At 29.6% G+C, this 72089-nt stretch overlaps 3 protein-coding genes across 4 annotated transcripts in view; 1 reads left to right on the plus strand and 2 right to left on the minus strand.

The window, feature by feature from the left end:
• The first annotated feature begins 5354 nt into the window (after positions 1-5354).
• Positions 5355-13400, plus strand: LOC111630038 (probable chitinase 10). Of its 2 annotated transcripts, none has more exons than XM_023374042.1 (17): positions 5355-5599; positions 8252-8318; positions 9041-9301; positions 9397-9575; positions 9649-9773; positions 9846-9969; positions 10378-10563; positions 10632-10751; positions 10858-11119; positions 11197-11488; positions 11567-11690; positions 11764-11888; positions 11975-12098; positions 12181-12366; positions 12445-12564; positions 12653-12845; positions 12938-13400. In XM_023374042.1, exons 1-17 carry the CDS (start codon positions 5597-5599, stop codon positions 13132-13134), a joined length of 2688 nt encoding a protein of 895 aa, XP_023229810.1. In that variant the 5' UTR covers positions 5355-5596; the 3' UTR covers positions 13135-13400. The 2 variants fall into 2 exon arrangements, with proteins under 2 accessions (XP_023229810.1, XP_023229809.1); XM_023374041.1 differs by having other exon boundaries at positions 5356-5599; positions 12935-13400.
• Positions 13401-14955: 1555 nt separating this feature from the next.
• LOC111630039 lies at positions 14956-54483 on the minus strand. The gene is made up of 29 exons (XM_023374043.1): positions 54279-54483; positions 50600-50713; positions 49494-49575; positions 46700-46751; positions 46520-46627; positions 46360-46405; positions 43253-43311; positions 43130-43165; positions 42349-42401; positions 42217-42277; positions 37737-37865; positions 36444-36652; positions 36325-36370; positions 35823-35885; positions 35688-35747; positions 34440-34522; positions 34236-34302; positions 21040-21132; positions 19675-19826; positions 19468-19600; positions 18679-18729; positions 18503-18601; positions 18071-18223; positions 17862-17978; positions 17313-17453; positions 17204-17230; positions 17075-17119; positions 16791-16859; positions 14956-15785 (listed from the first exon to the last, which is right to left on the minus strand). Exons 1-29 carry the CDS (start codon positions 54313-54315, stop codon positions 15027-15029), a joined length of 3144 nt encoding a protein of 1047 aa, XP_023229811.1. The 5' UTR covers positions 54316-54483; the 3' UTR covers positions 14956-15026.
• A 12935-nt stretch (positions 54484-67418) lies between these two features.
• The window catches only part of LOC111630033 (guanylate cyclase 32E-like), an 81624-nt gene continuing 76953 nt past the window's right edge, over positions 67419-72089 (minus strand). The window contains exons 14-18 of the mRNA XM_023374035.1: positions 71314-71428; positions 68178-68421; positions 67999-68097; positions 67832-67923; positions 67419-67765 (exon numbers count right to left, since the gene is read on the minus strand). Of these exons, the coding sequence (XP_023229803.1) occupies positions 67442-67765; positions 67832-67923; positions 67999-68097; positions 68178-68421; positions 71314-71428 (874 nt within the window). The 3' untranslated portion in view covers positions 67419-67441. The remainder of the gene's footprint in view (positions 67766-67831; positions 67924-67998; positions 68098-68177; positions 68422-71313; positions 71429-72089) is intronic.

Genomic DNA, 72089 nt, shown 5'->3' on the forward strand with positions numbered 1-72089 from the left:
CCGTAATGTGATGGTGGTGCAATAGAGGAAATCATAAAACCTATTTTTAAAACAATTTAATCTTGTGAGGAACGTGAAGAGGGCCACAAAGAGTCATTTCAAGCTTTAAAACAATATAAAAAATGAATCATTATTTCGAAGAAACAATTGCTCAACTATACTGTGTTTGTAACTGTAACGTTTTCCATTACAAATGGCGTCAAACGACATAATATAATTTTAAAATATTCAATGAATTTAATGAATAAATCTTTTCCCAATAAAAAAAACTTAAATAAATAGAAAAATCGTGCTTACAAATGAAAGTTTTATGCGTTAACCTTGGATATAGGCTACGTATGAAGACATGCAAGAACCGAAATTTAAAATAAACAAGGGGGAAAAGTATCTTAAATTAATTCTAAAAAAAATAAAATGAAATTTATTGCATGGAATTAAAGTAAATACTTTATTTTCTTGGCATAAATATGTAAACGAAAATAAATGTATAATTTATATGCCTACTGGTATGTTTATACTAGCGATTGCATTTTGATTCCATATGTTAAAATAAAAGAAACTATATTTTCAAATTTTTAATTTTAAAATTCTTACATCAGGTATTCTATATACCATGTTAAAGTAGCGAAAATATTTAAAATTAGGGCTATATTTAATTTAAATGATGTTACACGAACTAGAGAATTATGGCTAACACGTATTTACGTGTTGTATTATATTTAAAATTTTGTCACACAAAAATATGACGAGAAACTTTCAACCTATTTCGACAATTGCGTGGTTGCGGCCGAAGTTTTCATCTGTAAAACGTGAACGTCGAACGTCGAGCGGCCCTCGACGTTCGACGTTTACGTTTGACGTTCACGTTCGACGTTCACGTTTGAGAGATGAAAACTTCGGCCGCAACCTCATTAATTTTCAAAAATTCTTACAAGTGTTGCCAATTAAAATCTTTTCTAGAATTTCCAGATAAATACTTACTCTATAATTTACCGAATGACAATTTTCATTGGAAAAAATATAGAAAAAAACTTATCTACATTTTTCCAACTGAACTGGTGTTAAATGTTGTCTATCCAGTTTCGACTTTACTTTTCATCGTTTGATAAATTCCCTTTACCAAATGGTTTTAAAATACACACAAGTTAAATCAACTAAGATAAAAGTCAACATAAAATAAGAGTCAATAATCACATGATTATTATTACCTTGACCCGTTTTGACAGTCAAAAAGTAAATTTTTCTCCTATTTATTTCAAGTATGCTACTTCTATATAAATACAGAAACGCCTAAGAATTAATTTTTAATATAAATAACACCCTTAATATTAAAATAATAATCATTTTTTGGTAAAAATTCTTAATTAAATTAATTCAAAAAATTTAAATATATATATATTTTTATCACTATAAAAGTATTGTCCTATATAGAAGGGTTTCTTAAATTGTACCTTGTTAAATGCCTATCAAATTTAATACAAGAAAACTAATGATTATTCCTCCTTGTAGTATGGATTAATGCTATTTTAGTTGAATAACAATAGTTAAATAGGGTCATAACCGAGGTTAATGCATAGTGTTTTTTTGATTATGTTGACCTATTCTGGATGAAATTTCATAATTTCTAAAAATTCTCATTGCAATTCATTTAAAAATTTATATTCTTAACCACACAAAATGTTCATTTGCTCCTACACAAATGTGTAAAATAAATAAATAAATAATATTTTTAAAATTGAAATTAGTTTTGTAAATTTATAATATATTTTTCTTATTTTTTTATCCATTTTATAAATAAGAAATCACATTTAATTGGATTTTACACGAACGACTTCTTCAAGATAAACCTGTTACACTTCTTTATTATTCATTTGTGTTTATTAAATTTAAATTGCGTGGAATATAGCTTTCGGCAATTTATTTAATAGAAAAATTTATTTTCTGTAACGTATCTCGTATATCACGAACCCCTTTCCCTCTCTCTCTTCATTTGTTAAAGTCGCTTTCCTTACTCGCTCCGTTATGCAAATTAACTGGATTTCCTCTTTGATTTAGAGAATTTCGTGTGGAAAAGTTAATGGTGTTCTTTAATTCGCTGTTTTTTTTCAATTATTGAAAACGTTAACGTTCGAAACATCATTATAAATGCTAATAACGAGTAAAATAGTCATTAAGTCCGACCCTACTCGAGATACGACACACGACCTCCCTTTATCTCCCTACTCCCTCGACCTTTAACCACTAAAATTTAACAGAATCATTCTCACTAATACACAAACATTCCTGCAAAATTTCAGAAATTTTCGACAAAAAAATATAGGAATTATTAAGCTTCAAACAGGGTGCAAAAATTTTCCAATACATTCCATGCAATATTAATTCGTTGCAACGTTCCATAAACGTTAACGTTCTCTAAAGTATTCCATAAAATAATTAACATTCTCTAACGTTTCGGAAAATGTTAACATTCATTAACATTCCAGAAACGTTCACGTATCTGGAACGTTTAAAAAAGACACGAACTTCCTGAAACGTTCTCGAATTGCTCGAATGCCCCCCCCAAAAAACGTTCGAACTGTTCGAAAAGCTGGAAAAATTAACAATTTCTCAACATAATCATTAAAATCGTTGGCTTTAAACGCATTTTTAATACGGAAACGTTATTATAAAAGATGTTTCGAAATAAAATAACGATTATTAAAAGCTCCAAATCGGGTCATTGTTTAAAACATTCAGTTGAGAATTCTTTCCTCTTTCTAAGAAAAACGACGTTAGACCATTGTGGCTTGGGTTTAATTATAAATTACTTTCACTGGGAATTACACAGATCGAGCGATAGGTGAAATGATAAATGCAAGTAGGAAAATTTGGAAACTGAACTGCGGATGTCAACAAGCCAAGGATAGAAAAACAAAGCAGATCCTATCCTACCGGTTGGATTTCGTTCAAATATCTATTGACGTCGTCCTTGACATCTATTATGTTTTATCTATCGATAGAATTAGTACTTTCAAGTAATGCTCCGAAACATTCTAAAAACTCCAGTTACTGAACCTGTTTACAAACATCTGTTCAACACTTCGCTTGGTGCAAAAACTGCAATTGAAGAAGTCTTTCTTCAGTTATTTCTAATCTTCTCAAAATTATTCCAAAATCGCTTGAAAAATCGCAAATATTCCAAAAATACTCAGTAGATATCCCAAAATCGCTTGAAAAATCGCAAATATTCCAAAAATACTCAGTAGATATCCCAAAATCGCTTGAAAAATCGCAAATATTCCAAAAATAATTTTTAATCACGTTTAATCGAAAATTAATGAATTCCTATAAAAAAATTGAATATTTATATAAAGAAATTACATCTCTTCGACGTGTCAAGTCTCACGAGTATTGAAATTAGTTACTAAGAAATTATATAAAAATTTTTTCCTATTTAATCATTAAACAACTCACTTATGTATATTAATAAATTTAATAAAAAAAATATCTCCATGATTTATTATAAAATTAATGAATTGTCTAACACTTAATTAATTTTAAAAGTTACTTTCAAAAAATACATATATTATATGTCTAGATATTATACTATTTTTTTTTATTTATTTTCTATGAGGAAAATTTATTAAAATGACAATCTCATGTTGGAATTTATTAGCAATTAAACGTATAAAAAAAAATATTCTTTTTTCTTACACGCGTATTGAAATAGTTATATAAATTATTTAAGACAGATGTTCGTAAATCACCTGTCAAGTAATTTCTTCACGTAAAACATGGCTTTAAAAGGGGGGAGACAGTATTAAAAACAATGGATTTCTTCTTGGAAATATGTGAGAAGAATCCAAAATGATTCAAATAAATCACTTTTCTCGTCTATCGATCAAAATAATTCAAAAAAATGTCCTCGAAAATTTGATTTTTTGATATTTCTAATAAGCTTAAGTACAGAGACGAACAGAGGGGAGCAAATTTAGTAAATTTCCCTTGGCTCTAAGATAGTAGGGGCCCTGCACAATTTTCGTTTATTTCTTTAATTTAATAATCTAATTTAGTGTAGGGCCTCCAAGCCCTATGAAGGTTCTAACTTAAATACATTTATCAAAATAATAATAATAGATATACAGTCGACCCCCGTATAAGATCATTGATTATTCCGTTTTATATGAATTCCATTGTGCACGAGTCACTTAAATTTTACAAATACGTGAGCCGTTCACAGCCCGGTACATGTATTTGTAAAATCTAAGTGACTCGTACAACATGGAATTCATATAAAACGGGATAATCAATGATCTTATAGGGGGGTCGACTTGTATTGCCTACAATGTATTTAACACATAAAGTCAAATATACTGTATTTAAATGAAAATTCTTTCGATTTTTTGCATTTTTTTTAGATTTGGTGAATGTTTAGAGCTTCTAATAACATAAAAACGTATAAAAGGAGCGTATAAAAGTAGGAAGAGATAAATAAAATTAGATATGACGACTTAATTATGCATTCATTTAGTTAGGTCATGATTTTTACATTAATGGTAATTACAGTGTTGTTGTATTCGAAAAATTTCATTTCGACTAACGGAAATTTTAATAGAAGTAGATTTAAAACTTCTCCTCAGTCTAAAAAAGAAAACAATTACCTTTTTTCCATTATCTACATCAGATTACTGTTGTTGTACAAAATTGTATTTTATCAAACGTAAAAGAAATAAATCACAATCTTAATCAATTTATCGATCACTTAACTGTATTTAACTTTACGTAATAGATTTTTTTTTTTGCACATTTTTTGGACCGCCAAAAAATATTTAATAATTGAAACGACCTTGAGAAGTCATAAAAGAATAATAAATAGACGTGAAGGACGAAGGTCAAGTTCTCAGTTTTACGTATTTATTTCTTACTAAAACAGAATTTATTTTATAGTTTCAAAGAAAAAAATAACAACACCTAATGAATAGTTAACCTTGTGTATTGTTACTGTTATTTTTAAGCTAATTAATTTAAAAAAATAATAGTTTATTCGAGTCTTTTTACAAGGGAGGAAACTCATTAAGGCTGAGTAAAAATCACCAAAAAAAAAAAATTTTATAAGTAATAAGTTCATACTCTATAAATTCCTAACACAGTCTATTAATTTAATTAATAATCTTTATGGATTCTATATGGAAATTATTATTATATATATATATTATTTTTTTTTTGTTGGAAGAGATAAAATCCCAGATGGGAATGATTACTTTTAGACAGGTGCTCTACCACTTTCTTCTAAAAAGTACAACCCGTCTTTCAACGCAAGGTTGTCAAGTACCGTTACCTATCGTTCCGTCACCTAATTTTCCCATAACACGTGACCGTCGGTAATTTTTTGGATTGGTGGGAAGTTTACGTACCGTTATCACGCAGTCGAGACCCAGTTATTAGAGGAATAACATAAAATTTACACTCTTCTCTCCATTCACAAAAACTTTTACACCATTCGCCGATGATCCGTTGTACCACTTAAATATGTACGTCTTCTGGTGTAAAATATAATTTTTTTAATATGTTTTATGTATATTAATACTATAGATTATTAAAAGGATACACTATAAATATGGTAAGTTACACTATTTTTTTTTAACGTTTTTTTTTACTCGTCTTCTCCATCTTCTTCTTCGTTACTCCTTATTGTAAAAGATTTTTTTTTCTGGTGTAATTTACTGTTTTGAATGTTTTTAAATATATTTTATTACTTTAAAAGTGTAATTGAATCTAGGCTAAATAATAACTTTTGTGTCGGCACCTGACCCGAGGCAGAAGTTCTCTATAAAGTTTCCTGTTGTTGATGATTTTTATTATCCTTTTGTCTTCTGAAAAATGACCCTAAACGAAAGTAGTTCGTGTAGTTTATTAAAAAAATAAATAAATTTACTGATCTAATTTCTCTTAAATTACTTTCTAACTGAATAAATTATCATTAGATTGTTGAAGATTAATGAAGGTTTTCATTAGAGATGTTGTTGTATTCGTTTCTATTTAAATATATATTCTTTTTATGTTTAAAAAAAAGGGTTGATTTTACATTGCAGTATTGTCATTCTTCTCTTTGGTATTTAACATATTTACGAAAAGCACGCTATTACTACTTCATTGTGGCGTAAAGTAGGACGTGGATCGAGTTATAACTAAAGTATACAGATGTCGAAACGGTTTACGACAATTGTCATTAATAATGGTTATTTATTTATTTTAAAAGAATAGTTAATTTTAAAAGAAAAGAGAAAAAAAATCCTTAATAATTTAAGATTTTATATACGTGATAAGTTTATTTAAAGGTGAACAATTAAAGAAAACTCTGGTTTTGTTCTCCCCCTTTAGGAACTTGTTTCCATTTATATTGTCTAAGAATAAATAGTATATTAAATCTGTAAGATAAATAAATATAGGCCAAGGGTAATTGATTTTTTTTATTTATTTATTTGTTTCTGGTATATTTTTTGATATTAATATAATAAAAAAGAAGCTTTAAATGTTCAGAATGGAGTGTTGTAAACACTAAAAGTATACAGAAAAGTAGTGTAAAGTTTGAGTTAAAGAAGCAATTTATTACGTTAAACAATACAAATAAATTTAATCCCGTGTTTTAATTATGTAAAGTTTATGTTTCTTGTATATAAAAATTTGCGAGTGGTAATATCTGTTTTGAATACGTCATTAAAAACATCGATTATATCCGGAAAAAAGACCACTTTAGAAGAGATAAAATTATTTTGTGTATCACGATTAAACATTTAAAAATCCCATCGTGACACGTGTATAGAAAAAGAAAAAAAGATCACGAATAAGTGATTGGAGAGGTTCTAAACTCGATTCATCTACAGAAAAGGGGTCAAGGCTCAAACGACGTCCTCTCTACAAAAGTGGTCATTACGTATAATTGCACAAGTGGAGTGTAAAACTTTCATCAAATACAGAAAACAATACTTTTATACTAGTAAAATGTAATTGCATACGTTGAAGATTGCATCTTTGAAGATTCAAAGGATTCGAATTCCGTCACGAATTTCACTTTCACTAACAAATTGTATACTTTGTAACGTGTTTGTAAATGATGAAAAGATTCTTTTAATTCTTTTTTTTTTTTTTATTTCTTCAACTCTATACTTTTCCTGCTGGGGTACGAGTTCTCTTACCTTTTCCTCTACTCGTAAATGATTTACTTTTTTAATATCCGGTTATGTGGGAGAAGTTCATTTTCTCAGAAACCTGCTTGACCTTGTCGAAATTTCCGAAAGAACGATTTACTGTAATACATCTTGTTTTTTTTTTACTCTCTCGTATACAAAGATGTAACAGTTTGATAACCGTTCCGTGAGAATTGGGTGAATGTTCATCTTTAGTTCTCTTATACCTTTAGTGAAAGCTTTACTCTATACTAAACCTTCCTATTTACACGATGTTTTAAAGGGGGTTACGTTCGAAAGTGTACTAAACACGTGTTAGATATACACACCGAAATATTCATTATTTAATTAGTATGGAGTTCACGCTAGTAACACGCCTTCGTCACTTGTTAAAAAGCAAATTATTCGTATTCAGAAATTGTCTAGAAAGTGTAACAAGGTCATCAACTATTCTAAAGTTTTGTTTTCCTCAAGGCGTTGTTGACTTTCGAACTTTCTTTTCTTATTTTTTAATAATAATAACTTGATAAGATGTGATATATTAGAGTGTTTTTAATTGCGGGGTGGTTTTAGGAATTTCTAACCAAGCATATTATAAAATATTTAAGTTAATATTCCAGATAGCTTCGTGGTACTTAAAACCTGTTGAGTTGAATAAAAAAAAAAGGAAAAAGAAACCAGACTATCGATAATAATCTAGAGCGAAGTCATGCTGTTGAGTAGAATGAACATTTTATGAGATTCTCGATAACGTTGTTGATCCCCCCCTTGATATGTAACGTTCTGTCTTGAATTAATCTCTTAAAAAACACCTCTTTTCTCTCGTGATGTGAATAAAATATTATATATATATTTTTAAAAAAATACATAAATATTCTTCGTACGTTAACAAATTTTGACGTATTTTATCGATTGTTAAACATGATCACACCAGTTAAACACGATCAAATTTTTCTAATCTTTTGTTTTATTATTATCAAATTGTTTCTTGTGTAAGTATTTTTGTAATCGTTCCTCTAAAATTCTCAATGTTTTAGTAATTATAAAGCTTTTTATTAACCTTAATAAACGTTATTTTATTCCAGACAAAGGTAATTTTATACGTAATATTATTATTCCTTTCTGTGGTCGTTAATCATCAGCAATTTGCAAGTAAGTTGGAAATTACTTTATGTAATAAGAAAATAATTTAGTTTATATATTTATTATAATTTCATTTAATTTTTAAGTAGAAAAAAAAATAAAATAAATGCTTTTCTCTCGAGGAAAATACAGGTATTCGCATTGTAGAATATAAAGGAAAGTAGGGCACAAACTTTTATCTAACGTCAAATCTTTACAGATATTATCCTGAATTTTCATTTATATAGAATAAAATAACTTAAAGATTTAAGTTAAAGAAAGGGTGTGCCGTATTTTACGATTAGTAACGAAAGTAAATTGACGGATAGTTCTGTTGTAACGACTTATCCATTGAGTAGAAGTATGAGAGAGAGAGGACGTTGACAGAAGAAAAATATATAATTTTTCTTTGATTTGTCCTAAAAATTTCTTATTTTTTAACTTATTCTTCGATGTCCCGATTAGTGAAGCTCACTTATCATCCATCAAATACGAGTTAAACACAATAAAATTGAAGAAAATCAAATCTTTTATCTATTCATTTGTAAACAGATTAAACGTAACGATAATTGAAAGCAGACCCTTTTTTTCTTTACTTCATTTAACAATAAAATAACATATTTAGGTCAGTTACGTAATGTTTGGTGAGATAATTACAATTAAAACAAGAGTTAATTAAGACGTTAATTACACTGACCTATCTTTCTTACCTTTTGTTTACTCGTTACTTAATCATATTGTTACACCTTTAGATGCCGGCAGAAATGAGAAAAAGATCGTTTGTTATTACACTAATTGGTCACAATACAGACCAAAAATTGGACAGTTTTTTCCAGAGGATATCGATCCTCATTTATGTACCCATTTACTTTTTGCATTCGGATGGATGAAGAAACATAAAGTATCGGCTTTTGATCCCGCCGACATCACTAAAAATGGAAAGAAGGGAATGTACGATAGGTTAACAGAATTAAGAGAGAAAAATCCACGTATGAAAGTATTACTCGCTGTCGGTACGTATTTATTATTATAATATACAAATGAATTATATATTAGTTCTGTTAGAACAATTATCCAGTGTTTAATAAAATGGATCGTAATTTTACAGGGGGATGGTCGTTCGGAACGGAAAAGTTTAAAGACATGGCAAAGAGTCAATATAACAGGCAACTTTTTATATTTAGTGCCTTAGATTTTCTACGAGAACATAATTTCGACGGTTTAGATCTAGATTGGGAGTTTCCTAGAGGACCCGACGACAAAAAGAATTTTGTATCCTTATTAAAGGTAAATAAAACATTTAAAAAAAAAAGATATAAAAGTATATAATATTAAAATTAATTTTAAAAATTCTATATAGGAATTAAGAGAAGCATTCGAAGAAGAAGCTAGAGAAACGAAACAACCGAAATTATTACTAACTGCTGCTGTATCTGCAGGTGCAGAGGTTGTCAGAACAGGATACGATATCCCAGCTATTGGAGCGTAAGTTGTGAATAATTTTCCAACTATTTTGCTTATAACCTACTTTAATTAACTAAACACGTGTTTCTGTAGGTATGTAGATTTTGTCAATGTTATGTCGTACGATTTCCATGGAAAATGGGAGAGCCAAACTGGACATAACAGTCCTTTGTATGCTAGCAAGAATGAAACAACTTGGAGGAAACAACTTTGTTTGGTAACTTTCAGCAATTATTAACATAGAAAAATCTTTATTGTTTTAATAAAATATTCCTAACCTATATACAAATAAAAACTGAAAATATTTTTAAAATTATTCAGGGTCAAATTTCAGATTTCCTCAAAGATCTAAAAAAACTTTTTCTAAAATATTTTTTTTTTTCCTCATTTATTTTTTCCAATGTATCAAAATGATGGATATTTTTATATATTCATAAGAATTTTCCTTATTTTTTAATAGATTATATCTCCTTACATTCTTCATACACCACCAAGGGGTACCTTCATTTATAAAACAATGACCTACATTTTATTTTAGAATATTTTTACTGATTTAAAAAAAAAAAAAAAAAATAGAACTAATAATGAGTAATAAAATTATATTTATTTTCTTAAATTTATTGAGGATTTTGGTGTAAAAATGTGGGAAAGATTGGGAACACCCAAAGAAAAGATCGTGGTCGGAATGCCCACTTATGGTAGAAGCTTTACCTTATCTAATCCTAAACAACATGGCTTCAATGCTCCTGCAATTGGAGGAGGAACAGCTGGAGAATATACGAGAGAAGAAGGTTTCCTCAGTTATTACGAAGTGAGCCATTTTTCTTTACATAAAAGTTTCATATTTTAAAGGTTTTTATCTAATGTAACAATTCCTAGATATGTGATATGTTGAAAAAAGGAGCAACATACGTCTGGGACGACGAACAGAAGGTACCATACTTACACACTGGAGATCAGTGGGTTGGATTCGATGACGAGAAGAGTATTCGATTGAAGGTAATTTTTGATAAACAAAGGAGTAAATTTCAATTATATATATATATATTTGTAATATTTCTTCTCTATTTCTTGATAAAATATAAATTTCTGTAATTATTTTTAGGCCAGGTGGGTGGTAGAAAATAACTATGCTGGAGCAATGGTCTGGACAGTAGACATGGATGATTTTAGAGGTATCTGTAATGGCAAGAGTTATCCTTTAATATCTGCTATTAAGGAAGAACTCTTAGGAAAATCTAGTAGGTCCGTGTCCAAGAGTTCTCGTGTATTTCCTACGAGAAGCCAAAAATTTCCTATAAGAAGAGTCACTGTTAATTTAAAACCTACTACCGAGGCACCTGAAGTAGTGGAAGTACCAGAACCTGGTATTTACGCAAAATTTAACTAATAATAGCTTCAATCAATAATTTTTTTTTACTAATATTTTGTTAATTTCTACTAGAAACGAATGCTCGAGTGGTTTGTTATTACACGAATTGGTCGACAAAAAGACCAAAGAAAGGAAAATTCTCACCAGAAGACATCGAGCCTTTTCTTTGTACACATATTGTTTACGCATTTGCCGGAATTCAAGATAACAAAATATCACCAACAGAAGAAGAAGACGTCTCGGATGGTTATAGTCGTGTAATAGATCTGAAGAAAAAAAATCCCTCTTTGAAAGTACTTTTGGGAATTGGTGGATGGATGGTTGGATCGGCTCCATTTAAAAACCTGACCGAAACGGGTTACAGGTAGACTTTTTTAGAAAACAATTACATATTTTTCAGGAAGAATTGTTTAATTTTCTGAATTATTCACCTTCCTTACAGGAAGATGTCATTTATCTTCAATGCAATGGAGTTTTTAAGAGAACACGGTTTCGACGGTTTAGATGTCAATTGGGAATTTCCACGTGGAGCGGAGGATAAAGAAAAATATTCATCTTTTATTAAAGTATTTAATAAATTATAGTAATATTATAATTCTATAATATATATAAAATGTTTATAAAATAAATAATTTACAGGATCTTCGATTAGCTTTCGAGGGGGAATCAAAAACTTCAGACAAACCAAGATTACTTCTTTCGGCTGCTGTTCCTGCCAGTTTCGAAGCAATTGCTGCGGGTTATGATGTAACAGTTATAAATGAGTAAGAATTAATCCTTTTTAATAAGTAATAAATTTAAAAGTAAAATCTAGGACAATCTGATTATTCTTCTCTAAAATTCTTTTTAGATACGTGGATATGTTGAATGTATTAACATACGATTTTCATGGAGACTGGGAACGACAAGTAGGACATAACAGCCCTCTATTTTCTCTAGAAAGTTCCAGCGATTATCAAAAAAAACTTACAGTGGTGAGTTAAATATTTTGATTTACTCTCACGTGTTTGATTTTTATATATTTTTTTAAAATGTATATTGGTTTAACCATTGTAGGATTTTAGTGCTAGCGAATGGATAAAGAAGGGTGCATCGAAAGAAAAATTAGTTATAGGTATGCCGACATACGGACGTACTTTTACGTTGACTAATCTCACTCTCACCGACATCGGTGCTCCTGCCAAAGATGGTGGCAAACCGGGAAAATATACTAGAGAATCCGGTTTTCTAGCATTCTACGAAGTAAATATATATAAATTTAACGAATATTATAGGAAATTTTGTATTGTTTTCTTTAAATTAAATTTTATAATTTTCTAGATATGCGACTTGTTAAAATCTGGTGCCACTTTGGTATGGGATAACGAACAAATGGTACCATACGCTTACAAAGGTGATCAATGGGTTGGATTTGACGATCAAAGAAGTTTTAAATCAAAGGCAAATCACTTTACAAAGTTATTTATTTATATTTTATTTAATACAGTATTTGTAATTAATATTCGAAGAAATTATATTTTACGAATAGGTAAAATGGTTAAAAGAACAGGGATATAGTGGAGTCATGATTTGGTCCGTAGATTTGGATGACTTCAGAGGATCTTGTACGGGGGAGAAGTTTCCATTAATCAAAACAATTAAGGAAGAGTTGAAAGGTTATACAGTTGCCAATTTACAAGCTCAAAGTAGCAATGTTCACAAGACTTACGGTCAAGCTGTGGGTGAGTATTACCAATTATTGAAGTGTTTTAAGAAACTACAGAAAAATCCCTTTAAAAAATACATAAATGTAATGATATTTACTTTACAGAAGAAGTGAAAGCAGTAAATTGCAACGAAGAAGATGGACATATTAGTTATCACTCGGATAAGAAAGATTGCACAAAATATTACATGTGCGAAGGTAGAAGAAGGCACCACATGCCGTGTCCACATAATTTGGTGTTTAACGAAGACGAAAGCGTTTGCGATTGGCCAGAAAATGTACCGGGTTGTTACATCACCGGATAAAAACCCACCTAATAAAATACAGTATAAGTAATGTTATCAACAACGTAAAATACATGTAAAATAGTAACGCAGACATTAATTAAAGTGTCGCACTTTTAACCAAGTAGAATTTATTCGGATGTATATTTATAAATTTGTTCGTTTAGGCACTCTGTGCCATATATATATATTTTTTTTAAACGGAATTAAATTCGCCTAAACGTGATTACTTACTGATATTTATGGACTTATATACAATATAAGTCCATAATTTTTTTTTACATATTATTTCAATAACTTCTATTATTTTTAAGCTTGTAGACTGTAAAAAAAAGAAAGGAACTTAGATATTATTTGTTTATTAATTTTTAAGTTATAAAAACATTTGTATCCATTTAAAGAAGAATTGTGTAAAATATTAATTAAATTCTTTAAGGGAAAGAAATGTTAATTTTCAATAAATTAACCCATCCTTATTTGGATAAAACAAGTAATTTTATACAATTTATCAATAATATTTTATGGGAAAAAAATTCAAAATTGTCAAAAATTTAATTTTTATTTTTACAAAATGAAGAAATTCTTCTTCAATAGTTAAGGACAATCCTGTAAATTTCTGTGTCCTAAAATCATCAATTTTGTATGGAAAATCTTTGTATTTGGGCACGTATTTATTGCAGAAAGGGTCCAACAATTTAAAAGCATTGTTTCTGAAGTGTTCGAATGCTTATTTTATCAATTAAGCACACTTTACTAAGAGACGGGGTAAGATGACGAATACAATACGATGTTAGAAAAGTTGATTTAAGTTATTTTTTCTTATATATTTATATAATATATGCAACATTTAGAATTGAAACAAGTTCTAAGAAAACGAAGATNGTGATGTGAATAAAATATTATATATATATTTTTAAAAAAATACATAAATATTCTTCGTACGTTAACAAATTTTGACGTATTTTATCGATTGTTAAACATGATCACACCAGTTAAACACGATCAAATTTTTCTAATCTTTTGTTTTATTATTATCAAATTGTTTCTTGTGTAAGTATTTTTGTAATCGTTCCTCTAAAATTCTCAATGTTTTAGTAATTATAAAGCTTTTTATTAACCTTAATAAACGTTATTTTATTCCAGACAAAGGTAATTTTATACGTAATATTATTATTCCTTTCTGTGGTCGTTAATCATCAGCAATTTGCAAGTAAGTTGGAAATTACTTTATGTAATAAGAAAATAATTTAGTTTATATATTTATTATAATTTCATTTAATTTTTAAGTAGAAAAAAAAATAAAATAAATGCTTTTCTCTCGAGGAAAATACAGGTATTCGCATTGTAGAATATAAAGGAAAGTAGGGCACAAACTTTTATCTAACGTCAAATCTTTACAGATATTATCCTGAATTTTCATTTATATAGAATAAAATAACTTAAAGATTTAAGTTAAAGAAAGGGTGTGCCGTATTTTACGATTAGTAACGAAAGTAAATTGACGGATAGTTCTGTTGTAACGACTTATCCATTGAGTAGAAGTATGAGAGAGAGAGGACGTTGACAGAAGAAAAATATATAATTTTTCTTTGATTTGTCCTAAAAATTTCTTATTTTTTAACTTATTCTTCGATGTCCCGATTAGTGAAGCTCACTTATCATCCATCAAATACGAGTTAAACACAATAAAATTGAAGAAAATCAAATCTTTTATCTATTCATTTGTAAACAGATTAAACGTAACGATAATTGAAAGCAGACCCTTTTTTTCTTTACTTCATTCAACAATAAAATAACATATTTAGGTCAGTTACGTAATGTTTGGTGAGATAATTACAATTAAAATTGAATTTTACATTAATTCGTTATCGATATGACTGTAAAAAAGGTGAGGGGGTGTATATTTTCGGTGTTTATAACCAACCCCCGATTTGTCTGACGGCTTCTGTAATTTCGCGGTGTACAAGAGCGCTCACTCCATCATCCGGATTCTGTACATCCGCATAATCGGGAGTAGGAATCTTGATATCGATTTTGTTCTCGGATCCGGAATATTTACCACAGTTGCTGTGCCCTCGCAGTACGAAATGGTTCCTGTACGAAACAGGAAGCGGAAACGACTTAGGGGATCTCCCCTGTCGTTCTTTAACATCCGACAGAAGATCCGGAGGTAGAGATGCGAACGATTCGTTGGAAACGTGTCCGGAAGTGTGACTACTCGCCGGGCGGAAAAAGAAACCACTAGAATAAGTATCTTCTACGGACGTGATGCCTTTGACCTTCGACCTATTCTCCGACCTGCTACGTGGAGTTCGATGACTTCCGGACTTGCTACTTCTGTCGGCGGATCGGCTACGAGTTTCTGGAACCAAAGCTGGGTACTGCCACGTGATGGCACTATCAGAATCCGATTCGCTGAGAGCCGAATCGTCGTCTCTTCTGGAACCATTTTTTGGTTTCTTGTCGTCCTTGTCAGATACGTAATCGTCTGTGGCCGATCGGAAACCGATGGGTGGTCTAATTGTAGGGATATCGATCAAAATCTCTTCGTTTTCTGCTTGATTATTCTCTTCCGCCATGAAATAGTCGTCGGTTATAGAGCTGTGTCTACCAGAATCTGTCACCACTTCGCTGGAATCACTGGCATTTCCTTTGACCATGCTCAGGGCACTCTACAATATAAGTGTTAAATATATAACTATGATCACGTGGTTGAATTTTTGGCAAATTTCATACATTCATTTGCCATTAACACATAGGAAAAAGCCACGTAAAGACTACAGATCTTAGTTAAATCGTTAAATATTCCTCTATTTTTATAAGAGAAAAACATATTCGAATGTTCATTATTCTAAGTATTAGTAAATGTTATTAAGTAAAATATTAAATTTAAAATAAAATTAAATAGTAAATATCGCATATAAAATAATGAATATTTAGTTAAATTATTGAATATTCTTATTTAAAATGATAAATCTGCAAGTTTATTATCTTAAATGCATTATAAATAAATTAAATAATTACCTGGAAACTGATCTTAAATGATAATTACTAAGATAAACAAACAATATTAAAAATCCAAGACAATTAAAATAGAAAAATAAATATTTAAAAAAATAAAGATAAATATATTTGAGTAATGTTAAAATACTTTATTGAAAGGTGAAATCGCATTTACCACTGGAGAAAGTCAGACAGTTAAAAGTCACCACACCCAGGTCGTGTCAAGCATTATTTTAAAAATAAAATAAACATCTGTCTAACATTTTGATCCGTCTGCAAAGCTCCAGATAAATTATTGACAAGAAAAAAAGTTATATTTAAACTTCAACCTTTTAACATTATTAACTACGTACAGTCGACCCCCCCATAACACTGTTAATTATTCCGTTTTATATGAATTCCATGTTGTACGAGTCACTTAGATTTTACAAATACGTGAGCCGTTCACAGCCCTGTACACGTATTTGTAAAATCTAAGTGACTCGTACAACATAGAATTCATATAAAACGGAATAATCAATAGGGGGGGTCGACTGTACAGTGAAACGTGCCTTTCATTCAACAACACTTACATTCTATATCGGGTGTGAAATGATTACTCTTTATTCTTTATAAAAAATCATATAAAACAATGGTATAATTAAAAATATATAAATATTTATTAATTTATTTACTTTAGTATCTTGTAATTCCTTCCTTAAAATGGTGACTTCTTGATCCAAATCGTCGCATTTTTCTTTGAGCTGTGTGTGTGTGTTTTTTTTAAATTTATTATTATTTTTATTAACACTTCCATTTTTATATTATAATCAGAGTTGGCTCGAAACCCGGATCGACAAGTTTCGAAGGTGGAGAATTTAATTTGATATCAACCTTGATCGAACGAAACGATCGCCTACAGCAATCCTATGTATCGAGTCAACCCAGATTATAATTAAAGACAAAATAAGTAACAAACCTCTCTCTCGATTTGCATTAAACATATTTTATCGTCTTCTAATTTCTATAAAATAAAAAATATATATATTTAACATGTAAAAATACTTATATATAAGTTATATTTAAGCTTTGAAAAGTATGCTTTTACCTTCAGAGCTTTCCTCAATAGTATGATCTATAAAAGGGTGACATATAAATTCATTTTTTACAATAAATTATTCGTATAAAATTTGAATTTATTTAAATTTAAATGTTACCTCTTGTTGTAATTTCACGTTTTCCATTGATAAATGACGTCTTTCTCCCATATCGTTCTCTACGTCGATACAATTTTCTTTCCATTTTTTAATTTCGCTCCAAATTTCGTCGTCACTCGCTACGTTTTTTGCGTGCATTTTCTGTATTAAAACTCATAAATTACTATAAATTTAATGGTTAATTAAATTATTTTAACTAATTTAGTAATTATTTCCAAAAATAAAAGCGATTTAAACAATAAAATATGGATTAATCTTCTTGTAAATTTCACCATAATGCTAAAAAAATCTTAACAAATTAATCCATCCCATCCTTATTTGGATAAAACAAGTAATTTTATACAATTTATCAATAATATTTTATGGGAAAAAAATTCAAAATTGTCAAAAATTTAATTTTTATTTTTACAAAATGAAGAAATTCTTCTTCAATAGTTAAGGACAATCCTGTAAATTTCTGTGTCCTAAAATCATCAATTTTNTTTAAATGACTCGTACAACATGGAATTCATATAAAACGTACTAAAAATATGAAGTCGCAACACTCACAATTTCGATGGCTTTCATATCCAATCCGGCTTCCTCTAGTTCACACTGTAATCTTATTTTCTCTGATAATTTCGGGCATTTTTTAAGTAAAGTATTAAGAAAAGACAAAGTAATCCTCTGTTTAAACACACATACAAAAAAAAAGTAGAAGTTATAATGGATTAAAACGTATAAATCGCATTAAAAAAAAAAAGACATGATTAGAATACCTCAAATCCGGGAGGAGTAGTTACATTTCCATTCAAGATGGCCACCAAAAATTTAAATCTGACAGACTCTCCATAAATAACTCTTATTTGAGACATAGCTTCTAACACTTTGTTATAACCACGAGAGCTTGTGTTACAACATTTAGTAAGTAACTATAAAAGATGATAAATTACACTTTTATGATTTTAATTTGGATATAAAAATATAAATAAATTTTATAGCTTAGTTTAAAGATCACGTTTTATAGAAATATCGTTTTATCTGATGAATAATTTATAACGTTTTTTTTTCTTTAAAAGAATAAGGATAGAAGTTGTATTTTAAGGCTGTTAAGATCTACAGTTTAGGGATTAAGTAATAAAGTAAATTAGATTTAATATTGTTACGTTACGAGCGAATTGACTTCAAAAAAATCCAAATTGTAATCATACCTCTAATGCTACTAGACGAGACTTACTGTAATTACTCATAATGCAATTAGCTATGGTAGAAAGTCCATCGTTATGTTCTGTCATTTCTTCGATTGCTTTCTAAAAATATTGAAAAACAAATTAAATTTTCATCATTAAATTTTATAAAAAATTCAAAAAAAAAAAAATACACTAACCGAAGATCCGGAAATTAATTTTAAACACAGTAAACAATCATATTCTTCCGTCTGTTAAATAAAAAAAAAATGTAACTAGTAATTATAAAATAAAGTAACAGTTATCAAATATCGAGTGTAGTATCATTTATAAAAATAAAATAAAAAAAAAAGCATTAAATTATGGGTCTTTTGTAGTTGTGTACTTAACAGATATACATTACACAGGAGCATGCCTTTCAATTATATATCTATAACAATGGTTTAATAAATATCTAAGTAAAAAAAACAAACTATGGTGTATAATAACCTATGTGGTCGTACGATGCTAATAAGAAAGGGGGTAAAAAAAAAGTAAATTAAGTATAGCTCTATTAAATAGAAGAGCCATTTGTTCCCAACAATAACATGTCGTTCGTTTACCTGGGAATCTGTTGATAGTATCGTTTCCTGTTACGGGATTGTCAGCAGAACAAAGTATTATAAAATATTAATTACTATCAATTGAAAGAGAGAGTGAAATTATACGTAAAAAAAATTCAGTTTTATAGTCTTATAACGAATCGATTCCTTATTATTTTTGTGTAAGATTTACTCGAGTGACGTTTAGAAAAGTATCTTTAAGAGTCATTCTAAAAGACTTCTCACCCCAGGCAATTACTAGAAGAGGTCGTTCACATCGTTAAATTACTTAAAATTTTGAGAAAGTTTTACCCATTATGAAAATGATTACGTTGGTTTTTTTTTATTGATTTCTATCTTCTTTATTTTTAAAATATTAATGTTAATTCTATTATATTGAAGACATACCAAAGAACGTTTTAAAGAATATTGTTTGTCTCTGGATGTGTGAGTCTTGTCTCGTTTCTCGGGACACAAACGAAGAAGATCCAACAACCATTTCACACCTCTGTTAGTTTCGTTGATAAATTCGTCGATAAAACTAAAAAATTTTTAAGTAAATATACTTTTAAAATATACTTTTTTTAAATTTTAAGGATTTTCTTTTCTTTTTACCTTTTGGAACTTCTGAGATCTTCTTTTAATCTTTGTAATATTTCGCATATTTCGGGGATGTTCTTAGTCGTGCTCCTATCTGTTGCATCTTGATTATTATCAGAACGAAGATGATGCCTCAGTAGATAGATATAATCAGAAGAATTTAGATTCTAAAAAAAAAATAATTACAGTCTTATGAATATTTAAACGAATTTCTTAATAGTTAAGAACAGTATAAACAGTATTGTTTGAGTAATAAATATTTGCCAATACTCAACAGTAAAGACTTGTGTTTGTGGGCCAATAGTTTACAACTATACACAGAACAATTCTCGCATTTAAGAACTTAAAACTATGATATATAAACTATTCTTAACAGTAAAGAATGGTATACAGTCGACCCCCCCCTATAACACTGTTGATAATTCCGTTTTATATGAATTCCATGTTGTACGAGTCAGTTAGATTTTACAAATACGTGAGCCGTTCACAGCCCGGCACACGTATTTGTAAAATCTAAGTGACTCGTACAAAATGGAATTCATATAAAACGGAATTATCAACAGTGTTATAGGGGGTCGACTTGTATTTATTTCCGTGTATTACCTTAACAAAACGGTGTAAAATTTGATAGAAAGATTAACAATTTCGTGCTAAACGAAGCGAAAGAATTTTTTTACTCGATCTAATTACATAATTTCCTCGAAACGTTACTTAAGTTCGGCAATTTTCTTAAATTATATTGTATAAATATAGAAGAACGAAAATTCATTTAATTATAAATAAAATTTCTTTAAGTAAAGTTACAATTTACAGAGGAAGATTGAAGGAGGGAGGAGGGGGAAAAACTCTTAACAATTCTTTAGTCAATTCATTCTCATGTAAATTCTGAATTAAGAATGCGGACAAACCTTTTTATCTAAGACAAAGAACGATATTTATACACCATATTGTATATAGAAATGTTATATTATTGTTTAGAAGGTTAAGGACTGTTATTAAACAGAGGAAAAAAAAAAAAAAAACATTTCACCTTGGTTCGAAAACTCACACAATAAGTTCTAATTAGATAAAAGGTCGGTGGGTTATTTTATTTATAGACGTGAGAATTAAAAATTGTAGGCTAATATTTAATAAGTTAAAATGATAAAAAATCACTCATCCTTAAAAGACAAAACATCATTTTATAAAAAGAACAGAACACCCGTCGATAAACTATTAATAATTATATTTATTGAAGCAATCAATAATTATATTATTTCCGTCTTTGCTGCAATTCTTCCGCTCCGTCGAGCAGCGAATATCTGACAATTTTAATTATTTCGTTAGAAAAATATAGTTAAAATTCGAATATACAGGCCTATATATATATTAAAAATTTACCTTGTGAGGGTACACCTTTCCAACTAAGTAACCTTGAAGATGTCGTTTCCTATCTTCGTCTTCCGGTAACATGGTGTTACTATCGGTAGCGTACTTGAATGATAAGATTAAAAATAATTATTTTAAAAATATAACTAAAATAAAAATAAAGAAAACAATAAGTTCAACGAAGCATAAGGATAATTAGCGAGAGAGAAATTCTTAAGTAACTTCAATAGGAAACAATGAAATCATTGAAGAAAATACCACAAAGAGACGGTTGTGTACGAGGAAAAGTGCTTACATAATGATGCTAATGTCGAAAGTACGGCTCCATTCAAAAAAAAAAATAAATAGATAAAAATCGAGTTTTGAAGCTCTTAGAAAGCGAAAAGAAACAACTTTCTACGAAGCCAGAAGCATTTTAGGTGCGGAGAAATAGCAAACCCAGTACAAAAGTCCCAAACGAGCTGTAGGGGAGCTTCGAGCGAGATCAGATGATGATGATGCGATAGGTAATGCCCCCGAGTGAGATGGGCCGAGGCCAGTGACTACGAAATGTGAATGCCCTTGAAAGACCAACAATGGGCGATAAATCTGTCCGAGAAGGATGCGGCTAGACATGTCACTGTGTTAGTAAATGCTAGTTACATATAATACGATCGGACTAACACAATGAACCACTTCTTCGTCATCTTCATCATGCTAATTATGCACGAGACGATTTGAAAAGACTGGTTCTTCTTCGGATGCCATTCACGTAAAGGGCAAGAACAATGATATTGCCATAGAAAATGGTTTTCTGACGTTGAAATGTAGTATTGTACATTATAATTATTATATTCTAATCCGCAGAACAGGATGTAAAGACAATTTTCTACGTAATTGCTACTTTTTTTTTTAAATGTCATTACCATCGTGGCGTTTTTAAATGTTTAAGTACTACTCCATGATTAATTATGTGACCAAACTTGACCTATTTACTAAAAATGAAATATGAATGCAAATAATCTTTCTTCCGATTGAAATTACCAGTTTAAAAACTCTAAAAATTAAATAAAGTCGAAGACATCTCAACTGCACTTCTACCGAGGACATATCTTTATACGTAACGAAAATAGACAATGAATCGTATAAATCTAACATTTGTAAAGGTTTAAAATAACTACAAGAAGCCTTAAAAAAAGGGCATTAAAAACAAATTTAAGAAAAATCACAAGGGGATGATTATACAGTAATAAACTTTAGTTAAATATAGTATTTAATTACTTTTTATCCTCCATTAACTAATTTTAAACAAATTTTTCAAATGCCACAATAGTAATTAAAACTTTTTATTTTTTTACAATATACTTTTCACATATTATATACAAAATAAAAATATATTAATATTTTTTTTTGTGGGTTGTAATGCATGAAATTTTGAATGAGAAAAAGAACTGTTCCAAGTGAGTAATTATTTAGGTTAGATGCTGTACCCAAAAAAAAGTGCTTGCAACGTTTATTATATTATTATTATTCCTACTGAGTCATTTCAATGAATATATATATATAAAACAAATAAATAAATAAACGATATATTATAATATCTTAAATAACTAAAAAATTCGGTCATACACTTAAAAAAATTTAATGCACTTATTGAATTTATTTATTAAATTGATACATTAAAAACAATTACATTTATTATTTAGGGAATATTTTAGAATATTAAGAGGTCATAACAGACAAAATTTCGACACCAATTCCTATTTCTAAGAAGATAATAAGCACTTCCTTATTGGTAACTATTTACAGAGGATATAGAAAATCCGATATTGTCTCTCACTTAACAATACCCGAAACTTTCTTAACAAGAATGCAATACGACAAGCCATTAAAATATAAATAAAGAAAACAGAGTCGAGATATAGAAACAGGATTTTCGACCCCATTTTTCAGGGTTAAACGTTTTCGTAACAGAACATATAATATTTTACGAAATATCACCGAAAACTTTTACATTTACTTCAAGAAATCTTTGTTAGAAAGGGTATTATAACAAAGTAATTAAAAAAAAAAAAATACGACTAAGTCATTAAACGTTGAAAGTACATAAAGAGAGTGAGTAACGAGTAGGTGCGGAAACATCAAAGTGATAAAAACTTACTTTAAGGTTGTTGAGAGGGTCGTAATTTAGTAAAGAAGGTGAAATTAATACCCGATGACCTTTTCTATTAAGTATTTGTAAGAAAATTGGAGAAGAAAAGAAAAGACGAGGTACTCACCGTATACATTCTGTGTTTATTGTATGGAGGGATAAATAAAATCGAGGGACAGACCGTTGAACACAAGTTATTTTCCTAATACGAGTGAATGTACCATTTCCTGATATTTTCAGTATTTTCCGCGTAAATCCAAAAATCCGGAAACATCTTACCCTCGTTATCGGGTCAGTTTTAGCAGTTCAATAAGCTGATGCAGCATAAAAATAGGGCAAATAAATTTTTTTTTTTGGTAGAAAATCTTCAAAAAAAAAAAATATACTCTTTTCCTCCCTCATATTGTTTACAGTTTAACAATAACTATTACTCGAATCTTAATCCCGTGAACAGAAGAAGAAAAAAAAAATGTAGAACAAGGTTTGATCTATAAAGTTTATTAGTATCTAAACTATCAATAACCTAAATGGGTTATATTTACCTCGAAACACATGAAAAATTCTACTTGTATACACTGAAAATTCTACTTGTATATTGAAAATTCTACTTGTATACACTGAAAATTCTACTTGTATACTGAAAATTCTACTGAAAGGTACGTGAATTTTTAATGAAGAAATACAATCGTCGATACAAAAATATACTTTAAATTCTAAAAAAAAAAATTCGAGAAGGGAATTGGGAGGAGCCAGTGTTCCGCCCTTCAATTTATTATTATTATTATTTTTTTTTTAATTGGGTAAATTTCCGGCAGCCAAACGTGATCGGATTTTTAATTAATTCCCTTCTTCGTCTAATTTTTTAAAAACTTAAAAAAAAAACAATAAATAAAAGTAAAAAAATTCAAAATTTCCCGTAAATTCTTTCTATAAAATACAAAAAAACACGTCAAAATCGATACAGTGTGCAAGACAGAAGAAGAAAAAAACAATTAAGACAAACCGACACACAGACGGTCTTTAGTAAAAATTATTTTAAAATCTTCATTTATAAAATAATTAAAAAAAAAAAAATAAGATTTACTTACGATAAAAATATAATAAAATATTTATATATTTTCCTTTAAATATCCTTAATAATCCGAGCGAATCTTGCACATTTCAAAGGAACGATAAAGAATAATATACGAGATATTCACACATCCATAATAACCTTGTTAGAATAGTTGCACTCTGCCGTCAGCCATTTTATATATAGTCAGTGTAAATGGCCGCATGGGGTCACGTGGTATGTCCTGCCGAGATTTTCTTAGTTCCGCGCTGTTTGCTTACAGTTTGTTAAAGCGATGGTTGTGATCACACCCCGTAAATACGTGATGTAATACTTAAATTTACAAAAAAAAAAAAAAAAAAATTCAAATAATCTAGATCGAGTCATTCTTAATAAATTTAACCGTAGATAAATTTATATGACACGTTACTTAATTGGAGGTATCAGGAAGTAAAAGTTGTGTGTTAGACGTAACAACACAGACACACGTTTTTAATGAAGTTTAAAAGGTATATAACGTTCTTTTTTTAAAGGTTTTCTAGCTAATTAGGAGCTGTAATGTCGATCCAAATCGGTAGTACCAAGCTACGATGTCGGAATTTTGTAACTGCTTCAGAATAACAATTGAATAGTTCGCTTTCTTTGGCATTGTTTCCCCTAGCAATGTTGCTAAGTTGTTATTAAATTTTCAAGTCTGTTTCTTCTATTGTAAGATATGAGATCGCTACGAGATGGAAAGTCACGCCAACCTCCACTAGAAAGTGACCCTTAGGTAATTTTTATTCGAAACTTCCCCCCCACCCCTCTCAACGTTCTCGACTCCCTACTAGACTTTTAGAGTATTAAATTTTATATACTTTCTAAGGGAATTTAAATATATATATACGTGTGTTCAAAACAAAATAAACTATTAACTTGGAGGCATTCAATTATCTTAAAGTGTTCAAGTGCATTCACACTGCGATGGTTTTTAAAATGAAAAATAAAATAAATAAATAAATGTGGGGGAAAAAAAGCATATTCTTTCGATGCTTACGTGCTGTTTAGTCTGTCAGGTGACTACGTATAATTACCGGAGTGGAAAAGAGTTCTGAGTTTTGTAATCCCAAGAATTGTGGTTCGATAAAAACAAGAAAAGTACAGGAAGATATATTTTTCATAGTAGATGACATTGCTTTCTTCTCGTAGCCTGGAGCTGGTGGGGGATGACACTGACCCGTACGGCACCACCACACAAAAGTCGACTCACCAAGAAAAAAAAAATAAAAATAAAATAAAAATGTACAAAGTGGTCCTTGACCTCCACTTTTACTATCATACGACGAGAAATTACGTTTATTTTCAAGTAAAAACATCACCAAAAACACATTTTTTTGGTGATATATTTACACACGAAACCATTAAACAATACAGAAGAATCTAATACACACCCCCACCGTTTATTTAAAGGAAAATTTAAAGGTATATAAGCTCATTAAGAAGTATTGTAAGGTGGGTACTATTTATATATTCATCTTATTAACGGTTTAAAGAGGTGAAAATGGATACAGATCTCTACTGACATTGATACAGATACAAAGCTTTCATTTTAAGAGCATTATGTCTTTTGAAGCGTGTGTTTTTTTTTATATAGGAGTTGGCTAATTAATATCACCGTCGGTAGTCGAAACTAATTAAAGTGGGAGTCGTTTGAAGGTAGTGAGAAAGGAGTAGAAAAGCAACCAACCAAAAAATCCCATTATAGAGAAAGATATAGAAACGAATGTGGTAATGAGAAGATATTGATTATTTCCTCGAAGGTACGTCGATCATGACGTGGGAACAGCAGTCATCAACCTCTAAAGCTGTCAGATTCTCTTCATCTTTTCACAAGAAGCTGTATGATTAATGAAGATATAGCGAACTTACTACGTGATGAATAATCACGTTTTGCAATTTCTATATTCGATATCTTATTACCATTGAAAATTTCTAACAATTCGAATAGGTCAGACCCTTAAAATTCCCTTTAAAAAAATGGCCTCATTCGAGATAACCAGGATCATTCGACACTTTATAATATGGAAAAAGAACGAAAGAAATAATAAAGATGCTAACTATTAAGACATATCTCTTAGAGCGTATAATTTAAGCCAATAATCAAAAATGGCATTTATATTTTTTGGAATGAGAATGATAGAGGTTATTCTGACGATTTCTAAAATAAAATGTCATTATCCCTTAAATCTGAGAGAAAACAATTTGCTAACTACATCAGATAACAGGTCAGAATTTACCCATTTATAATCGTTGCTTGGGGCTTGAAATTCTCTTTAATACAAAGTCTGGCAGGACCTGTTTCTACACTAGCGATCGTGATATTCTGACGTCATCATAAAATAACTTATATGAGAAGCCATAAACAAGACAACGAAATGTTAACATTTTGTTGTAAATTACAGTCTATGGCTCTATAATCTCATACATCCACACAAGAGAAAAAAAAAATATGGCCGACTTTTATATTATGACGTCAATTGTATTATGTAATTTTTAAATATTTAAAATTATTGGAAAATTATATTTCTATAAGAAGTGATCTTTTCTTTCAGCATCCATCCATTGTTTATTTAGTCGTATTATTTCACATACTTTACCTTACAATTTATAGAGATTTTCTTTATAAAATCACGTTCCGAGTTCAAACGTAGCCGACACCGAAGAACATAAATTCTAAAGGAGAATGTATGGTGTGGGTCGTTTTGGTATTTTCGGATTCCACACCCGTCTGTTGACATTTCTAACTGAAAATTTTCTAGAAATAATCCTAAATTTGAGAGTTTACAGTAAAAAATACACTTCCAAACTCTCTGTAATTTCTTAATTCTCGTATGTTTAACAATACGTTCTCTCTTCCTTAATTGCTTATTAATATATTAAAGAATTTCGTACGAAAAGAAAGAAGAATGTTTAAAAATATGTATTCGATACGATAATCGGCACAATAAACTTGAAACTGTTACGAATAATTTAACAAGAATGTGGCAATTTTTTGGATTTCCTCCTGTTTATTGGTTCGATGTCTCCTGGCTTTCCCCTGGTCGAAAAGTAAATAATGTCGACAATCGATGGCATTTTAGCCTGGTGTGGAGAAAAAAAAACGTGGATGCTTTCCTCACTTCCAGTTAATAATTTCGTCAATGTTTGACGTTAAATGCTAGAGACGAAGGTAAAACGTGAGGGATGTTCCATGGTTTAAAGTAAGTAATCTTGTCCATTGAGGCAACATTTCTTGTTTCGGACGAGGGAGGAGCGTGAAGTATTGTTCGACTGACAAGAAAATTGAGTGTATAAATCCTGTTGAACGGTATTAATTACAATGAAAGGAATACAAATAATTAATTATTCAATGACTTTTCTAAACTCCGTAAGGTTGGACTTCATTACAATTAGTCTACTCATCTACTTACGTAATTAGAGAATTATTAAGAATTCTAAACACTCGTTAGGTATTTATATTAAGAAAATACGGCTTATATAATTATATTTGAACTTCTCTATCTGGATGATCATCATCCAGAAAGATTCACTAATTAACATACACTTAAGTTTCTGCTAGGAGTCAGGTTTTACTCGAGGTAATTAATTAATTAATTTTGTTTACATAATTAAAAATGTTTACATATTACGTGTCTGGCATGTAATAGAAGAGAACATTTTCAAAGGAGATTATCATACAATTCTTTAAGCTTACGAAAGAAATTCGAGAAGGTGTGAAGGTACCTGGAAGCTAAAAGAAGATAAAGTCGTAAGTTTGATTTATATAGTTAATTTCTCTTCATTTATTTTTATCCGGAAGCAATCGCGTATATCTTACCTAAACGGGTAAGATATAGGCGATTACCCGTTTAGGTATTACTACATCGCTTCCAGGCAGACAAACCATCAATTTTTCTACACGAAAATCGAATTTAAGTAGGCAAGGCGCCTACCTAAACGTGTAGACGGATACCAACAAGGAGTCCTACGAGTGTATTGTAAGACGACAAAGTCCTCGATAGTTCTTCATAGTAAACCCATTCAATATGGGTTTCTTCGTGGTAACAACATAAGAATAGCGAAGTTCCTTATAGCGTTGTATTGATAAATCGCTAAATAGGGGGTTCCTCGTCGTAGTAGACGAATAGAATAGACGTACTGATGGCTCTATCATCCGTCATCCACGCGGAATTATTGCCTTTTTACAGTAAAAATATCTGATGGCACCCACACGAATGCCTCCCTTCGTAGTCGCACCACTGGTTTCACGCGTGATGTCAATTTGAAACCATCTTAAACATAATGGTCCTAATCGTACACGACGATAACTTTCTATTTCAATTGTCCATCAATGAAACAATTCGACATTAGTGTATTATTATTATTATTATTATTATTTAGAGTCATTCGAATAGTCACAACGTGATAAATTATAACGAATAAAATACCTTTTCGTGATTTAAAATTATTATTCTATAATCTAGAAAGATTTTCCTCTACGTTTTAAATAAAATTAACCTCATCTTAAGGGGTGCTCATTTTATTATTATTAGTATAACGTGCGCTTCTACGTAATTTTTTTCGCTCTCATTCAAATTAATGCTTTAAAAAAATCACCTTAAATTTCGAAATTTTGTTACTAGAGTATAAAAATCCTCGTGTATGACAGATAACAAAATAATTAAAAATAAAATAATTCTGGCATTATAACCGGGATAGAATTTGCGCGTAATAAACTGAATAACCTGTAGCTTAGGTCATATTTTTACGCGTAGGCCATTATTATTTGGTGGAAGGAAAGGGCCCGTCATACGTTATAGCTTAGGGCCACTCCGATTATAACTATTATACAGATGTTTCGTCGGGTACCATTATTCATTTTTGGTAGCAAAGCATCCGATTTTACAGTTTCGCACGCAATAATCCGGCATTTCAGACAAACACAAAGGGGTCCACTCTCGATGTTCTTATACAGGAACCGAGGTAATTACACGACGATTTTAAAAGTTTATTGCTAATCGTAATCCCTTTATTGCATAAACGATAGTAAAATTAAATGAAAAAATGGCGCGGTAACGCCTAATAATCACTGTTAGATATACACGCAAAGCTCCGAGTGTCTACCGGAAAGTTTTCCTCGCAGGATAACGTTCTCGTGTGGCCCACCCCTTAAAATTTCAAAGTAAAATTAAGTAAGGTAAATAATTTCTATAATAAATTTCACTATATATAAAAAAAATGACTCGGCATGAGAGAAATTTGTGCAAAAACTAACATCAAAGAGCATTCTTCGGCAGGAAGATACTTCTTTGAAAAGAAAAGAAAAGAAAAAACAAATAAATCATAAAAATCACCACAAAATTACGAAAGGGTAGTTAAAATAATTGCATAAATTAACGATAAATGCACGAAATTTCCTTCTGTCGTAGGTTAATGACGCTTCGTCTGTCGGTTAACAATCGGACTAATTTGTAAAGGATTTTTTTTTTGGTCCTCTTTTGGCTGCCATTTTGGATAACTTTTTTCGCTTTCACACCAGACAAATAACTTCCGTTCGACGTAAGACTCACGTGACAATGGCTCAGAAAATATTTAGACGAGGATACAAAAAAAAAAAAAAAAAACAGATATTAATTGTATATATCATTTACACGGGCTTACACTTAAGATATTTGTTAAAATAATTTGAATATTCGCTTGTTATCCTGTAAATATAAATTCATCAAACTGCAGGTTTTTCAATTGCGCGCTTGAAAAAAAGAAAAAAAATTAATGGAAAATTATATTAAAATTAATTTTGTATATAAATTCTAATTAGTTTTTTTACAATTCGCTCATTAAAAAAAATTACTTTTTGTTTTATTATTATGGGACTAAAATTAAGCCCGAAAGCACTTACCGCCATCTGTCGACATTTCTGCAAACTAATTGCGAAATAAATTTTATAGGAGATTTAAATGAGTGTTTCGTTATATAAATCGTTTTAATAAAATACAAAAAAAAAAAATGCATGTTGTATCGAAGTTTTAAGGGATTTAAACTACATTAAAACGGCGTCAATTTAATAAATAATTTGTTTATTTATTATTTCTTTTAATAAATTTAAATAGAGTAAAATAAATGAACTAGGTTATATCATACTGGATATAAGTTTTAAAACATTATCCTTTGAAAAAGAAATACAAGATACTGTTTCTAATTATTATAAAGTTGTAATTTCTCATAAAGATTAAAATAAAAACTGTTTAAACTCAAAAACATGTTTCCTCTACAATAATTAAAGGAGTGTGCATTGAATGTAATAACTGTCAAAAAATAATTTTCATAAAAGAATGTTAAAATATTATTCAATTAAAACAAGTTTAACTTTTTTGTTCCCTGAGCACCTTTTATTCTGCGGTGGGCCTGGTGTGACGCCGGTCCCGGGTCCTCGGAACCGAATGCGGCGAACCTTACTCGCCGCAGCCATTTGGCCGTCGCATCAGAATATACAATGATACTTTATAAATATAAATGTAAACAAGCTCTACTGTTAGTTTTTTTGAACCTTACTCTAGCATGACTTTCGTAGATAACTTGAATATAAAAACTGGAAGTGAAAATATAAATTTACCTGCAAGTATTTCTTTACATTTTATTATTTTATACTGTCAAAGGTAACGTAGGAAATTCAATTATTTAGAATTTTTTTTAGCAATTTAAAGAAAAAATAATAATTCAGATATATATATATTTTTATTTTTGATTAATTTGTTTCTCATATTTATATCAAATCAATAATAATAGTAAATTTATTTACTACTGTTTTAACTTAATGTAAATACAATTACCATAAAATGTTTTCAAATTAGTTATATAATACAGTAAAAATGTAAATTTATTACATTTTACAAGTATAAATAATTGCCTTTTAATCAATTTAAATATAACATTTCAGTATGTTTTATAATTAATTAAAATACAAAATCAACAGTAAATATAAATACAAAATAATTTTTATTATATTTTACATAGGAAGAACTGAGATTATAAAATACATTGACAATAACAACATAATTAAATGCATTATCATCATTAGGAAAACAAATTTTAAAAATAAACAAATTAATGACTAGAAAAAAGTAATATAAATTACAATAAATTCTTTTATAATAACAATATTTATTTACCTTCTCATTCTTATTTTATATTAGTAGACTTTATTCTTACTTATACTCTAGTTTTTAGACAATAAAAGTTATTTCAAATTAAAATATATTTAGGTAAAATATAATTATTTTTTAATTAACTTTTGTACATAACCTTAATTCTGTACAAATATTTGAGCAATTAATTATATACATCAAAACAGAAGATAATCCTGAGATCATGAATTCTTTATATAATGATTTTTATTTATAGTTACAAGAATTAAAGTATTGTGTATGGAAATGTTGAGTGAAAATCTTTAAAATAGTTTTTCATTAATATAATTTAAATTATATAATATAACAGGAAGTTATTTCTAAAAATAATTTAATATTTAGTGTTTTGATTATAAATATATATATATTTTTTGAATTTACATGTCATACAATATCACATCTGAATCAATATTTAACATTGTTAGAGCTTCTCATAACTTTCTTTAGAAAATATATAATGTCTATATTTTTAATGGCACAATTTTATAATCTTTGTGCATTTGTTTTATTGATATATATGATGCATGGAATGCATATTGTAATAAACTAAATTTCAGAAAAATTTTAAAGTTGTGATAATTTAAAATAAAATTACGAAGCGATTCAAAAAGTTTGAAAACAGAGAATTTTAATCAGAAAACTTACAGAATCATTTGATTTGTTAATTTGTAGCAAATCGCATCAAGTTTGTCTCATGCAATGCAGAAATGTTTCATCAGATTGAGGAAGATGAGACAATCCTGGACATTATTTTCAGTAATGAATTGACATGTCATCCAGTGATAGTGAACACTCACAACAGAATTTGGAGCCTAAAATGTCCACAAGCAATTATGAAAAATGTTTGCAACAATCCTAAAGTGAATGTTTTGTGCTCTTGGCAAAGATAAAGTGTACAGTCCCTTGTTTTTCTATGAGGACACTAACAACAGTATCACGAATTGTGAGAAAATTTTCTAGTATATCCAATATGTTACAAAATTTTCTCATTTCACTATTAAAGGATGATGACACAGAAGGTCACATGCACTTTCAGCAAGACAGTGCACCATCCCACTATTGTACAGCTGTCCAGATTTCCTTAATAAACATTTCTCAGGTCAGTGAATTGGTTGAGGAAGATCAATAACATGGCACCTTTTCCCCAAGATTTGACACTTCTTAATTTTTCTTCTGAGATTTCATTAAAATTCTAATGTTTATGCCAACCTTGCCTACAAATTTCACTGAGATAAAACTTAAATTACAATTAGAGGTACTTAAGAGACATTAGTTATACTGCTTTGAGTTTGGCAAAAAATTGAATTCAAGTAGGATGTTTGTCATACCACAGTGCCACTCAAATCATAATAATTGTTTGATAAACTTTGATGTGTTTTGCTATAAATTATTGCCTCAACTGATTCTGTAAGACTTCTTGTTAAAATTGTATATGCTTTCAAAGTTGTAAAGATATTTTTGAATCATCCTATGTATTGATTAATTCTGAGAAAATGTTTTTAGCAGAAATAGAATGATTATTAGTTTATGTTTAGCATTTAAATTGTGCTTAATGATTTATTATAGTTCTTGCAATAATTTACTTTATAAAGAATAATAATTTACATTAGTAAAAACAAATATGAGAAAAATCAAAAAAGAAAGATGATTCTATTAACCCTTACAGTGTTACGGAAATTTAATTTAATTTCTATAGAATAAATGTATAAATAAAAAATACATAAAATTATTTGTTTAATCTAATATAGTAGTGTTTATAATCAAACATCTATATAATAACCATCTATAAAAAAAATTTTTTTTCAAGAACTTGGACAGATGCTTTATGTAAAATAGCGTCAATTTAATAAATAATTTGTTTATTTATTATTTCTTTTAATAAATTTAAATAGAGTAAAATAAATGAACTAGGTTATATCATACTGGATATAAGTTTTAAAACATTATCCTTTGAAAAAGAAATACAAGATACTGTTTCTAATTATTATAAAGTTGTAATTTCTCATAAAGATTAAAATAAAAACTGTTTAAACTCAAAAACATGTTTCCTCTACAATAATTAAAGGAGTGTGCATTGAATGTAATAACTGTCAAAAAATAATTTTCATAAAAGAATGTTAAAATATTATTCAATTAAAACAAGTTTAACTTTTTTGTTCCCTGAGCACCTTTTATTCTGCGGTGGGCCTGGTGTGACGCCGGTCCCGGGTCCTCGGAACCGAATGCGGCGAACCTTACTCGCCGCAGCCATTTGGCCGTCGCATCAGAATATACAATGATACTTTATAAATATAAATGTAAACAAGCTCTACTGTTAGTTTTTTTGAACCTTACTCTAGCATGACTTTCGTAGATAACTTGAATATAAAAACTGGAAGTGAAAATATAAATTTACCTGCAAGTATTTCTTTACATTTTATTATTTTATACTGTCAAAGGTAACGTAGGAAATTCAATTATTTAGAATTTTTTTTAGCAATTTAAAGAAAAAATAATAATTCAGATATATATATATTTTTATTTTTGATTAATTTGTTTCTCATATTTATATCAAATCAATAATAATAGTAAATTTATTTACTACTGTTTTAACTTAATGTAAATACAATTACCATAAAATGTTTTCAAATTAGTTATATAATACAGTAAAAATGTAAATTTATTNTTACAAGAATTAAAACAAAACTTACCGATATGACTCAATATTACTTTAGACTAGAAATAAAACATAAAAAAATGAATAGTCTGTAAATATTTACTTTATAATATTTATTAATTATCAAATTTGATTTTTATGAATGAATCATCATATCAAAAAATTTACCTCTTCTATAGTTGATGCTTCAAAAACATAACAAACAAAATTTTTAGCAATTGTGCATAAAGTTTCACTGAAAAGAAACATTATTTATGTGATAATTATTTATTAAACACAAATAATTTTAATATATTATACTATAAATACTTTCCATTGTCATTATTATAAAAATTTATATATTGAATAAAATATTTGCTTTGAAATTCTTACCCTGCAATAAATGCAAAATATTTAGTAAAATCTGTCCTCCTTCCACAAGAAGATATTTCTGTATAATGCTTAGACACAATATTCTGTAAATAATATAGTATAAATTATCAAAGCAATCAAACTCTAAAGCAATGCTTGATTTGTTTGCTATAATGAACTGTGAGCAGTTATACAAGTTTATTTAATAGGTATATTGTACAATTTAGAAATGTTAAGAGTTGATCTGTCATTCTGTATCAACATAGCTCAAATATTCACATTGCCGGAAAAGAAGTAGAGCTAATTGTTTTTCATTCTTTTGTATCAATCTTAGTACTAACTATTTGGACAATAGCAAATGAACAGAATAACAAACTAAGCATTGATATTATCTATCGCATACACTTCAGTAAATGTATGTTTAATTTCTACAGAGAAAAAAAATACTTTTTTCTACATCTATAGATAATGCTTTATAAATAATCTACTGTGCATCAAAGTGGATTATTTATACAGCATTATTTATCTATAATTGATAAACATTTTCAAGAAATGCAAATATTGCCATGTAGTAAAAATAACTTAAAATGTGACTATCACTAGTCACATTTTAAGTTATTTTTACTATAGTGATAGTCTCAAATAAATACAAATTTTTACTTCAGCTTAAATGGTTCATATGAAAAAAAAATAATAATAATAAATGGAAATTTTTTCTGAAGAAGTCAGGGAATTCATAAGCATAAACAATGTGCTTTTTATAATATTTGGCTAAAGATATAGCTAAATATTTTAGTAAAATCTTAATCCAATTTCAGAATAGAATATTGATAAGACAGAAAAAAACCATTTAAATAGAAGAATTTCATTACTTTTTTCCTTCGAAAAGAAAGAAAAAGTGCAAAAATAGAAAATAAGAAAATGGAATCTAATATAATTTTAATTTTTCTAGAAAAACTGAAAAAGAACTAATGGCAACTGATCAAAATACATATTTTCAAAGCTTATTAATTATTGAAAAACTGAAAATAAAGTTTCCTTCAAAACTTTATCAGCTATATAGTTATTACTGTAATTAGTCATACAAATAAACTAAGAATATGTATTCACTGGAAAATAATTATATGATTTCTTTTCTATATAAACAATATTTTGCAATGTTATTTATGAAATGAAATGATTATTGTATTGTTGTATTATAAAAAATAAATAAATAAATATTTATTTATTTATTTATAAAATTGATAAATTTAACTTATATAGTCTCACCTTATTGGTTAATTTCTCTGTAGCTATAATCCTTATTTCTTTTATATAAAAATATGCTTCCTTATAAATAATATAAAATTATTTATTAAAAATAATTGAATATTTTAATAACATAATATTAAAAGTTTAAATTACCTTTTTATCTTGACTGTTCTGAAATTTATCAATTGCTTTCCCAATTTCAGCCATTCCATGGTCCTGTGTGAAAGCAATTTTATAAATTAACAAAATTGATATTTATATTAAAGTTGAAGTTCTGCCAAAACAGAGTAAAACTATATGACAAGACCAGAATAATTTTATATTTCAGAAAGTTTATTTCAATTTACAAATATTCACACATTTTCATTCCAAAAAATATAGTAAATGCTAACATAGTATTCACTTAATTATAACAAAGACAAATCATATTATTAAATTAAATTAGATATACTATGAATAATTTATTGTATATATGTATTCTATGTAACAATTATGATTGACTGATTATTTAGTTATATCTTGTTTATTCTAGGATGAGACAAGCTGAATATATTTCTAATTTAAACTATAATTGTATAAATCTATTATTTTTTTATTTTATTATAAGAACATTACATTTTACTTTAATTACTTCATCAATAATTTTCATACTTACTTGTCCAACAACTTCACACCCCAAAAACACAACAGAATAACCAGAACTAAAGTATTAATATCTGATTAGTTTAAAATACTTAATATATCAAGTTTAGAATTAAAAAAAAATAATCCAACCTCACTGTTTCTCTTTCAAAAATATCACTTTTATCGTGTCTTGACAATTGAGAATTGAGAGGTAATTTACAATCCAAATTTTTGTCTTGAAGTTCTGATAATTTTATTAATGTACGATGAAACTTTTCTTCAATTTGATTAACATTAAGATGTAACTGCATTAAATGCTGACGTAAAGGCGGAAAAATGTAGCCATTCCAAAATAAGCACTGTAATGAAATATACTGATTTATATGAAAAATACATATAGCAGCTTATAATAATAAAATATTAACAATATGAAACAAATAATAATATTAATATACAAAGAGTATTTCATTGTGTTAACATTAAAACAATACATGCAATGTGGTCGTAAGTAAAATACATCTATTCAATGCTTTCTAGAGATATTTAGCAGTCCAAATGCAACCAAATTTAATATGATGACATTACAGAATATGCAGAAAACATTTCCAAAAAACAAAAATTACCAAAATTCTCCAAAATGGCATTTTTGGTGCTGCAAGCAACAAACATTTTATTTGTACAAAACACTCATGCTATACAGGGTATTCTGGAAGTTAGTGGCAACATTTTTACAGCATGTTCTAGAGGCCTCAGGGGTACAAAAATGTTTTATAAATAGTCCTTCTAATACATTGTTTCAGCACTAGAAGGAGTTAATGTTCACACTAGTTACCCCTTAAGACACTACTCTGCAGCACTGCTAAACATTGCAGAAAAGCCTCAATCTCATTGCCTTTCAGTTTCTGTGCTGTACTGAAGTCACAAAATACAAGCAAGTCATATGTTTTTGCATGTAATGATCACTCAGTAATAAAAAATAAATACTGAAAATTTAAAATTATGTTATATACATTACTGTGATAAAGTTATACTAAAACTACAGAAACTTTTACACAATTTCATATTAGTGATTGGTTATGCCATCATTTTACTTTCAATTTCTTCATACTGAATAGAAATAGTTACAAAAACAGAATTGTATATATTAAAAATTTTTTGTTTTAAATTATATATACTTTAAAATATTTTTGTTATATCTTCCTTTTAAACACATTGTTTTAAAATTCAGTATATTTACTCTTATCTTCTGTAAGATTCCATACATAGAGAATAATATAAAATGCAAATATAACATATCAAACACTGATTTTCAATATAAACATTCATTTCATCTTCAATGTTTATTAACAGAAACTAAATAATTCTATTTTAACTTGATAATTTAAAAAATTAATATCCATTCATTACAACAGATTATAAATAATCCACAAAAACTTTTATTACCTTTACAACACATATATAAATAGGCAATCCTTGAAAAGTATTTAATAAAGAAGATATCATTCCTTTTCTACAGCCATAGAGTGGCTTTCCATATAACTCATCTAACATATCTCCTACTTCAATCTGATCCTGAAATATTTGAATTACATATTTTTTAACATCATGCATATTTAAACTTTAATATAAATATATATATATATATATTAAACAAGATATTTTATCTTTTAATTACAAATTTGACTATAAAAAAACAAAATATTAAAAATTTATCTAAATTATATTAAATTTGAATTTTTAATGAAACTATTCGAGAAAATAATGTTTACAAACTCAATAATTTACTACCAATTCATTTATTCAAGTATAGACTTTATTAATAAAAAATAACATACAAAATATAAACTCAACATATACATTATACACTAGGTGATTGTAATTAAAATATCCCTAGTCGATGTTGTCTAGAGAGATATTTAGCAGTTTAAATGCAACAAAATCTGGCATGGCAGCATTTCAAGACTTGCAGAAAACATTTCCATAAAAAAGTTGATACTGCTACTATGACAACATAAAACTCACCAGTATGGTATTTTTGACAATGAAAACAACAAAAATTTTATTTGCTATGTGATACTGTATTTCAAAGCTTCAAATCTGCAACATGTCCTTGATAAACCACACTTTTTAAGCATCCTCACAATCAAAAATTATACAGATTAACATCTAAAAAACAAAGTGGTCAGGCAGTAGGAAATGTATCACTAGTCACTCTGTTATCAGTAGAATGTTGCCACAGCAACTGCTATATTCTAAAGCATCTAATATGAGGAAGCATTATGCATGAAAATAGTTGACTCAAGGCATTGTTACTGCTGTAATTGGTGTACAACAAAAGTGTTGAACATCTCTTGATATATCTGGGCTATCATAGAACATGTCATAGATCCATTGGGCTTTTTTGAAGAAGAATAATCCAAGGATAAATGTGGCTATGAATCAACACCAGACTAACTTTAGGTAAGTGCAGTGGAATCTGTTGGAAACATGAGAGTTTTCTGTGGCCCAAATGTGATATTTTCAAGCATTCACTGTTTACTGAGGTAAAAGTGTGCCTTGTCCCTTCATGTAATCTTCCATAGTCACAACCCATCCACTTCCATTCTAGCAAGGAAGATCAATGCAAAGTTCAATTCCCATCAGTGGTAAGCAACTGCCAGTTGTAGCTGATTATATTCAAATAATATTGCAATTTTTTCAATACATTCCACACTGTATCATAGGAGATATCCAACTACTGTGACACTGTGCATACACTATACAAATCCGCAACATTATTCATTGACTGTTCAACAACAGCTATGATAACATCTTCAATGACTTGTAAAGTGATAGGTTTGCAACCTCAACAAGACTGAACTTCCAAGAATCCAATTTTCTTAAATCAAGTGATCATTATCCTGAAAATTAGTGGAGTCAATGGTCTTCAGTATAAATTCTTTAAACAGTAAAGATCTCAAAATGCAGCTGCAGCATTGCCATTATTTTCATGAAACAATTTCACAAGAAATGTATGTTCCAGTAAGATGATGGTGTAAGGTTCCAGATTAAATCTGAGCTCATTAAATTTGTCAACATTTAATTTTTTTTTTTATAGAAAATAAGATAGAGAGACAGACAGAAATATTTTGTAAAATAATAAAAGAATGAATAAACAATGTAAGTCCTGAGATCAACCATCTCTTGTTGGTATCTGAATTCAGTGTCATAATAAATGAATTATCATTTATCAACCTTTCCTGCAGCATGAATTGGTCTCAAGTTATACATGGAAATATGTAGAGACCAAATGGAAAGTGTGGATGAGGAATTGAGACCAAGGATGTTAGTTCTTTCAGAAAGACCAGTCATTTTGCAAAGATCCATTCTCTGGTTCTTTTCTACAAACATATCCATTCTTTCTCTAAGATCCAGTAATTTTCACAAAAGTTCTAGTTCTCTGTTTGTCATGTTCTTTTAGTATAGCCCCTGTCAGAAGTTTTTCAAGCATTTTTCCAACAAAAGCTCCTGATCTGTACTTTTGAGTGACCAACTGTCAACTGCTAAGCTAAAGTAACCTAATAAGTTCCACTGAACAAAACTTAACCAGGGCTGTCAATCAAGGAACAATCATCAGCATAAATCAGTTTCGAGAATTCCTCACAGAATCCAGTAGAGACTGATCTAAAAACTTAATTTGTACCCTGAGGGTATCTGTGGAATTATTGCAAGTCTTACTTTACTCCAATAAAAGTTTCACATAAACAGAGTCCTGCCTCAGTGCCCTCTCCACCCAACACATGATATTTCACTCCTTTCATAAAAGGGTATCAACTGCGTCACTGCATATGATATCAGGGCTGTGAACCACTTTATGGGGTCTTCACAATGGCCATCACAGCTAATGACATTGAATAGTAGTGACCATTTTTTTATATCTAAATTTGGCTGCAGCATTTAAACTGCAGATTTGGTTGCATTTAGACTGCTAAATCTCTCTCTGGAAAGTGTTGAATAGATATACTTTAATTATAATCACCAGTATTTACCCAATAACAACAATCAATATCAATAAGTAGTTTGACATGTTATTGAAAAAATTATTCAGATCTATCTGTATTTAGACGAAATATAATTTATGCATGGAAATTTTTAAATTTAAAATGCCAATTTTTAGTTAGACATAAAGATGTATTAATAATTTAGTTCATTATTATTATTATTATAAAACAGAAATTTCTATATGCACAAACATCTAAAATAAGAGAGAGAGAGAAATGAATCATTGGTCTGAAAGTTAAAGCTAAATCATACAGTATATTACCATCCTTCTAGAAGCCTGAAAGGTTGAAAAAGACTGAATCTTTGTTTGTGTGAAATGGTTATCATAATGTAACTGTGATTATTCAGACTGTTACTTTTTACGATATTTTAAATATTTTTAAAAAATTAATCAAGAATTAGTTATTGCTAATTATAAATCATTATATTAAATTAAAATCATTGATGATAATTACCTTAAGCTAGCTTGAAAAAGTAATTTTCTCTGGGAATATTTAATCTGACATAATTAGAAAGATTTCCTTATAATTATGTCAGATTATTCCTTATAAGATTATAAGATTATAAGGAAAGATTTCCTTATAATCTTACATTATCCTTCTAAAGCATAAATGAATACAAAATACTTTTTTGTGTCAACTGAGATAAAAAAAATTATTGTCTCCATTTTGTACTAGATACATCAAACTTTTTAATAATATAAAGTGACAAAACAAATGTTTAGGTGCTTACAAAGTATTCTGAAGAATTTGTGGTTTTTTTACTCTTTCTGTTCTGTGAACACTAATAGGCTTTTTTCCAGATCAGTTATGGATTCAGTAATATCCACAGTGAGGATATCTGGGTGGTGAAAGTCAAGACCTAACATTTCTGGGACATCTATGAAAAATTCATAAAATTGTTTGCCTGGATTTAATCCCGGGTCCCAGATCAACAGACTGACACCTTTACTACTTCAAACATACAACTGTTGATGATTTGAATAGGGTGTTAATTAGTTATGTAGTATATAATTAAAAACAGCAATTCTTACATCCATTCTTCTTAGGCCATACTTCATCAATAACAGAATAAAGTTTAGCCAACATCACAAGATCACCTTCATTACTTATTCTTATAAAACTCAGGAAGTTTATTTACTATCAAACAGGTACCAAGTATAAAAAAATCTAGCACTTACCACGAAACCTAACTATGCTATATTATAAGTATATACAATACCGTATATTTAAATTTGCTCAGAAATTAAAAATGACTGAAAAAGTTATTGTGTTCAAAACATAGATAACAAAATGTCTAAGCAGCATTTAGACATTTCATATTAGTCATATTTCATTATCATTGTATTTATTATAAACAAAAAGTAACATCTGATAAAGGTAAAATGCAAAGACGTTAAATTTTTGTAACAACAATCTAGCTTGTTTAGATGAAATTCACATTCTCAAGATTCCTTTAAATAACCATGACATAGAAAGAGAGGATAGAAAGGGAAGATATATAAAAGAAAAGATGATTAAAGAATAAAGATCTCCTAGAATTCAATTTGTAGAAATTAATAGTAAACTAAATTGTTTTTAATTTTTTATAATATTAATCAAAAATTTAATATCGTTCAGATATCAGTAAGACATTACCAAAAACATTTTGTACTTAACTACACTCATAGCATCCATTTTTTTGAACAAATCACTCTGAATATTAATTTTCCTTAAAATGCTTTGCTGTTCTCTAACAAATCATTTATTTTCAAAGAACATGCCATTTTATACTATTCTTGTTTATACATGTTTTCTTTAATATTTATACGTTTTTATAAGTATTTATCTCAATAATTAAAAATTTAAAAAGAAATAAGTATTTATTAATGTTACATATTTACATCTTCAGCAGCAACACTTCCTTTTTCGACATTGACAACAATTGGCCTTCCTTTAACAAACCTAAAAATATTTCATTTTTAAACTTCAGTTTCAGCACTAAATTTATACTTTAGAATTATAAAAATAATTACCCTAAACTCATTCCCAAATCTTTGCATGGAACAAATTCATACATTTTATATACCTAAAAAACAAATCATAAAATTTTAAGAGTTGATATGGAGAAATATGTTCACACAATAAATACATTATTACTTATATTAATGTAATAATTTGATATATAAAAATTATTATATATAATTTATTTTACATATTTTTAAATATAAGAATTTATATCACAGTACTACTATTTGGACTTTAACATTCAGTACAATTTTAATTATCAAACATTTTCAGTTGTACTGTGGTTTATTACAAGTGCAGTTTTCAGAGAAGTAAATTTACATCACATCCATTTTTCATGTTTTTAATTTGAAAAATAAAATGTAATTATTCCAAATACAATTATTAAGTAAATAATAGTTATCTACAATGTTAAAACAAATAATGTTTTAATAGTGCAAATAATATCAGTGTTAATTTTAAAATATTTTAAAAAGCTTCTAAAAGATGTCATAAAATAACATTAAAAAAATTTTGATAACTGCTTCTCACTTATAGAAACTCTAATTTCTGCACATTTTTATAATTTTATAGAGAGTATAAATATAAAATAGAAAAAAAAAAAAGAATCTTAAAGTCAATTGTTATACAATATTGGGCAATAATATTGGTTGTTTTTCTGGAATTATGTGAAGATCAAAAACATTTATAATTATAAACTATATCTGTATAATGATTATAAAATTTTTATGAATGAATGTAATATATAATAAAGTAGCAAAACAAATACTCTATGCAAATTTTACTTACTCCAAGTTGCCATGTTTCATCAAGAAAACTTGCATTCTAAAAATTAAAAGTTTGCATTTATCTATTTTTATATATATATGTTAAACAATGGAAAGTGTTACAGAAAAATTGTAACTTTTTTACCTTTAATGTCAATTTGAATTTTACATTATTTACTTCATATATCAATGAAAGAAAAATCTCTGAAATTAATAATAAATTTTAAAATAATTTTGTTCAATGTCTTAATTGGAATATAAAAATTTCAAACACAGTATTTTTTTATATAATGAATTAAAACTTTTAATTTTAATTAACAGCTTTCAACCATACAATAATTATCTGACAATCTCTAAATATATATATATATATATATATATATATATATTGANCAATACAGTTAATGGTTTAAGGAATGTTAAGTAAGTGATGACATTTTATTCAATTATATTATTAAATAATAATGTAAAAGTCTTTATGAAATTGCGATTTTATATAATAATGAAAATTACTTGGGCAAAATAATTACTAAAAATCTAAGACATCAATTTAAAAAGTGACAATAAAGAAATATATTTTGGCAGAGTCATATAAATAAAATTTTCAGAAAATTAATATAACTATCACATACAATGTCAGATCCTGTAAAATATTAGGAATAATAAGTAACAAAATTAATTTCACATTTTTCCAAATCAGGAGTATTTTGAGAGTGCCTGTTTCTACAAATTCTACAAAATTTCAGAATATATTAGTCTTATTTTATGTAAAACATTTAGCCCTTATTATTACAATTCACAAAATTGATAAACAAATAAATATCTGTAATGTAATAGCTGTAATAACTGTAAAATTGCATAAGTGATTACTAGATAGAGTGATAAAGCCTCATTACAGATATTTACTCATTTATCAATTTTGTAAATTACATTAGTCATCTTTCTGTTTTGACTAATTAGTCATTATTAGATTTATTTTAAATTTATTTCAGTACAGAATTTACAGCAAAAACTCCACACACACATTTCCACATAAATTAAAAAAGCTATCTGCTTCAAAAGCGTTAAGAATAATTAGACAAAGGCATAAGCAAGTTTGACTTTGCCAAAGAATTTTGAAAATAAAGCAATAAGAAAAAAAACCTAAAAACATTTAAATTTAAACTAGGGTAATTATTTTATTTTTTTTTAGTATTATGTTGGTGGCTCTTTTCTCTTGGAGCAGTGTTGTTTGTTTGGGGCAGCTGTTATCCCAAACGAAATATGGCACCAGTGTTTGACTTAGACCCAGTGATTGATAAATAATACTAAAATTCCTAGTAAATGATGCTTTAAACATTATTAACATTATTATTAACATTAGACTGTATTAGCAGTCCTAAATTATTTTTATTACTACTAAGTGATTTGATGTAGTTCAGTTTTTGATCATTAGAGAGAGAGATGTGGTAAAAGGCATTTTAGTTGTAGCTTGTATGTGAAGCTAGAAGACCTTAATTTTTTGTTAAGGAGCAAAGCAAAGAAAATCCATTTACATCTAATTGTTGTTAAATGTTTTTTTAAAATGTTTTACTTTATTTCCATAATTTAAATAGTGAAAAATTATTTAAAAATACTGCCTAAAGATGCAAATAACTATTTAAGGCAAAAAACATATAGTGTCAATTATCAGTTTCAATATCTGTATCTCACCAATGTTTGACTTTAGATGTCAAACACTGGATAAACTTTCTCAATTAATGGTTTTTTTTTTTTGTTAAGATATTTCCTTCTGGTTTCATTCCAGATTTTTTGGTGTATAAATCCTCTGGAAAAAATCCAATTGAAAGAAAAATAGGGCCAATCATGAAGATAGGTCCAAGCTTCAAACTCTAAATGGTGTTTCAAGTTCAGATTTAAAGTAACACTTCATGATAGCAGCAGCTGAAATCTGTTTTCATGATCTTATAGAAGAAATGGAAGCTAAAAGTCGGATTTTCTCAGAATAAACCAATCTTCAGGTTTCCACATGGATTTTAACAGAGCTTTCAATTGTGAAAAATAATTAAAAATATTATGCTGATTGCAATAATATTTCAATGATTCAGAATAAAATTTCTGAACCACTGAAATGTCATTACAGAAACATTATAAAAATTTTAGCTGAACCAAATCTGGGGCCTAGAGAATTAAGTTTCAATGTTTCCCTTTCTGTGTATAATATAAATTAAGCAGGCCCAAGTAGGCCTACAGTTTTCTCTAGTTTGTGTTAGTTAATTTTCTATCTCTAGAAATTAGAATTGCTACTGTTTTCTTATTGGGCTGCAATTTTTTGAAATTGTAGACCTATAAATGCCCACTGTCATTTGTCCATATGTCTGTCTGTCCTTAATCTTGAGAATGGAGGTAGATAGATAAAAGATAAGACAGATATGGAAACCTTAGGGACAGGAGGCCCCAATTAACTATATATGAACTTCCGATGAAAAACAAAAGTCATGTTATTTTAATTTAAAAATTTCCCCTGAAAGGTGTTAGACAGATGACAGGCACAATTCTATTGTTAAAGGAGAAGTATGATGTACAGGAGCAAGTGACTACTAATTTGAGGTAAAGAGCATATATTTTAAGTTAAATAAATTAAAAAATATGATTAAAAATTGCAGCCCAGCATTGTAATAATGTCACAATAAATAATTGCTCATTTGTAATAATGTTTAGTCAACAGCTCAATATTCTTATTATAAAGATAACTTTTTCTCCATGTTTTACAGAGATGTTTAAAATCTAGGTTGAAGTGATAATACATCTCAAAAGCATAATTCATTAAAATATCTTTTTAATTGGAAATCTTGTTGTTTAACATGTCTGTCTGTAATGATGTGAACTGTGTTAATTATTGGGGAAATGTCTGACAATCACTAGGTTCTCAAGTGTCAATTATTTAAAAAATATAGTTTATTAATTTTTTTTGCAGAAAAATAATTATGATTTTCTAATTTGTAACTTCTAAATATGGCATAACTTCATGTATTATAGGAAAAACAAAATACAGTCTTAGCTTTACACAATAAAATTGTACAAGTTCGTTTATAAATATGTTACCTTAAAAGTGTCAATCATTGATGTTGTTATATGGACAGTTTGACATTTTACATTCTCTTTATGATTAAAAAATTTTTATTCAATTAAATAATAAAATATTTTTATTATTCCAATCCAATTTTTTATAAAATGATAACCTAGTTAAATTAAAAAGCATAATTTTATTACCTGATAAGATTTCATCACACATAATTGAATCTTTTTCATATGCTAACTAGAAATAAGATTTAATGTTTAATTAATTAAAATGAATTAATAAGTGAAATAGTTTTGATTAATGTTATGCATACATGTATAGTTTAGAATTTAAAATATTTGAATATTTTACCTGAATATTGTCATTGTTATGTAAAAAATACTCCAAGGTCTTATACAAAATTTTCTTCATCATAGCAATACGAAGAAATAATCTTCCTTTTCCTTGGCTATGATGGACCTAAATTAGCAATATTAATATGGCTACAAATATTGACAAAAGTAAAAATAAATAAATATTTAAAAAAGAAACCTTCTTATTTTCCTTCACAATATTAATACAGTCACAAATGGCTGATGATAACCTTTAATGAATTCAAACAATAAAAGTTAATTTTTGTAAAATATACATTGCTATTTACTTGTTACACTCATTTTATATTTGATAACTTATATTATTATTACAAATTTTAAGTAATAAGTATAGTTTAGTATTAAAAAATTGACAATGATTTAATCACATTCAAATAATAGCAAATACAGTTGACCCCCTATAACAAGGGTTCCTATAATTCGGATTCCTATATCACGGCAAAAAAATTGCAACAGTATTCATACAAACATGCTAAAAAAACTCGTATAATTCAGTAAAACGTCATCGCTGACTCGTGTCACGACAGGATTGGTAGAATCTAGACCAATAGTGGATATTGTACAAACTGTTGAGTTTAAACGAGCAGTGGACCTACTAAAAACCATTTATTATTTAACGTCCATAAAAATTATATTTATATTAATGATGTCTNGGATATTGTACAAACTGTTGAGTTTAAACGAGCAGTGGACCTACTAAAAACCATTTATTATTTAACGTCCATAAAAATTATATTTATATTAATGATGTCTCCAAATTCAGCGAATTTTTCGCAAAAAAAAAAAATTTATCAGGAAGCACATGCCCACCATTCGATGCACCACTCCATGACGAAAACAAACTTAAGCAATGGAATAGTTGAACGGTGCACACTCGGTAAGTAATCCTACAATTTTTTGTTTATAGCATAGTTTATATGGATTATTCCCAAAAAATTATACGTATTTTGGAAATGTTGAGTCGAATTAGTCTAGAATCAATTAATTTTATGGAAGAAAACCTTTCAAACAACCATAGCCCGTAAACTGCATACGTGCCGGGCTGTGATTGGCTGGACTCGTAGAAAATGGATTCATAAAAACTGGAACGTATCTACCGTGTTATAGGGGGGTCGACTGTATATATATTTGATGCTATCTGTAGCAACATAATTAAAATTTTATCTTCATTTCAAATAAATGAAATATTTTATTGCAGTGATAGTGATATCAATCTGAAATTAGTTAAAAATGATCAAATTATAAAAAAATATCAAATGCTAATTACAATAATTTTAAATCAGAGAAAAGGTCTAATTTTTATATAAAATATAGAAAACATTATTTATATAAAAACCAATGATGAATCATTTGACACAAATAATACAGTGATACCTGACACTTTAAACAACTAACTTCAAATGCATCAGTTTGAATGATGCCTCAAAGTTTCAATTGCGCATACAGTGAAAAAATTTTTAACAATTTCTTCCTGAAATTTTTCTTCTTTGACAGTTTATGTTCCATTACTAGGTTACAAAACGAAAGGCCCCCCATATGGTTTGTGATCTTTAATTCAAAATTTCCCAAATAGAACTTTTTTAAACCATATTTGACATGTTCAAAGTTCAAAAACATTTTCATATTACAAAGTTTTTACTGTTTCTACAATGTTATATCCTTTAAAAAACTCAAAGCATAATATGTCTGATATGCTTTTTATTCAAAGACATTCCAACTCAATTTTATAGAACAAAATGTGAAGTTTAAAATAAGCTTCTAAAGAAAGAATATAATCTCACATTAGAAATAATGTCTTAAATTTCAGAACTGTTTTAATTAAATCACACATCTATGTTAAATAAGAACAGTTGTTAAAATTAAACAGATTTCTATTCAACTCAAAATAACCTTTACTTATTAACTAAGGTATCCAAAAAGCATATGGAAACAATGAAGTGTAAGAGGAAGGTTGTATTATTTACCATTAATGTGAAAAAGAAACTTATTGCAAAGCATAATAATAGGATCTGGTAGCCATGTTTAAGACACCAAAATTTATGGTGCACAACCAATAAATGCAATTTTCATTTTATTTTACATCATTTATGTATTTTATTTGTTTTCACATTTTAATTTATTATTAGGGCATTTAGTTGTGTTATTTTAACCTTAAATTATGTGTATTTGCTGTTTTAAGTTTATTGAAATGGGTATCATTTAGGGCAGGCATGGCCAACATACGGCCCGTGGGCCAGATCCAGCCCGTCTAATGAATTTATGTGGCCTGCGATCAATCTTTCAATATTAGGTACTCAAGTCAGAATAGATCAGTGAAAAATTCTAACGCCTAAAAAAAAAGGTCAACAACAACTCAGTGTGCGTTTAGAGTTAACCCTCCATTACAAATCTCGTAAGTACAGCGTAGAACATTGATAAAGCATGATAATGCGAAAAATGCATCTGTAATCTCTATGTACAATTTAGTCTCTACGGGATGACACCACAATGAGATCTCGCACCACCTCAAAATCTTCCTAGGACAGCCTCTGGTTCGGCTTGTGAAAAAAGTTTTCTTTCCAATTTGGCATGGGGGCAAAAACTGTCAGCCACCCCTGATTTAGGGTCTGGAAACAGATTGACTTTCCATTATTTCTAACGGAAAAAATTGGTTTGGATTTTGAACAATTCAGAGTTCAAACAGCCTCCTGGAATGAATTAAAAAGTACAAGGTACCACCGAAACAAACTTTACTACTTAAGTAATTTTTTTAAAGTAAAATTCATTTTTACAATACAAATTTTATATTGTAAAAACGAAACATGGAATTATACATGATTCCAAATATGCAATTGTGAAATGAATTAATTTTTGTTTGTTTAATCATATTAAGGTATAGTATAACTTTAATATGAAAATCCTAAATAAATAAACAGTGTATTGAAATTTAGTAATTATTATTTATGATAGCTTACTTTTCATGATTTTTTTCAGAATGTAAATTTTCAATCCAATGCCAATAATCTCTTTTACTGCGACCAAATGCTGATGATACACCTATAAAACATTTATAAACTTAGTACTACCAATAAATTCATTAATCAATAAAAACAGAACATTCAAATACAGTAATACCTCGACTTACGCTACCCCGACTTACGCAAACCCAGAGTTACGCGACTTTCAAATCTCGCCAATTCGTCTTTTGTTTGAGCGCCACGCGACTCTTGATTACTCACTCTTTTGTTCAGCTTACATGTTCGGAAATGTCGTGCGGAATCAACACCTAGCTACAATTTATTCTGTGTTATTTACTTCTGTGTTTGTTTTATCTATGGAGACTCGAAAGACTCTGCTATGTCATCCAAATGAAGTAGAACTGATTCTTCTGCATCAAACAAGAAAATAAAAACTTTATCTTTGGAATGTAAAGTTAACATTATTAAAGACTTCGATACAAAAATGAAAATTTGTGAATTAGCAAAAAAGTTTGATCTACCGGAATCGACGGTCAGAACAATTATAAAAGGTAAAGAAAAAATTCTCGAAACTGCGAAAAATGCTCAATCTTTAAATTCAAGCATCATTCGTAAATGTCATGGTATTATCGCTGAGATGGAAACAATGTTAAAATTATGGTGTGATAAACAAGTAATTGTGAAAAATTGTATGATAATATAATATGTTATGCATATGTATTATCTAAGATTTTATTAAACATTTTTTACTAAATTATTGCTTTTTTTAGTCTCTGGCCCCAATCAAAAATTATTTGTATGTATTTATATGCGAAATTATACCCCAACTTATGCAGTTATCACTCGGTCCCACCTATCACGTAAGTTCGGGGTATTACTGTAATTAATTTACTAACAAAATGAAATTAAAATAAAATCATAAAATGTTAATTAATTTCTCTCAAAACGATTTTTTGATTTCAGCATTGATTGATTGAGCAACTGATATAGATAAGATTGATTAAATATTTGTTTGATATTGTGCTATGACAAATATATTTTGTATTTTTTTATTGAAATTTTAAAAATGAATGGTTATATCATAAAAATTTTAATAAACTTACTTTTGAGTCCTTTTCTGAGTATAGTTTCAAGGGTTTCACAAAACGGCAATAGACATGCATTGCTATCAGTTACTTCTGCACTCAAAGAATATCTTCTTAAATCAAACACATGGCCTTTAAATAGAAAAATATAATTAAAATAAAACTAAAGCACTTATCTATTGAAAAATTTTGTTAACTTTAATATAAAAATTTACATTTATTATTTCCGATAAATTTATCTATTCACCTACTTCATTTAACATATTATTTGATTTAAATGAAATAAGTAAAATATTCATATTATATTGGTTAAATCAGGTTTTAATAGCCATTCATCTAATATCAAAAGTGCTAAAATGATTGAATATTGAGAAAAAGATATATCTTCAATTACATTTAACATATTTCCAGCCAGATATATAAAAATATATTTCTTCTCATCAGTCACAAAGCTCACATTAAAAATCTTAATTCAATACTGCAACTTTGAATTTTTATATTTTCAAATATTTATTTATTTTTATAATTCAATATACTTTTTATAAAACTTATGAAGTATGTGGAATGTTTTTCTGGTTAAAAAAAAAATCAAAATATATACTTTTACACTGGACATGTATGACAAACATTCAATGAATAATTGATTCATGTTACCTATCTTTAATATTTATAATAATTAGTTTTTTGAATAATTAAAATTAGTAATAGTAGTAGTAATGTTTAATTAAAAAGTAACATTTTTTATTCAAGAGTCAGGCCAGATAAAGTTTCCTAATGACCATTTAGAAAATTCGTTAGCCTTATATAACCTCAGATTTCAATCCTTGGTTGTGCCTTGGAGATTTTTCACCAAGGTTTTAACATAGATTGGGGCCCTATTCTTCATTGTTTGACTAATTTCATTGTGGATTGAGCCTGATTGCAATGGGAAACATTGATATCAGTTATATAATCAAATAATATATTAGTATTTTACATCAACAAATCAATCAGTCAAGTTTGTTTTATGTTCCATTTCTCTCATTTTATTACTTATTTAAATTTTTTATAATGCATACATAGAATATTTAAAATTTTTATGATTTTGTCATTTGTTCTATGTTCTGCATTCTGTAAAAGTTATTTTTATTGTGTACCAAGTTTTTTGAATTTGTGAATTGTAACTTCTGATTACTTGACTTAGCTAAATGTGAATAGTATTTTTTACTATTAATTTATTTGTGAATTATTTACAATATTTTATAGCATATAAGATGCAATTTTTATCCAAAAAATAGCTCAAAAATTGGCCTGTCTTATATGTGAAGTGATCTCTCATAGTAGAAAGACAATTTTGCCACCTTGGAAATCTGGTCAGAAATTTATAACATAATACAAAAAAACCAACAAAAAACAGAAGTAAAACAATTTTCTATTCATTGTTCCTTTCCAAAACTATATTAAATTTTAATCTTTTAAGTAGCTTGATAAGTCTAAATTATAAAAATTATTAGAAAATGAACACCTCGGAAAGGCAAGAGATCATTTAAAAAGCAACAGACAATCTTCGAATAAAAACATTAATGACAATAATCACTAGTAAAGACAGACTATGGCCACATTGATTAAGTCATCAGTTTTAAGTTTGATCTTCAACAACAAAATACCTTTTGAGATGATTTAACGCCTTTAACACAAAGTTTGCTCGTACAGCAGTGTCATTTTAGAAATTGACCATTGTCCAACATTAACATTTTCTTCGAGTTCAACATAACCAGACATACCAGAATTCTCACATGCATACAAGAAGTTCAATAGAAGCTTCAAATTTCTGATTAAATTATGAAAAATTATTTGCCTTTTGAAACATGATGAACAATTGTTAAAAAGCACTGGACTGTTAAACATCCTTCATTTAATCCTTTACATTGATCAATATGTTGTACTGTACAATAGTAACTATGAAAAATTAATTTTTTCTAAAAATCGCCATATAGAAAATTTTGTCTCAAAATATGATATAGATAAGTTAATGGCACCAATGGTCAACCATTTAACACTGTTTTAGACTTTAATATTTTTTATTACAACATGTAATAACATGAAAAGCAAAATTTATACATGAGAAAAAAGTTTGTTCTGTATTTGTCATGGAAAAGCTATTTTTTTATCAGACCTTTGTTTACATTATGAAAAAAAATAGTTAAATCACAGTTCATCACGTAGTCAACTAGCAAGTGCACGATCGTTTATGGCTATTGACAATTGCATTTTCCTTCATTGAGAACCTCACAAATGTGGCAATTGGGAAAGGATAAGCAAACTCAATAATGGACATTTCGTAGAAAACATGTACCCAGAACATGGAGCCCTCGTTATCTTCTAAAGGCCAGTAAGGCCTCACTACATGATCGACCACCAGAAGGGGTGTTTTGCACTAATTTTTCCCCATCACCACAAGTGAGACAACTCGTTATTCTTGCATTTCATCACGAAAGTGGTGTCTTACATCGCTTCTTGTGAGGATGGCTTGCCTAAAACTGCTTCGACAGACTAATTATTCAAGGATTTCGACTTACATGATTGTCTATCAGAAGTGGTCAACAATAGGAACTCCTATCCTATATATATGGGATTTTCTACACTTTGGTATAAGAAAACCAATCTGAAGTTCTAGTAAATCTAAGTTACACGACAAAATCACACTCTACACCAGTGTTTTTCAACTTTTTCTCACGGCAGACCAGTTAAATTATGGATAATTTTACAAGGATCAAGAAACCGTAAGTGACTACACATTATGTTTATTTATGCTTATCTAGAATTACTGCACCCAACAAAGTACATGCAGTAATTCTAGATTACTAATTAAATGACACCAATGACCAACTATGCCAGCTTCAGTACAAATATTATCTGCAGATCAGCAATCGTAAACTGCCACTCTACACTACAAAGAAGTATTATTTTTTGTAATTTATTTCCGGTACTATATCCTATAGATAATTAACTTTTTATAATTTAAGTCTGTTTTCTACTTTTTTCCCTACTAGTAATCTGTATAGCAGGAAAAGCAAATATTATAAATCTGTTATTGCAAAAATCTACTCACAAAGTCGACCCAAAATCCAGCAAATAAACAGTTGTACGAACGTTTTCATTTACCTTCATATAGACGTCGTCGGGTGGAATATTACGATTCTACGAGAAGATTCTTCATTTAGAATCACCACACCTACTAAGCTGCGTGTGTGATTGTAAATGAAGAATTTTCTCATAGAATCGTAATATTCCACCCGACGACGTCTATACGAAGGTAGACGAAAACATTCGTGCAACCATTTACTCGCTGTGCTTTGGGTCGACTTTGTGAGTAGTGTTTTTGTTTATATATCCGGTATTGTGTTGTTGTTGTTGTTCTGTTATTGCAATAAAGAGAACATAGACTGAATAAAATGGTTGTGCTGTAAGTTTTGCAGACAATATTTGTACAAATTGTATTTGCATTCAAAAATTAGATTTTCCTGGCTATCAAGTCAGCCTCACCTATAATTATACAATGTTAAAATTAAGAAAACTGTAACTAAAGTTATCAATGGCACGCAAACACATTAAAATTCGTGTACAGGCTTTGTGCATGTCACCACAATGATACGAGAGCTTACCGAAATGTAATTATTATATTTTATAATAATAATAATAAAGCATGAAATCCAACCTTTCAATTCTTTCAATAACGGATCGTTCACCGACATTTTAAAATGACGACGACACGCGATGACAAAAGCAAAAATGACAATTAAGAATCTTTATTTTTGCTTATGGAAAAACTGACACTACATTATGATTTATTATTATTAAAATGTAAAATATGCATTCGTCAACTGACTCATCACACAACTGTTTCTGCTATCGTTTCACCCGTGTTGCCAACCTCGATTGTTATTACTTATATATTCAAATAATTATAATTCCAAAATTTGAGATATAAATTATTTTTTATACATTTAAAAATAGCGGTTTTTCTATAAATAAATAAAAAATTTATAAAATATTTTTAAGAATTGAAACTTTTTAAAATTTTTACTCTCCGCCTAGCGGACACTTTTTTCCGGTGTTGTAAAAAATCATATTTAAAATTTTTTTAAATTTAAAATAAAAATCGTGATATTCTTCTGTCATTTTAAATCGATATCAAAAATCAAATTTTTCTAATTTATTTCTAATAAAAAAAAATTACGAGCTTTTGAAATTCCCATAGAAAAATTACTTTTTAAACGCCATCTGCCGGAGATTGCCTGCATATTCAGAGTTATAATAAGACTTAAGCTGATATAAATGTGAATGTTTTAGTCCTCGAGGTATCATATACACCTTCTAGAACAGTATATTCATCGTTCGGGTCGCTTCACCTAATAGGTGGCGCTGCAATTCGGAGAAAAAGCGATCATAGGCTGCATTCTCCATATAAACGAGAGAGAGTATAGTATAGAGAGTGAATGTTTTGTTTGGATGTTTGTTCGCTATACACGCCTAGGCCTTTCGACCGATTGCTACGAAACTTGGCAGTTATGTTTTAATATACCGCTAACTTAGATAATGTCGACATCCCACCCTAAAATATCTATTTGATTTCTGTGAATTAATTCATTTCTATCTCCATTAGATTTGCTGGTTTACGCGTAGCGCCATCTATTGGAAAAATTTAACTAAATAGTAAGCTAAATATAATTCTTATAAAAAAAAAGATATAACGGTACTTTCTAATAAGGGCCCTCCAGTAGCCGAGTGCATAAAACCACCGAATTTTGGTGGTTAGTCATGAGTTCGGGCATGGCCAACGGGTTGGCCATGTGCAATTTTCAGGGTTTTCTTCATCTAAATAGGGTTCAACTTCCCATAAAAAGCATCTCCCCGACAGATCACTCACGTGTTGTGTTGCAGTAACCAAATAAACCAAACTCAATCTAACCAGCAATTATTTATTACGACATCGTCACAATGCCGGGCTGCGACTTTTGGTCAGAATGTTCTCAATTTTTTAGTGGTAATCATGCCCCTAAACATCATACTTTTCCTGTTAGCAATAAAGTCGTGCCGGTCATCTAAATCCCGTCAGTTAATCTGGACCTCCTGTCTCTATTCTTTCCACATCTGGTCTCCTTCCTTAATCTTTCTTGAGATAAAGAAAGGACAGACAGACAGGGGAGACGACAGTTGGAATTTATAGGTCTACAATTTTTTCAAATTGCAGCCCATAAATGCAATATTTACTAGAACTTACTTCCCACGTAGTTTATACAATTTGTTGACAAAATATAAACACTTTATTATCACACAAAAGCAATTATTCTAGCATTTTTACAAGATTTTTTTCTTGCTTTTTGACGCTTTAAATTTTTAAATTTGACTTAATTCAATTATATATTTGATGTTTTTGCATTTGATAAAAATATTCTAAACGCAGTTTAGTCAATATGTAACACACACCATTAACTGACTTTTGGGCCACCCTTTATCGATTCTATTTCTTCACATCTTTAATGATATTATACAGTTATGTATTGTATAATACTGTTTATTTATTTAATAACTATAAAAATATATAATTTGTGTATATAATAGAATGCTGTAACCATGCTTCCACACGTCTCTGGATAGTGGATAAAGACGTTGCAGCTGTCCATGCTTGTGTGAGGACCCAGAAATAGCCCCCGCAAAAGGGAAAGATATAAGAAAAAGAAAGTTTGTTAAGTTAAATCGTCAAGAAAGCAAATTATATAAGTATCGACTTGGCGATACCGGACTTTGACGTCAGCGCTCATAAAGAATAACGGGAAAAACAAAATTTTAGATATAAAAGAAGAAAATTTAAAATATTAAAGTTAAGACGCAGTTTAGAAAGCAAAACGAAACTAGAAAAAAGAAGAAAAAAATAAAATATCAAAAAGCATAGGTGTCATAATCAACAATTAAACGCGATCAGATTCGAAAAGATGGTGTCGGATAAACCATCTCCAGCCGACCTTTCCCGCGAGCTTTACGAAGCTCTATTTACACCTGGAGGCAGGTGGATGACCAATTGGAAAACAGTGATGTAAGATCTATCCAATTAACAAGAAGCCGATCGCAAAAACCCTATAAAAACGCAATTCCAAAGACAACAGAACTTCTACTAAGATTTCCACTAAGCTTCCACTAGACTTCTGTTGTGTTAGTGTCGTCTCCGTTCTTCTTTTTGTGCACCGACGTTAGAGACTTTGAACTTTTTTCTCTCAACACTGTCCAGAAAACCCTACGACGTTGAATAAGATCGCCGCCGCAATTACCGACGACGCAATACCGGTACCAGAATCGAAATTTCCCAACAACACAGGATCTTGCCAACAAGAGACTTTATGTAAGCATTATCGTCCGGAATAAACGGTTTACCTCTGTGAAACACTTGTCTTTGCTGCTTTAAAAACCGCCACCCATATACGCGTAGACCTTAGACCATCCCGACGAAAGGGAATAAAAATCTCCCCCCCCCCAATAGGCGTTCTTACAGTGGTGTCAGAAGTAAGGGATTTATTTTAAGTCCCACGAACTTTGTAAGCACGCCGACAATACAATACAAACCTTCCAACGCCTAGCAGATTTGATTCTAGCGGGTTTAAAACACAAAATTTGTCTGGTTTACATGGATGACATCCTAGTGTTTAGTTCCGACGTCAAATCACACTTAGAGCGTTTAGAATTAGTCTTTCAACGTCTGGCAAGTGCCGGGATAAAACTTAAACCAAAAAAATGTATCTTCTTGAAACGACAAATAAAATTCCTAGGACACGAGGTGTCGGAAGAAGGAATCCGACCTGACCCAGCAAAAATAGAGTGCGTTAAAAATTTTCCCCGACCACAAAGTAAGAAGGACGTTAGAGCATTTTTAGGTTTGACAGGTTACTACAGACGACATATTTCCCAATATGCAAAGATTTCGAAACCCCTTTCCGATTTACTGAAGAAGGGTGAGAAATTCCATTGGACAGACAACCAGAAAGTCGCTTTTGAGAGGTTAAAGGAGACATTAATATCAGCCCCATTACTGCACTCACCAGATTTCGATAGCCCCTTTATTTTGGCAACCGATGCATCAAACACTGCGATGGGTGCTGTATTGTCACAGAAAGATGAACGTGGAGAACTTCCAGTGGCTTATGCAAGCAGATTGCTCAAACCAGCTGAAAGAAATTATAGTACCACAGAGAAAGAATGTTTAGCTGTTATATGGTCAATCAAACATTTTAGACGCTATTTGTATGGGAAAAGTTTGAGATAATTACGGATCATATACCCCTTAGATGGCTCATAAACGTTAGAGATGAAAGTTCAAGACTAAGTCGTTGGAATTTAGCGCTCCAAGAATATCAGTTTGAGATTATACACAAACCTGGCAAAACACATACAAATGCTGAGGCACTGAGCCGCATGCCGGGGGCGAAAATAGACGAAATGCAGCTGATCTTTAGTAAAGAACAAGTTAGGGAACAACAGCAAAAAGATCCCCTTTTGTAGTCAAGTAAAGAAGCAATTAATGGGAGACCCGTCCTCTCAAGATACAAACCTAGATGTAGCAAACTTTTATTTAGATGCAGATCAAACCCTTTACCACAGAAAGGCAATAGCTGAAAGAAATGAGGTTTGGGACAGATTAGTAATTCCCCAAATAATGATAGAATACATTTTAAAATTATTTCATGACATTCCTAGCTCAGGACATTTAGGTGCAAAAAAGATGCGAAAGAAATTACAAAAACAGTTTTATTGGCCAGAAATGAACAAACATATAACGCATTACTGCGATAGTTGTCAGGAATGCGCGATGAGGAGAAGACCCCTGCATGGACATCAAGCCCCTTTGCAGACGTTTCCAAAGGTATCGAGACTTTTTGAGCGTACTGCATTGGATATCCAAGGTCCACTACCTGTAACTCATCATGATAACAAGTATTTGTTAGTTTTCATAGACCATTTTTCTAGATGGGCAGAAGCAATCCCTTTGCCCGACATAACTGCTAAAACAGTGGCGAAAGCGTTCATCACGCAAATTATTTTAAGGCATTCAGTCCCCAAACAACTGCTTACAGATAGAGGAGCCAATTTTGTATCTAAGGTTATGAAAGAAGTATGCGATTTGCTGCATATAGATAGACTCCTTACAACCGCATATCACCCCCAATGTAATGGAATGGTAGAACGGCTGAATAAAACGCTCATAGATATTTTAACACACTATGTTGACAAGGACCACGTAATTGGGATGAAGTGATCTCTTACGCGCTGTTTGCTTATAATATAACCGTGCATTCGAGCACAAATGAAACCCCATTTTATTTAATGTACGGACGTGATCCTACATATCCGTTTGACATAGTTACGGAACCAAATAGACCCGGTTATGACATAAGCGAAAATTTCGCGAGCGAACTCAGGGTTAGATTGAATTCAGCACACCAAATAGCGCAGGAACACGCAGAAAAAGCCGCGATAGACAGAAAACTATATCACCAGCGTAAAAACAAACCTTACAAATTTTCAGTAGGAGATCGAGTTTTTGTAAAGGAAGAAGTAGTCCCCTCTGGATTGAAGCGAAAGTTAGCTCCCAGATGGCAAGGACCCTATCGAATAGTTGCTGAGACGAGCCCGGTAGATTTCTTCGTTCAGCACATACAAACCAGAAAGAAGTTGCATACACACGCCAATCGAATGAAGCCTGCAATAGCTAGTTTAGAATTTAAGCCTTCCTGCGAGGAGGACGATGACTCAGGAACAGAAAATTCGAACTCAAATTTGGGTAGTGACGCAGACTCATCACCACCAACAGTAGTCGACCCCTGGGATGAGGTCATTTTCCACTCGATCCAACAGGAAAGGACAGATTCAACACAAACCACAGAACCCATACAACCAGCAACCCCTTCTGAAGTTTCGCACAATTACGCTCTTCGAAGCAGAGGGCTCGTAAGTGACTACCCTTGGGTCCTTCCAAAATCTTCGGGTTATATACCACCTAGCGTAGCGACGGTTACGGATGCGNGCAGGAACACGCAGAAAAAGCCGCGATAGACAGAAAGCTATATCACCAGCGTAAAAACAAACCTTACAAATTTTCAGTAGGAGATCGAGTTTTTGTAAAGGAAGAAGTAGTCCCCTCTGGATTGAAGCGAAAGTTAGCTCCCAGATGGCAAGGACCCTATCGAATAGTTACTGAGACGAGCCCGGTAGATTTCTTCGTTCAGCACATACAAACCAGAAAGAAGTTGCATACACACGCCAATCGAATGAAGCCTGCAATAGCTAGTTTAGAATTTAAGCCTTCCTGCGAGGAGGACGATGACTCAGGAACAGAAAATTCGAACTCAAATTTGGGTAGTGACGCAGACTCATCACCACCAACAGTAGTCGACCCCTGGGATGAGGTCATTTTCCACTCGATCCAACAGGAAAGGACAGATTCAACACAAACCACAGAACCCATACAACCAGCAACCCCTTCTGAAGTTTCGCACAATTACGCTCTTCGAAGCAGAGGGCTCGTAAGTGACTACCCTTGGGTCCTTCCAAAATCTTCGGGTTATATACCACCTAGCGTAGCGACGGTTACGGATGCGGAAGTAACTGAGGCTCCATCCCAAGGCCAATGTCACGAGCGTCCGTCACCGCCTACTCCCATTGGATTATTTACCAAAAATTGTAAATGGTGATCTCTTTCGCCTGTTTAGAACGCGCAGGAAACAATCAGATCTGTAACAAGAAAACAGCCGTCAAGAAGCTGATAGTAACAGGAGAATAATCACGAAGTGTTGAATGTTCAGCAGAATTGAGAGAAACGTCGCCTAAGAACCACGTGACCTTGATTTGTGGTAATCTGCATCGAAAAAGATGACAAAATTGTCACGTGTTTACGACAAGAGGACATCCAGAAAACATATGTTTTTTGGATTTTCGATCATTTCCCGATCCGTGGCTGAATCAGAGAGGTTGCGTTGGAAGGAAAAAAGGCGCAATTTTATATCTTATCAATTTCTAATGGATGTGCTGGGGCATTGTCCATAATTAAAAGCGTTTTTTTTTTCTGGTAAATTTTTAGATTTCACCCGAACTATAACACATTATAAAACCAGGCTGTAAAAATTTCTTGATCCATCCATGCATTTTGGTGGGCATAATAATCAATTTTCGATAAAAATTTTTAGAGCTCTCGGTTTTTTAGCTTTTTTAGCCACTCTTAAGGGTAATTTGATTTCCATCCAAAAGGCGTCTAAAATTAACATATTTTTAAGGTGACGAATTATAGAACAGGTGTGATGCGCGATGGAGTCGACAGGATAGTAAGAGGTAGTAAAGAGTGGCACACTGGCCAGATCTCACGAAAATTCCCGATCGAACTCGAATCCGTGGCAGATGCCATTATAATCTTGTTCAACCTTTTTAATGAATGATTTAACTCTTACGCATTGTTTCTCATCTTTCGCCCCATACTGACCGGTTCCATTGCGAATCAGCTCTTACTTCCTAAAATCGAGTTTTTCCATATAATCGTGGTGCGTTACTTTGTATCGACAAAATAACTATTCCCTTTATAAATTACTTGAAATGGATGCAAATAATTTTTACGTTAATAAGAGATAAGTTGGAAAATATTCGTTCGTAATTTAATAAACGGTAATTATAAATTTAAATTTTGTTTAATTTATTTAAAACCGAATTTTTCTTTCCGACTACATAGACTATTCCGAAGATTCGTCTGTAGATAAGTGGACAAATTTATCTTTTTGGGTGACACAATTTTTTGAGTTAGAATTATCGATGGCTTCTAGCGTAATCTCTGTATTTTCTCTTCTCAATTGTTGACATTCCTTGGATTGAATATTTCTAGGGATCGGATCTTTGCTCCTGCTTTGTGAATCCGTGCTTTTCTTGGCGAAATTTTTCTCTTTCTTAACTAATTTTTTATTCGCTATATCTAGAATACTGCAAAGTTCAACTCGAGATTTTTCGACTTCTTCGCCATTCGATTCGCTCAAGGAGAGGACATTCGCTTGGCAATTTTCTATAACATTTAGATTATCGTCCACAGATAATTTTTTATACTCGTTGCTGTCTCCCAAATGCGTAACGTGTTTCGATATTTTTTTTTGTACTAATGAAGTCGACGGTACGTTGGTACGCTTGATCTGGTTAACTGCATACAGATCGTAAGATTGATTGGATATAGATAACTTGCTAATTAGACGCTTCTCTGGCTTATCTTCTTTATTACAGTTCTTTATTTTCTCTGTTTTTGCTTGATTTAAGGCAGTTTTACCTTTGTTTATCTTGTTCGCCTCTTTAGATGGCGTTCCGGAAGATCTTAAAAAATCTAAAGTAAATTTTTCGTCTTCGTATTTATTAAAGTCAATCGGATTTTGATCACGAGGAAATTTGATATTCTTAGTTTTTTCGAGCTTTTCCTTTTTTTCGGACGAACGACTTGTATATGATTCCATGCTATATTTCGTTTCCTCATCATCGGAACCTTCCTCATTTGTGGATATTTTTGTAACCTTAATCATTTTAATAGTTTCGGTTTCAGTCGAGGAAGATGAATCGTACTGATCCTGTTCGGGTTTTGATTCCAGTGTTAGTAATGGGGTTGTTTCTTCTATGTCATTTTCTGTCGGTTTATCTTGTAATAATGAGATTGTTTTCTTCAATGCTGACGCACTGAGCCGCATGCCGGGGGCGAAAATAGACGAAATGCAGCTGATCTTTAGTAAAGAACAAGTTAGAGAACAACAGCAAAAAGATCCCTTTTGTAGTGAAATAAAGAAACAATTAATAGGAGACCCATCCTCTCAAAATACAAACCTAGATGTAGCAAACTTTTATTTAGATGCAGATCAAACCCTTTACCACAGAAAGGCAATAGCAGAAAGAAATGAGGTTTGGGACAGATTAGTAATTCCCCAAATAATGATAGAATACATNCTTGTAAGCCAATTCAAATTCGAATTTTTAGTTTTTCTTTCTAAAATGCTTCTAAGACCTGAGATACCGTTGTCCTTTTTGAGCTGAAGTAGCGATGACGTGTCCTTCGAATTTTCATTATATGTGATATCCTTGTCGGTGGGAGAACTGAGAGATAACAAACTCGGTTCACTCATGGGTTTTTTTTTCAGACGTATTCTAAAACCTTGTCCCGTAAGAGCATTCGTTAAAACGAATAATAAAAAGGCTGATACTGCCTCACTATAGATATTCATCATCTATATCTGGTAATTCAGAATTAAAATCAAAATTTATTAGGCCAAATATTTACGAATCCTACCGAAATTATTGATTATTATTATTATAATTGTTGTACTCTTTATTGANCTGCGAAACACAGGTTGAGAAACTGATTCAGGTCATAGTATAAAATTTATAGACTATATAAATTCTATGTTCCATACAGTACGTGTATGCATGTTTTTATCTAACGTCATTCTGGAGACAGTAGGAATTTATGTTATGTAATTGGGCTGCAATTTTTTATCATATTTTTATTTTATTTAATTTAAAATATATGCTCTCGATCTCAAATTAGTAACGTCTTGCCCCTGTACATCATACTTTTCCCGATAACAGCAGAATCGTGCCTGGGGGAGTTTTACAATTGAAATGACGTGACTTCTGGATCAAACCGTAAGTTCGTATATAGTTAATCGGGACCTCCTGCTCATAAGCTTTCCATATCGGGTCTCGATTTATCTAACGTCATTCTGGAGACAGTAGGAATTTATGTTATGTAATTGGGCTGCAATTTTTTTCAAATTGCAGCCCAATTACATAACATAAATTTCCATTTATCGTGATGCTTCTTACGTTTCTTCTATATTTATTATTATTTTATTTTCTGTTCTTTGGCATCCGAAAGAACAAATAATTTTTTTTACCAATCATTTTGAATCTTTAGTAACATCATTTATTTGACTTTTGTCTCCTTTCCTCTTTCCTTATTTAAAATCGAACGTATAAAATTGGTAAATAAGAATATAATGCCCGTATCTCGAATCTCCACCTTTTGTTGATGTCCAAGAAATTCCAACGAAGATCTTTTACTTTGAATAATCTCGTGAGTAATTCGAGAGAAAAATAATTTATTCTTAACGTCTCTAATCTTGTACGTAAACATATTTTTATTACAAAAGAAAAATTAATTTTCTTGATTTTTTTCCTTTCGTAAAAATTATTAAAAAAAAAATCAGAAAAATTATTTTAAATAAACAATAAAAATAGATTTTTATATCATCATTTATTTTAAATATACAGTATATATAGTTTTACTGTACAATTCGACCCCTCCTATAACACTGGTGATAATTCCGTTTTATACGAATTCCATGTTGTACGAGTCACTTTGATTTTACAAATACATGAGCCATTCACAGCCCGGTACACGTATTTGTAAAACCTAAGTGACTCGTACAACATGGAATTCATATAAAACGGAATAATCAACAGTGTTATAGGGGGGTCGACTGATATTATATAAGAAGGCCTGGCACGTAAGCTGTAACTTGTTTAGCTGGCGTTAACAGGATACAATTTAGTGCCTTGCACTTTTAATTTTATTATTACTTGGTGCAGAGTGAGGATCTACTGTATGTTACAGTTCAGTTCTACTAGCCTAAATAAGGCTTTTATACGAGTCCTGTGGAACGTTTCTCAATATAATACTTAGTTTAAATCGTAACTTTAACTAGCAAAATTAATTGTGACATGGTCAAAATGCCGAGTTGCAAATTGTAATCATATTCTTAATTAAAAATATATGCTCTCCACCTCAAATTATTAGTGTCTTGCCCCTGTACATCATACTTTTCTTCACAATACCGGTCAACTATATAACTGTTCAGGGAAAATTTTGAATTGAAGTAACGTGACTTCCTGTCCAAACCGGAAGTTCGTATATAGTTAATCGCGGTCTTTTGCCCTTAAGCTTTCCATATCCGGTCTCGATTTATCTGACATCGTTCTCGAGATTAATAAAGGATCTATAGATCTACATTTTTTTTTCAAATTGCAGCCCAATTAATAAAAAAAGTAAATAATATTTTGAAAAGAATAAAAATATTGGAGGATATTTTCGAAGTAAAAATACTTTTATAAAAGAAAAAGTATTAAGGGAATAACGCGTCATTAAGTAAAGAAACGTAATATATTTTCACACTAATCTGGAAAGAGAGAGAGAGAAAAATGTTTGTAGGATGAAGAAGAAATGGTTTAGAAAGAGGAAGAATTCAGACTTAATCCTTTACTTTAATCATTTATTATTTATTTATCGTTTTTTGACGTTTACTGATGCGGTTTAAACTATATAAATGCAAATATTACGTTAAAAAAATTTAATATTAAAGATTTACCGCCACATTTTTATTAATATTTTTCTTCAAATTAATTAACCAACAGAATTTATTTTTAAATCCTTTTTTTTTAATTTAATAAAATAAGTTATATTTTTTATTTAGAATTTTATATCAATGTAAGTAAGGAGATTATAACCGAAGATACTAAATATAAATTCTTGTTTTCTTTCTTTCTTAAAAATAATATTATTTTTTCATAAAAGTACATTTTTATTGTAAAAAAATATATGTTATATTTACAATAAAAAATATTTAAAAACATACTTTTTTTAAAGAAAGAAAGAACAAGAATTTATATTCAATACATCAGTTCTGAGAAAAAAAAAAAAACAGGAGGAAAAAACATTTTTCTTACTTATATTGATATAAAATTCTAAATAAAAAAGAAAATTTTATATGTAATATATATATATATATTCCGTGTCTTCTAAATTCTATGGAGTACCAAAAGTCTTCACTTTCTACCAAGCAGAGTATTAGAGTGTTTCCTATTCTAAATGTTAAAAAAAATACATTTTTAATTAAGTATTAAATAAAGATTTCACACGAAATCTTCGTCTGAACGGTTTACAACTGCAATGTAAAAGAATTTGCATTGTGAGTGAAGTTCCTCAATTTCTTTGTGGTTCTTGTTTATTTTGTTTACAGCAGCGGTGCCCACAGACTATGAAAAAGGAGGAAGGCACAAGCTATAAAAATAAACTGTACGTAAGGAGCTTCAAACTCTTGATTCAACGTGTTACAAGGTGGCATCGGTTGCACCCGGAGCTAATTTGGCTACCAAAACATGGAATTTTGGCCAACATACGACGAAGTTGCACGAGTCGATGGATAAACATCGTTAATTAGTTTCTTTTATATTTGCAGAATAGTGAGACAATTCATAAAGATTTGGAGCAATGAAAGAAAATTATCTTAAGAAAAATCTACAAAATTTTATGGTACGTACGTAAATCACATACTAGACACAAAAAGAAAATGAAATACATAATAATAATAATAATAATAATAATAATGAAGAAATTATTTTATATGAAAACAATAAACAGCTGGAATAGGAACAAAATAACATCTGTAAGTTGAGTATGAATAGAGAAAGTATGAGTAACTACACGTTTATTTATAGCCATTTTTTTCTTCTATATCTCGGATATTTTTACGATCTGTATAACTTAGGCCAGTGTTTCTCGATCAAGGACTAGTAAAGGGCCTGAAAAAATTAGATCTAAGTGATGAGGACCTAATTGTTAAAAAAATCTATGTAGATATTACCAAGATACTGTGCCATTTATAACATAATAAATCTAAAATCGCGTTTTAAATACGCATAGAAACATAATTAAGTTAAGAAGTAGAAGTATTAAAAGTGAATTATTATTAAACGAAGTTTTAATCTTTATTAATTTAAGTCTGACTGCGAAACACAGGTTGAGAAACTGATTCAGGTCATAGTATAAAATTTATAGACTATATAAATTCTATGTTCCATACAGTACGTGTATGCATGTTATATGTAATATAAATCCAATATGTATCTGAAAACAATATTTTTATTTCTAAATAACAAAAATTTATAACAAAATAATAAATTTTTTTACAATATTAACTTTTGGTTTTTCAGTTGTAAACAATTTAACAATGAGTTTCTTTTAAAATAAATATAAATAAATAAAATATTTACAAAATTTAATCAATAAATTTATTTTGTATATATTTATTTATTTTTATAAACTTATCAAAAATAAAATATAGAAAAATATTGCAGTCTTTCCCAAGGATTCATCAATTGATAAATTCAATCTTGTGCAATTTCTGTTACATAAATAGGACTTTTCATTCTTACTAAAGAACTTGAGAAAAATCGAAGACAAACTTCAAGAAACAAAGAATTTCATTTAATAAAAGTAAATAATAATACTTTTTTTATTGTCTTTTTCCCCCTCTTTTCAGAGGCCTTCCAGTAGCTCGCGTACTACACTTTGACAGCTACTGAAACGTTTATTCTATTACGAAAAGAAATCATTGTAGTCTTTCAAAATACATTTTCAATGGAAGAAAATATAATAACATTCATTTATTTATAATCTGAAAACAGTAAATTGTACTTTATTTTGATTAGGAAAATGGCAATGAACGAACGATAATGTAACTATCATCATCATCATCTTTATGATAAAAATAATTAAAAATAAATATTTGACAATTAAATTACATTTTTATATACAATCTTTTAATATATAACTTTTTTACAAAAAATATATGCGTGTGTGTGTGTGTATGTATGTGGATTTACTTAAGTTAAATTCTATAGTTCTTCCTTAGGAAATAAAATAAATAGATAAAAAAAATCCCCAAAAAATTAAATCTTGTTGAATTTTCGAATTGTCACTACCCAAAAATAAAAGTGGACAGAATTTTTGGGGTTTTTGTTTTTTTCTTATAGAATTTGTTATCACACGATGTAATCCTGAGATGGATATTCTTTGAAAGTAATGACGGGAGCAGAACGATAACTGTTTGAGCTTCTTTTAGATTCTTTCTTCAAATTCTTTTTTAATTCTTCTAACAAATTCAAGCAACTGTAATTTAAAGTATTATTTACCGGTTGTTCGTTTAAATAACTCAAAAAATTACTGTATTTTTCGGGCTCGTTGTAGTAAGGTATAGGAATGGTCGACGGAAGAGTCACACTTTCGTTTTCTTTATCAAATTTATTTAAAGGCAACGTGAGATTACTTTGACGTAACAACCAGTAAGTTCTCATTTCACCCTTTCCCTAAATAAATAAATAAAACAGAATTTGAAATATTTTTAAATGGAAATAATTTTATAAAATGCCTACCTTAATGGGTGTTAATCCCCTTTCTTGTAAAATGTATCCTCCCAGTTTGATTAGAATGTTCTTGCAATCTTCGCTAACGTGAATCTTCAAGGCTAAAAGGGGATTGACGATTTTGCTTTAGAAATATTTAAATTTTTTAAAATGCTATTTAAGTATATTTAAATTACCTTCTCCTGTAGATTCCATGCGAGAGGCAGTGTTAACAGTATCACCAAACAAACAGTAACGTGGCATTTTTAGTCCCACGACTCCGGCCACGCATGGACCTATTTAACCATGACAAAGTACATCAACGAATAATAATAAATTAAGCTGTATTATTACGTTAATTATTAAATAATTATACCTGAATGAATTCCGATTCTGAGCTTGAGCCGTTCTCCGGGACGATGGCGAATTTCGAAATTTTTAATGGCAGACAGCAAGTGAATTGCCATAGATGCTATTTGTCCAGCATGTTTGTTACCATTCTTTATGGGTAGGCCGCTGACTACCATATAAGCATCACCAATGGTTTCTACTTTATAAACATCGTAATGTTCGATGATCGAATCGAAACACGTGTACAGATCGTTCAACAAATCGACCACCTACAAAATGGCCGGCTTGTAACTTCACTATTGTTAATTATATATATATATGGAATAGGAACAAAATAACATCTGTAAGTTGAGTATGAATAGAGAAAGTATGAGTAACTACACGTTTATTTATAGCCATTTTTTTCTTCTATATCTCGGATATTTTTACGATCTGTATAACTTAGGCCAGTGTTTCTCGATCAAGGACTAGTAAAGGGCCTGAAAAAATTAGATCTAAGTGATGAGGACCTAATTGTTAAAAAAATCTATGTAGATATTACCAAGATACTGTGCCATTTATAACATAATAAATCTAAAATCGCGTTTTAAATACGCATAGAAACATAATTAAGTTAAGAAGTAGAAGTATTAAAAGTGAATTATTATTAAACGAAGTTTTAATCTTTATTAATTTAAGTCTGACTGCGAAACACAGGTTGAGAAACTGATTCAGGTCATAGTATAAAATTTATAGACTATATAAATTCTATGTTCCATACAGTACGTGTATGCATGTTATATGTAATATAAATCCAATATGTATCTGAAAACAATATTTTTATTTCTAAATAACANTTTACATCAGTCTGTTCGGGTTGCGCTCTTAGTCATATCATAAAGAAGAATACAATAATAATAATAAAGAAAATAGACATTTAATATGACTTTTTATATACAAAAATTTCATATAAGAAATTGAAAAACTGCAAGCAGAATATTGGAATTTCTTTACAAGTGATAATCGATAATCGATTCTTATAAGTTAGTCCTCTATCGAATAGATAAAGAAAAGAAATTTGTATATCATCGAACCATAACACGGCTAATTAAATACACAGATACTAAGTAATTATACATTAATCACTAATGATAACGACGGATTCATCGGGTAATTAAACTAGGTTAGACATTAATTATTCAGGTTATGGCCCGATGAATCCGAAGTTATCATCTGATTCTTAATATATTAAGTTTGGATTTAATTTACTATTTTAATTATTGATTTAATCGATATAATAATATACTTATTTATTTATATCAAGTTATATTTTTTTAATCAAAAGAAGTAAGATTTGCTATACATTTATGTAATTCGTAATAATATTTTTATATGTAAAAATTTAAAACAATTTAAGCGAATTGAAGACGTTGCATTCTATTGTCGATTTTATGTCACCGAAAAATAATTAAATCACTCGATTTTATTCTTAATTTCTTTCGATTTCTCATAACTTTTCATACCCAGAAGTTAAAAGATATTGGTCAGAAAATTCATTTTTTAAATTAACGCATTGAAGGGAACCAGCATCGCCAATATATACCAAATATAGGCCCCAAATACGTTTGCAGATGGCTGAGGAGGTTAAGGCCTCAGCCTAGCGCTGCCCCAATCCCTGATTGAATCCGGGTGGTAAAGAAATCCAGGAATTTTTCTGTTCACCTAGAACTGTGGACCTGACCAAACTTACGATGAACTCGAAAAAAGGTTCTCTTAGCGCCCATAGAGCGAAGAAATTTTTTAAAAAATGTCAACGATCAGTTAGGGTGATAACTAGGGGATAGCCAGGGTACCACCTCGAGCACCAGGTAAAGAGGGGTGTAATTATTTGAATTATTTAAGAGTAGTATCACGCACGACCTGTTTGTTTATTGTTTACTTTTCCTAGAGTGAAATATGACGTGGGTCTACATTAAAATAAGAAAGATCATCCGGCAAATGGCCCACCAGGAAATCGGGAATTTCCAAGTGAGCCGTCCATCACTCGATACGACCGAATGTAAACTTTACACTAGATCTTCTATTTTCGTCAGATTTTCGTATACTAGATCAATGCGATGTAAATAATGATGATAAATTCAATAAATTCATTCGTCCAATACATTCTTCTTTCATATTTCATATACCTTTTGTTGTGTCTATTAAAAATATGCAAACTTTTATGTTAAGAATCCGTATCATTTACGAATTAATACAACTGTAAAATTAAATTAACAACAACTGTGACAAAATCAAATGATCTTGTGTTTTAAGCAATCGATCGATTACTGTAATTCTTAGGAACGTGACTGACGTCTTTCTTGATTAATTAATCGAAACTTGATTGATTCACGTCTAGCGTGACGATCTCGATCGATATCGAAGTTTCGTCACGCAAAATAATTTTCTATTTAAATATAATAAATCTCTAACCGACTCGATTAAAATCAATGTAATTTCTCCATTATCTTAAATTTATATAAGCTATTCTCTAAATTTTAGCAATTCCTTTAAATACAATGAAATAACGTGACTTCCAGAGCAAACCGGAAGTTCTTATATACTTAATCGGGGCCTGCTACCCCTAAGGTTTCTATATTGGGCCTCGTCTTTCATATAACGCCGTTCTCGAGATTAAGGAATGCTTCGATATACTGCTTAAGTACGTATTTATTAAGGAATATACCTTTTTCACAAGATGGCGGATAAAAAGGTAGCGGTTCCAAATACAATACCATAATAACCTTATACTTTAATACAGTAATTTCATTAAATTAAGCAATAAATGTACATTTACTGAATTTATTTACTGTAAAGTAGATTTGAAATTGTATTTTTAAACGAATAACTAAAACGTATAACGAATATTCTATTAATAAAATTTTACGAGATCAGATAAACAACCCACTTCATCCGACAAAATCCACAATTATCATTTGACTGTAAGAGGGGAGAATAATGCACCGAATTATTTCAATGAAATGAAACTAAGGCAATGACGTTTAAATAACCCAAAAAGCGTAAAGAGAAAATGTAAGTAGACCTATATTACAACCTTTATACATAAAAATAATATATACAGGCAAGAAAACTTCCTACCAACAATACAATAGCATTTTTCCGTAAAATAGAAGCGATATTACCCATCTTATATACAAATTATACGAATTTTTGTGTCCACGATTTCGTATACATTTAATTTTTCCCATTTGTTCAGTTGTATCGGTTGTATTTGTATCGGTGGAGCGAAATTTATTCCTTAATTTTCAACCATTTTAATCAAATTACACAACTATACTGAAAGAGTGTTTTATCCTTCCGTTAACACTACTTATTGAAATTTAAATACGCTTCTGGCTGACATTACATGATTCAAAATTGTTAAAATTTAAATAATAAAACCAAATTACCTTTCATTTGGTTATAAATACCGTACACAATATTTGGAAGCGTCACGTATCAATCCTTTGTGCTGTGACGTCATCGTTAAAAAAGTCTAACCCTTCACCCTAGGCAATAAGAACATAAAATACTAGGCTCCCAGAGAGAAAAGGCCCGATTATATTTATAAAAATTACCATAGCCGTTAAAGAATACAAAAATATCAAATATCAAATATATGCTCTCCACCTCAAATTAATACTGTCTTGCCCCTGTACATCATACTTTTCCTGTTTCCTATTTCCTTTTTCTTACAAACTGGATGGTCTTATATAGTTAATCGGGGGCTTCTCCCCCTGAGCTTTTCATATTTAACCTCGAATTTCATCTATCTCACTCCTTTCTCAAGATTACATAAGGACAGACAGCCACTGGAAATTTATAGGTCTGCAATTATACCTATAAACCTCTCCTTTCTATAATTTAAAAATTGAGCCTGCAATTTAAAACTTTTAGCCTAATAATAAAAATCGACTTA

The sequence above is a fragment of the Centruroides sculpturatus genome, unplaced genomic scaffold (genome assembly GCF_000671375.1).
Source record: "Centruroides sculpturatus isolate CEXI.00-Female unplaced genomic scaffold, Cexi_2.0 scaffold646, whole genome shotgun sequence".
NCBI classification, from domain to species: Eukaryota; Metazoa; Arthropoda; class Arachnida; order Scorpiones; family Buthidae; genus Centruroides; species Centruroides sculpturatus.

Excerpts from the sequence above, each read along its gene's own strand:
- LOC111630038 (XM_023374041.1), top strand. Across the intron at positions 8,319-9,040 it reads TAATCATCAGCAATTTGCAA|ATGCCGGCAGAAATGAGAAA; the intron begins GTAAGTTGGAAA and ends TTACACCTTTAG. Across the intron at positions 9,774-9,845 it reads GATATCCCAGCTATTGGAGC|GTATGTAGATTTTGTCAATG; the intron begins GTAAGTTGTGAA and ends GTGTTTCTGTAG.
- LOC111630039 (XM_023374043.1), bottom strand. The coding sequence starts at position 54,315 with ATGTCGGTGAACGATCCGTTATTGAAAGAATTGAAAG. Across the intron at positions 46,406-46,519 it reads ATAACAATGACAATATTCAG|TTAGCATATGAAAAAGATTC; the intron begins GTAAAATATTCA and ends TCTTATTTCTAG. Across the intron at positions 18,602-18,678 it reads AATTAATTTCCGGATCTTCG|AAAGCAATCGAAGAAATGAC; the intron begins GTTAGTGTATTT and ends CAATATTTTTAG.